Raw genomic sequence first — 72089 nt, 5'->3', positions numbered from 1 at the left:
TTTATCTGTTATTTATTTGATTATTGAAACTTAGCAGTAGCGGTTGTGTTTGCCACCCTAGGCTTATACTCGAGTCAATAAGTTTTTCCAGTTTTCTTAGGTAAAATTAGGTACCTCGGCTTATATTCGGATCGGCTTATACTCGAGTATATACGGTACTTAATTGGTAAATTTGTGCAGTTGTAATATCATATATTAAAGGAACAGTAACACCAAAAAATGAAAGTGTATAAAAGTAACTAAAATATAATGTGCTGCTGCCCTGCACTGGTAAAAGTTGTGTGTTTACTTCAGAAAGTCTACTATAATTTATATAAATAAGCTGCTGTGTAGCCATGGGGGCAGCCATTCAAAGGAGAAAAGGCACAGGCACATAGCAGATAACAGATAAAACACTATTGTATTCTACAGAACTTATCCGTTATCTGCTATGTAACCTGTGCCTTTTCTCCTTTTTTCCAGCTTGAATGGCTGCCCCCATGGCTACACAGCAGCTTATTATATAAACTATAGTAGTGTTACTGTAGCAAACACCCCAGTTTTACCAGTGCAGGGCAACAGTGCATTATATTTTTATCACTTTAAAGCTCTTTCATTTTTTGGAGTTACTGTTCCTTTAATAAAGAAAAACTATATATATACATACAAAATATATTTTACAGATATCTTCCAATAATGGCTTATTGACTATTATTGATTATTGTTATTTCAGTAATTAATGGAAGAAAGCTTTTATTAATGTGATATAAAGTGGGACTAAACATAAACAGTGAATAAGGAAATGTATACCTTATATATATAAGCTGGCTTACTGTGTGTGTGTGTGTGTATATATATATATATATAACTTTTGGCCTTACGTTTTAAAATTAGTTAACTTTTTACAAAGAAAACAAAATAAATATGTTTTATGTTTTTAAAGATTTCTTACATTAAAGGAAAAGGAAAGGTATAATCACTGAGGATGCCAAAATGTTAGGCACCCCCGTGCTTGTAATTAATTACCTGATACCCCAGGTTGGTGTTCCTGTTAGCAGAAAACTGCACCGGCCTGGAGTACCTGTAAGCAAGTGATCCTTTTCCTTCTACTGTCTTTGTGCCACTTGGACATGTGCATATAATTTGGAACTTTCTGGATAATGGGTTTCCGAATAATGGATCCCTTAATTCAGAGCTTATATATATAAGAAGTATTTATTTTAGTCGATTGTGAAGGCCATTCTAAAATTCCTGCATAAAAAGTAGCAGTTGCTTCAAAAAGCTTTTAAAAAATTGTGTTTCCAATTGCTGTTTTTTACATCACATATTACACAGCTTCTTACACCAAAATATTCTTCCAACTTGAATTTTCTTCATTGACCTGAATGGTTTATGCCAGGTGTGAGGTGGTGTAAAATAATGGGCAAGTCTTTTTAATGTATGATTTTAGCTGCAGGATCAGGCTGCACAGTGTATAATACCGAGTAAGGAGAAATAAGCAGCTTTATAAATGCACCATTTGTTGTCCACCACCGTTTTATGCTGGTTTTCCAGCATAAATCATTTTACACAGCTTTATAAATAGGTCCCTTGGTGTATTTCAGAAGTGGTTTGATTTTTAACTTTACCCCTCGTAATTGGCATATAGTAACATTTTATTAAATTGATAGTTAAATAATAAATCTCAGCCTCATAATTGTTAATCCTCGACCTTTGATAAATGTATCCTTTTCCCACTTTTTCAATTCAACTGTAATTTGTATTTTAGAGTTTGTATTTCTTCAAAATATTAATTTTCATTTACTCTGCCTGCAGAACACTGTAATACGGTAGAGTGTTATAGAAGGAAACAAATCCTGCACTGCTAAGGCCAAAATTCGGAGCAGACAAGGTTTTCTTTCAGACTGATTCTGTGCTTAAAGATAATTAACTGAAAAAAGGCTGGTCTCAGGTGACTATGCCAGCAATGATTGTAATGATTGCTTGTTTTATCCAGAAAGCTCTGAATTAAGTAAGGGCCATCTCCCATGGATTCCATTTTAAGCAAATAGTTCTACATTTTTTTAATTATTTCCTTTTTGTTTGTAATAATAAAACGGTACCTTGTACTTAATGGTAAATAAGCTGCATGAAGCCATTTTGGTGGCAGAACAATTCTAATGGGTTTCTTTCGTATTTGAATGATTTTTAACAAATGATGATCCGAATTATGGAAAGATCCCTTATCCCTAAAACCCCAGGTTCCAACCATTCCATAATACATGTATTCTAAAAAAAACCTTCTATTTACTGTTTACTGGGCTGTAACTTTTTTTAACAACACATAGCAATGAATGCATCTTTCAAGTATGCAACTATGTGATTCAATACATACGGAAATGTAAGACATTTTTTTTTGTCAGATTGGGACTTTTTTAATGAGTGACATGTGCATGTTCATGTGAGGGTTGTCAGCAATTTTTTTAAGATTAGTGGTGGATATGCAGGCATGGGACCTGTTATCCAGAATACTCGGGACCTGGATCTTTCTGTAATTTGGATATACTTTAAGGGGCACATTTACCCTCGAACGGGCCGAATGTGTCCGATTGCGTTTTTTTCGTAATGATCGGTATTTTGCGATTTTTCGGAAAAATTGTCGCGACTTTTTCGTAGCCATTCCGAAAGTTGTGCAAAATCTGGCGATTTTTTCGTAGCATTAAAATTTGCGCGAAAAGTCGCGCCTTTTTCGTGGCCATTCCGAAAGTTGCGCAAAATATGGCGATTTTTTCGTAGCGTTAAAAAGTCGCGACTTTTTCGCAGCTTTCGCGCCGAGTACGAAACATTCGGATTCATTCAAGCTTCAGTATGGTGACTTTCCTTGGGCCAGGTTGGAGCTGCAGAGTGCCATTGAGCCCTATGGGAGACTTTCCTTGGGCCTAGTTGGAGCTGCAGGGTGCCATTGAGCCCTATGGGAGACTTTTCTTGGGCCGGGTTGGAGCTGCAGAGTGCCATTGAGCCCTATGGGAGACTTTCCTTGGGCCAGGTTGGAGCTGCAGAGTGCCATTGAGCCCTATGGGAGACTTTTCTTGGGCCGGGTTGGAGCTGCAGAGTGCCATTGAGCCCTATGGGAGACTTTCCTTGGGCCGGGTTGGAGCTGCAGAGTGCCATTGAGCCCTATGGGAGACTTTTCTTGGGCCAGGTTGGAGCTGCAGAGTGCCATTGAGCCCTATGGGAGACTTTCCCTGGGCCGGGTTGGAGCTGCAGAGTGCCATTGAGCCCTATGGGAGACTTTCCTTGGGCCGGGTTGGAGCTGCAGAGTGCCATTGAGCCCTATGGGAGACTTTCCTTGGGCCAGGTTGGAGCTGCAGAGTGCCATTGAGCCCTATGGGAGACTTTCCTTGGGCCGGTTGGAGCTGCAGAGTGCCATTGAGCCCTATGGGAGACTTTTCTTGGGCCGGGTTGGAGCTGCAGAGTGCCATTGAGCCCTATGGGAGACTTTCCTTGGGCCGGGTTGGAGCGGCAGAGTGCCATTGAGCCCTATGGGAGACTTTCCTTGGGCCAGGTTGGAGCTGCAGAGTGCCATTGAGCCCTATGGGAGACTTTCCTTGGGCCAGGTTGGAGCTGCAGAGCGCCATTGAGCCCTATGGGAGACTTTCCTTGGGCCAGGTTGGAGCGGCAGAGTGCCATTGAGCCCTATGGGAGACTTTCCTTGGGCCAGGTTGGAGCTGCAGAGTGCCATTGAGCCCTATGGGAAGCTTTCCTTGGGCCGGGTTGGAGCTGCAGAGTGCCATTGAGCCCTATGGGAGACTTTCCTTGGGCCGGGTTGGAGCTGCAGAGTGCCATTGAGCCCTATGGGAGACTTTCCTTGGGCAGGGTTTGGAGCTGCAGAGTGCCATTGAGCCCTATGGGAAGCTTTCCTTGGGCCGGGTTGGAGCTGCAGAGTGCCATTGAGCCCTATGGGAGACTTTCCTTGGGCCAGGTTGGAGCTGCAGAGTGCCATTGAGCCCTATGGGAGACTTTCCTTGGGCCGGGTTGGAGCTGCAGAGTGCCATTGAGCCCTATGGGAGACTTTCCTTGGGCCGGGTTGGAGCTGCAGAGTGCCATTGAGCCCTATGGGAGACTTTCCTTGGGCCAGGTTGGAGCTGCAGAGTGCCATTGAGCCCTATGGGAGACTTTCCTTGGGCCAGGTTGGAGCTGCAGAGTGCCATTGAGCCTTATGGGAGACTTTCCTTGGGCCGGGTTGGAGCTGCAGAGTGCCATTGAGCCCTATGGGAGACTTTCCTTGGGCCAGGTTGGAGCTGCAGAGTGCCATTGAGCCCTATGGGAGACTTTCCTTGGGCCAGGTTGGAGCTGCAGAGTGCCATTGAGCCCTATGGGAGACTTTCCTTGGGCCAGGTTGGAGCTGCAGGGTGCCATTGAGCCCTATGGGAGGCTTCCAAAATCATGCTAAGTCTGAAAGTTTCGCCCGCCGCTTACGAGCGCTCAATATGAAAAAGTCGCGCAAGTCGTAATGGCTACGAAAAACCCGCGTTTTTTTGCGCAAATCGCATTGGTAACGAAAAAGTCGCGACAATTTCCGAAAAGTCGTAAAGGCGCCGAAAAAAATCGCAAAAAATACGAAAAAGTCGCAAAATGTTCGTTTTCCAATCGGAATTTTTCCAATTTGGATTCGTGGGTTAGTAAATGTGCCCCTAAGTCTACTAAAAAAATCATGTAAACATATTTTAAACCCAATAGGATTATTTTACCTCCAATAAAGGCTAATTATATTTTAGTTTGGATGAAGTACAAGGCACTGTTTTATTATTACAAAGAAAAAAAAAAAAAATTTAAAAAATGTAGATTTTTTTTTATTAAAATGGGGTCTGTGGGTGATCCAGTAATTTGGAGCCTTCTGGATAACAGGTTTCTGGATAACAGATCCCATACCTGTACAACAGGTAGTGGGAGACTGGAATGCATTATAAGGTAAATAAGTTTAAAAGATGCATATGGCTCTATATTGTTTGCCGATTCTGTCCCTTCTTAAAGAGTTGGTGGCTTATTGGCCCATTTCTGGGTCCAAAACAACAGTCAGTCATGTGAGGATTGCATTGGCCCATGGATAGACGGGTCTGAAAGTGGCCCATAGTTGATCTGAATTTTTGTGAAACGTGTATTTAGCAGGAATGTGAGGGCATGGCATTCAGTTGCTAAAAAACACACATCTTAACAACACAAACATACACACTTAGCTGCTCCCTTTGTCTTTGCTTTGTTAATGATACCTCTGCTAAATAATCCTGTTAAGTGTTTTTTAAATTAGTTAGAATCTTAGATAGAAGGCTGATGTCCCACTGATGGAAAGGCCTACGCATTGTTGCACTGTTTCCTCCTGCAGGCAACTTTGCACAACTTTTGAAAACCGGAGTAATGCTTAGTTGCCAGTGAAAGGGCATTTAGTAGAGATTAGTCACCCACGGTAGCAGAGATCTATCGCGGGCAACTAATCTTTGTGTGGAACATCAGCCTAAAGTGTGACAGAACTGCTGCTCTGTGTGATAAATTGCAACAAAGCATGTGCTGTGAATCAGCAAAATAAAGATGGGGAGTTATTTGGGTCAGGCCTGGACTGGCAATCTGGGTTCTGGCAAATGCCAGAGGGCTGCTTTAAGCTGCCATATTTTGAATCCCAGTCCAGGCCTAATTGGGGATAAATAAAGGGCTGTATCCATCATGGGCAAGTTAACATGTAACATTTGTAGCCTACTTCATTGTTAAGCTTTAATTCTTCTTTAAACAAAGAGAGCACTTGCAATAAAGTAACGGAGTTAGAAAAGTGTTATTCCATTTTATGTCCCCATTCGCAGTGCTTATAGTCAGTGGCGTAACTGCTATCCAGCAGATCGCAGGGGGCAGACCAGTCATGGGGTCTGCCACTTTCTGTCTCCTACTGGGTGAGAGCGCATGTGTGCTTGTGCAGGAAGGTTGAGCAAAGACCAGGGCTCTATCTCTGCAGATGTGGGAAGTTGGGGGACCCAATATTTTTTTTTGCGTACAGGGGCCATCAGAGGGGAGTTATGCTACTGCTTATAGACAAGATGTGTCTTAAAACAGATTTAAGATACAAATTACAGTGGGCCTCCTGCACAGCTGTGTTGCCATTCTGATGTTGAAACTTACCTCATCTACAAATATGATCAGTGTTGCTGATATATCCTTCCGGAAAATACACATAATTCATTTTGAGGGCTTCACGAACATGAAAAATAGCAGTGGCAGCTGAGTTGCTATAAATACAGTTCTAGAAAATTGTAGTCTTCATGCACTGGCATGTGAAGAAAGACTGTAATGCCATTGTGCTTTGTAGGGTATTTAATGACCTTAGGGCCACTGTGGCAACTAGAAAAGCTAATTAGCCCTTAATGTTGCCATTAGATAACCCACTGCTATGCTACAGGTTCAGGAGTCAATTAGTGGATTGCTCAGAAACCATGCAAATTTGATCATCCACTCGGAGGTCTTCTTTCACACGAAGGCAGCAGTGACAACTTGAAGAACTGAAGTGTTTACTGTTTCCATTGCATCACATACAAAATATGCGCTTTCAGGTTATAGTCTGTTAGCATTGGCTTATGCATAAAAACTATGAATCACTTGATGCACTATGAGGTGTTTTCTTAAATGAGAAAGACACAATTAGCCAGTATACCTGCACCACAAAAAGGATTGGACAAACATTTAAAACTTACATAAACCTACTACACAGCATCATGGGAAAAACAGTTAATTTCAGTCATTCATAGAAATAGTTGCTAAATATGTCTAGAGAGTTACACAGTAGCCAAGATTGTCACTGTTCAACTTCTTCCGTATGTGGGACTATAACCTAATTAAAAACAAGTTTAAAGACTAAATTAAAATAAAATGATAATGTCAAAAAATCTATGTTCACAGGCAGTCTGAGACCATTAAAATGCCACATCGGATTAGGGGACCTCCACTGGGACATTTCTGATACACAGGAAGGTCAAGGCGATCTATCTAAAATGTTAGAGAAACCTAATGTATTTGCCATTACAGATATTTCAGTAAGAGAATTCTGCAATTCTCTCTATAAAATACTCAAACCTTTTGATAAAAAACACTTCCTTCTAATCTTAAGGCATTCCCTTGTGTCTGGAACAGGTGCCCATTTACACTTCCATATAGTGGTCATTTCCATTTTTGTGGCTTTCGGGCACAAGAATAACAAATCCAGGTCTGTGTACAGAGTTCCATGGCACAGGACTGTGCATCCTCATGGTAGCATTGATTTGATACAATTATTTGATACAAAAATAAATGTTCAATTATACTTGCCCTCTGGTACAGTGATTAGCAGAGCCCCCTTCTTAGCTGAAGCTCTTCTGGAAATGACATGACTATGATGGCCTCTGTATTCTCTGCCTCTTAAACAAAAATTATGCAGTTCAGTAAAGGCCAGGGGTAAAAATCATACCCAGAAGGTAGGGCTGATTTTATTATATAGTATCTGCTAAAATGTTTTGAATTCTAATGTCAATCTCTGTGTAACAGTAAGTAAAAAATGATGAACAGATATAGAGGAAGGCTGGACAAATCCAGGTATAAAAAAATGAATCTATATTTGGGTGCTTTGTGCTTTACCTTACAAATGATATAAGCAGAAAATTAAAGAGGCAGTAACATCAAGAAAACTAAAATAAATATAATGTTACTGATAATGCCCAGCAGCACTAGTACAATGTGTACTAGCCCTCTTCCTTTTATCATTAAACTATGGACATAATGTATTCTGCAGAAAAAGTGAAGTAAAGAAGTAAAAAGAAGAATCATCCAAGGACTCAAGTAAAATAGTGCCATATTGCTTTTGCTTGTATTGTCAATACAGTGGTAGAATGTTTGGCTTCACAGACCTACAAGTTATAAAAAAAAAAAAAAAATTTGTGATATAATACCCATTAGTTCAGTTTTGAATGTTTCTTAATTTATATTGTGTTTCCCTCTGAAAGTCAGACTGAAAACTCTAGCCTGAACCGAGTATGCATCATATTTGAGTGTCTGTTATTATTACTCACACATACCAAGTAGCCACAATATTTAGGATCAGTCTAAAATGTTCTTTGTTTGCTTGGCTATTAGTATGTTTCAACCACTATACCTTTTTCATAGATTTGATTTTGCTTTCTTTCAGCTTTCCTATAAGTATACTTTAAGAATACTCTATTAATGATTTTCTATATACAGTTTGTAGAGTTTAGACACGTGGTGATCACTTGGTATTCATTATTTATTTATTACAGCAGGAATCATGTTTGCACATCACCACGTATAACACAAACCAGAGTCTGTAGTGTGAACACCCCATTAGGAATCTTTTGATACAACGATCTGTCATAAAAAGCATGTCATAAAATGAAAACCCCTTTGTATTTGTAAAGGAAGAAAAATATTGATCAGCGTCCTCTTAGCATTTTCAGCACATACTGTAACTTTGATGTTAGGAAAGAGGGCTGTAGTATATGTCAGTTCAGCATTTAAAGCTAAGAAATGTCTAAATTCTTAATGGATTAAGTGCCCCTCACCTTTTCTATTGTGTGTTACATTTTAGTTTTACTTTGATGTTGAAGAAAATATTCAATAATAAAAGTCAAAAGGTTTATGCCCTTTGGTCAAGCACTATGCTATAATATTTGTTGCAATATACTTGTTCCAAGACTACATTACTACTACTTACTACATGTAACATACAATTTTAAAATGACTGTGCATGTGTTGATATAGTAAAACAGCTCGGTAGTTTTTAACCTTGCTGCCCAATAATCAGTGCATAGACACCTCTAGAGGCAGGTTGGAGAAGCCATACTGTTATCCACTGTATTATTTGTCTGTCCAGGCATATGTTCTGATCTGTCAGTGTCTTTTCTGAAAGGGTTTGGCAAAACTGCAAGGCCTTTCAGGAAATAGGAGATGTAGACAAAGCAGTAGAAGCATCAGAGAGGCCTAGATCAGGAGAGAGTGATGTATTCAGGCAAAGAACCACAGTAGGTAACTACAGTAGTAACTACTGAATAAACAAACACAGGGGGGGCAAACTCTAATTTGTGGACCATGGGCAAACATTTAAAGTGTAACCTTTATTAAATTATGTTAAAAAGTATATGTAAAATGTTGTATAAGCCTTTTTTAAGGGAGTAGGATAATGGGCATTATAATTAAATCCCTGTTCTCTTGCATTAATTCCCCAAAATATTGGCTTCTTATTTGAGCTCTTAATATCTGAACAGCCTTATGCAAATAAGGAAGTTTTTTTGTAATGGAACGCACCAGAAGTGGGATGCACCGGAGGAGGAGATGCCGGCAACTCAATTAGTCTGCAGCAATGAACATTTTTTTCTATCCCATACCAAACTACAGTGCTCAGAGTGCTCAGATTTCTGTAGAAAAAAAGGACACTATTATTTGAATAAAATAAATAAGAAACAAAAATAAAGACAACAGGCCTGGAGGCAGGGGTTGATCATGGCATCATATCCAATCCAAATTTTACCCATTTCGGGATTCGAACTCATACTTTGATGAATCAGCCCCTTAAGCTGTGTAAAAGATGTAGCTTAGAGTTGGTATTGGAATCCAAAGAAAATGCATAAAGGCCAAGGGAGGAAATATTCAGAGAAAATAAGAAGAAGACTGGACAGAGACCTGAGGTACCATAGTAGAGAAACGGTGGGGAAAAACCAGGACACAACAGTATGAGAAGGCCATGGGGATGCTGGAGGAGGCTCACATATTTGAGCCTGATGACAACTATTATGTACTTGAAATGTTATGCCTTGTCCACTGTCTAAGTGTAAAAATGTGGCGCATTCTCTGTCTGCTAAAAAACACTAAATTTTAGACATTTGGAGATGTAGGGACCCATAGGGTTAACATGCCCCTATGGTTTTAAACCCTACAACTTCCTAGTTTATGCTGTTTATTCTGTTATTGGGCAAAGACCCATGTATCAGTTTAGAGTTTGTCTTATGCCTTATTGGTTATTTGGGTTGACCACATGTCTTGCAGTCTCATATAGTGTTTAGCAAGTCTTCCTCTTTGGCTGCCTCTGTGTCTCAGGTGAAGGTCCACTGAGCTTGGGATCAACAGGGCCCCAGTAAAGCCAAGCTACCCTAGAGTCAACATTTTATACTCTAGTGAAGTCAGGGACAGGGACCCGTGAACGAGGACCAGTTAGATAGTTACTCTTGTCGAGCACTTTCTAGGAAAGTGAGATAGAGAGTGGACTCCTGTATAGGGTGGTACTATACCATGATCACCCTGATCGACACCAGTTTGTTCTGCCTAAAAGATATCAACAGTTTGTGCTCAGAAACTTACATGACAAAAATGGACATTTAGGTACTGGGAAAATATACAGTTTGGTTCAAGATAGGTTCTTCTGGCCTAAGATGAGAGAATCTGTTACTGTCTATTGCAGATGTCTGAGATGTTTGCAAAGGAAAACATTGCCAATAAAAGCTGCACCTCTAGAGCACCTGAAAGGTTCCTTAGACCTTGCATGGACTTCCTCTGCATTGATCCTGATTCTAAAGGAGGTGGGATAAACCGGTGTGCATCCTCTCTTTGCTGTCCTCAGGGAGTACTATCATATAACATCTGTATGTGAGTATATTACACTAAACCTGCACATTGATTGTCTTTGACAATAAATCAGTTCTATTGTTCAACTGCAAGAACCTTCTGGCTTCCATCTTTGCTAATCTGCACTGCACACAGCTACAGTGAGTTGTAGCAACACTGCACCCCTGGTTCTCCTGGTTACTTCCATTTAGCGAAGGCCCATCCTGAAGGATTGAGTCACATGTACCCCATGCCCTAAACCGTGGTTTGACTGTTTAATAGCCAAATAGGGGTTACATGTTTGTGCCCCAGTGTGGCCCTGGAAATCAGTGCCAAGAAAGGGTTATAGAGACATACTGGAGATATTATGGTTTCATTATCTGTCTCTTAAGCTAGGTGCTAACTAATATACCTTATATTTTCATCAAAAGCTAATTTCTCCACTATATACACATATAATACATGTATATATTGACCTCTATGAAGCTGCAGTTATACTGTGAATTCACAAAGGCTAGGCAAAGTACAGGCACTGCGTAAATTAAAAATTAGAATGTTAATTAAGTGTGACGGGAGCTTTAAGCTGCTGCTTGTAAGAAACCAAGTGCCAAGATTGATTAAGGTCTTTTGCAGTGTAACACATGTTGAGCCTGTATCAATTGCAGATCTGGCTGTATTACTCCAAACTGCATTTTTGTAAACCTGTCATGCAAATATTTAACAGTTTAATTGCATTATGAGTGGGAGACACGATAGAGTGGACATACCCCCTGGATGTGCCTCAAGGAACTAATCATATGAAAACTGTTTAAATAAAACTAGGCAGCTTAAACATGTGTTTTTTATTTAACACCAACTAAAACAAGGAACTGTAGCTATGGCTCCTCATGTTATTTCTGCCAGCATCATCTAAGACTCTAGTGCTGCCAGAGGGATTCCCGGGAGTTGGAGTTCAATTAGAGCTAGAAAACCAAAAACATGTTTGAATTAAATACTAAACAAGGAAATTACTATTAAAAAAACAAACTAAACTCAATGTAGGGCTGTTACTTATCCTTCTGCAAAAGGTAAAATATGGAGGAAGAGAACATATGACTCCTCATGTAATTATATTTGCGCATGAGTTGGGTCATCTGTCTAAGCCACTTTGATTCACATACATAGGCCGGCATGTTTGGATCACAGAATCAAACACTTTTCCACTTGTAATGAACCTCTTCATGGCTGCCCATCATATACTGTTTTATTTTTCTTATAGTGTGTATATTCGAGACCAGTGCCACCAAACTTTATTATAATGTCATTAACAATACCTAGATTGAGTTTGTTATGCATCTCCTGGGTAGACAGTCTAATCAAATAGGTGGTCAAAGGTAAAACAAAAATGCAGCCATTATGAGTACACTATTGGATGTGGGGGAATTGCATGCCATTATTATAATTTGCAGTGTTACGAATGAAGAAAAATATTACATAGTGAAATTAAAAATGTCATTTTTTTTGTGTGATTTTTTTTTTTTTTACTGATAATGACTTGTATTACATTTTCTCTCATTTAAGTACACTGTAAGTGATTTGGCCAGGGTAACATGGATCTGACAGATAAATCAAACCTATGCTTTCGGTAGGCAGAAACCACGAAACCAATTCCTATCAAAACTCTCTATGTTTTACTGGGTTCCATAAATCATAATTGTATTAAGAGAAATCTATTCATGATATTATTTTGTAAGCTAGCAATCGTTGATAAAGACCTATGTGTATAATAATAATTAAAAAAAAAGTACAAGAGTTGGATGTATATAACTATTCAAGCCAGCATAACCCTACAATTGCTATTACCATTTTTGCTAAAATCTTCTGCTGTGAGATCCTCCATAGATAACATCAGAAAAGCAAGGTCCAGTAGCTATGGCTATTCCTCTTTCTCAATTAGAAATTGCTGTGCTGAGGTGCAGTATGGACTTTGCAGCTACAATTTTAATATCTGCCCCCAGTGAGCTGAAGCTGCAGTTTACCAGTTAAATCTGACATGCAGTTTAGTAGTGCTCTCACATTTCATGATCATTACTAGAAAATATAAAGTATAAATATATTTTCTACTGTTATTTCACACAACTGACAGCAAATCTCATTAGCGATGGTATCATTTTAAGCTATGTGAATAAAATATAGCGGTAATATAAAAAATATAATGCAGTGAGATAATAATAGGCTTTTAGGTATGGTAAGCAATTCAAAGAGAAGCTCTTCTTTGTTCTTATTAGACAACAAAAATACCCATGCCTCTTATAATCTAATGCAATATTGTGCTTAGCTAAATCATTTATATACTGTCTAAAACATTTATACGGTGGGTTTTAATTACTGCCAGTACTACTACAAATAATAATAATATTCTTATATGTAATAGTGTAAAGCAAAGGTAAACCTGATGTGAGCAAGCCGACGATACAGCTGACAGGGAGGAAGATAAATGTGCAGCACTTGGCTTACACAGGGCAGGTAATACCTAAAGGCAGAGACATTTGTAACCATAGCAATCCAAAAAGGAACAACACAAAATACATACAGAATGAACATATAAATAGTAATCATCAAGGCAATTTGTCAAAAATTGGAAAAATACAGTAAATGGGCTATTATAAGTAGAAAAAATATGATGGTGCCCATGTCTATAAGCTATGCACAGATAACAGAGTAACAGCCAGCCTCCCCAGACACTGAGCATAATCTGACAAAGGCCTGATAAAGGCAGAGGTCTTGAACGCAGACACAGACACTGCTGCAGTGAAACATCTTCATAACAAGGTCTTCGTCCCGAGTCATAATGTAGCAAGTAATTGAAATGTGCAAGCAAATCCTTGTGAACAACAAAGCCAGCAGACTTGGTTTAATACGCTCTCTGTCTGCTTTCCCCTGTATGGCCACTCTAATAGTCTGCTGTGGTAGAAACCAACATATAATTGGGGAAAGGGGGTCAGGTGGCTCATATTGTGATATTACAAAGGGCTTCAGCGACAAAGCTGCATTATTCTTTTCTCTCTCTTTCGTTTTTTAACCAATTTACCCAGTACAATAATATATCTTAGAAAGAATTATTTAAAGCAAACACAAAGAAAAATAGATAGATACATATATATTGACAAATACAATTACATTATTTTCATTTGTTATCGGTCTGTATTTCTGTATTTATATAACGGCAGATTACTGATTTTGTGTACATCATTGTTCTTTGTTTCCCGTAGAACACTCATTCGGTTCTCTGGCAAGCCCCATGCTGGGTAGTGAAATAGTCTCACAAGCGTGAAGTAAACTGTAGGATATTGCTGCAGGTCGAAATTAAATATATTGATATCATTTTATATTGACAAATATAGATGGCTCGGCAACAAAATGAATTTAAGAAAATACATAAAAAGTACAGTATATTTTCACCTTTTTAATAGAGGAACAATTTGATATTTAACATAAATTACTTTACTCTTTTATTTTAAATACTAAATAAGCTGCTGTGCCAGATCAATAGCTGCATCCTCCTCCTTTGTGTGGATGTGCATGTCCATGTGCCTTGACATTTTCTTTTCATTCACACAAGTAGTCGTTATCTCTGAGCTCAAGTGCTGAACACTAGAGATTCTTGGCTTTAAGGTAAATGCCACTAAAATGTAAAAAATGCTTGTGGTTAAGGTTACTGACACAGCGTCACTGGCTAGAAAGCCAAATATGGTGGTTTGGATAGGTTATTTACTCCACACTAGCCATAAAAATAAATTCACATTGTTTTACAGCTCATTTCAGTTATGTAAATAGATTTTGGGTGCAATATATATACAATTATTCTCCAGGCATAAGAAGTGTAAATGACTATTCTAAGATTACAAAATGCTACCAGATTTAAAGTGACACATCATAAATCAGCTTCACACATATATTAAGTTTCTATCATATTTGATATTTGGTGTTATGAGGGCAATGTCATCTGTGGCATTTTGATAGTGCTGACACTTTTCAAGCTCTAATTTTGAGAAGCAGACCCATTCAATTTAGTGTAAAATGGTTTGGGCCAATCGACAATCTGTAGTCCAATTGTGTATAGCTAATGTCACAATGAGCTGATCCTGCTGCAGCCGGAGAGCACTCTTGGAGGATCAGCTCAGTGTGACATCCTTGCCACCTGTCCCTGGGCTCAGTGTGACATCCTTGCCACCTATCCCTGGGCACACACAAGCATTTTTGGGCCATGATCCACCTTTGTGTGCAGGGACAAGTGATTACCATTAAAGTAAATGGCAGGGAATTGGTTACACATGGGCACTGACCATGACAAATCTAACTTTTGCATCACAGCAGCATGGATAGCCAAGAGGCATGCTATGATCTTCATTATTATGACAGAAAGTGTTTACCTAATATGGATAGGAAACAGGAAGTAATAATATATATTAGTATGAGAGTCATTACAGAGGGAGGCTCAAAGTCAGCAATTCCCCATGCCTATTGTGGTTCTCATTAAAGGGTTGAACTTTTTTTTTTTCAAACCAAATTAAATATATTACAGGTATGGGATCCCTTATTCGGAAACCCCTTATCCAGAAAGCTCCAAATTACGGAAAGGCCATCTCTCATAGACTCCATTATAAGCAAATAATTCAAATTTTTAAAAATGATTTCCTTTTTCTCGGTAAAAATAAAACAGTAGCTGTACTTGATCCCAACTAAGATATAATTACCCCTTATTGGGGGCAGAACAGCCCTATTGGGTTTATTTAATGGTTAAATGATTCCCTTTTCTCTGTAATAATAAAACAGTACCTGTACTTGATCCCAACTAAGATATAATTACCCCTTATTGGGGGCAGAACAGCCCTATTGGGTTTATTTAATGGTTAAATGATTCCCTTTTCTCTGTAATAATAAAACAGTACCTGTACTTGATCCCAACTAAGATATAATTCATTCTTATTGGGGGCAGAACAGATCCCAACTAAGATATAATACCCCTTATGGGGCAGAACAGTCCTATTGGGTTTATTTAATGGTTAAATGATTCCCTTTTCTCTGTAATAATAAAACAGTACCTTGTACTTGATTCCAACTAAGATATAATTAATCCTTATTGGGGGCAGAACAGGCCTGTTGGGTTTATTCAGTACTTAAATGATTTTTAGCAGACTTAAGTTATAGAGATCCAAATTACAGAAAAGTCCCTTATCTGGAAAACCCCAGGTCCCCAGCATTCTGGATAACAGGTCCCATACCTGTGCTATGTAAGTCCCCTTTAATAAATATCAAAAGGGGAATATAATAAATATATTTATATGATCTTTAAATGATTTGCTGAGGGCTAATTAAGTTTAATGTGGAGAAGATTGAGGCATTTTCTTAAAGTTAAAGGGATGGCTCACCTATAATGTAACTTTTAAAATGTTATAGAATGGCCAATTCTATGCAAGTTTTCAGCTGGTATTCATTGTTTTTTGTCAGTAGTTTTTGAATTATTTGCCGTCTTCTAACTCCTTACAGCATTTAGGGTGAAGACACACAGAGCTACTAGTTGCAGCTACTTGTCACGGCTACTAAAATAGACAATGCTGGTCATTTACTGATAATTGTCTCTATGTATGTAGCAGAGGCAATTCTCAGTATTGTCTATGGCACAGTATTTTCTGGAGATTAGTAGCCATGAAAAAGTAGCTGCTGCTAGTAGCTCCGTGTGTCTTCAAACTAAATGAGGCATTATGGTTGAACGTGATGGACATATGTCTTTTTTCAACCCAACTTACTATGTTACTATGTTACTATGAGGCTCACTGACCCCAGCAGCCAAAAAACGATTGCTCTGTGAAGCTACAAATTTATTGTTATTGTTTCTTTTAAAAACTTATTTTTCTATTTAGGTCCTCTCCTATTCATACTCTAGTCTCTTATTCAAACCGCTCCTTGGTAGCTAAGGTAAATTGGACCCTAGCAACCAGATAGCTGCTGAAGCGCCAAACTGAAGAGCTGGTGAATAAAAATGTAAATAATTAAAAAAACTACTAAGAATAAAAAACAGTTGCAAACTGTCTCAGACTATTACTCTCTACATCATAGTAAAAGTGAACTCAAAGGCAAGCAACCCCTTTAAGAAGATCTGGATTGATCATGTTTGTTGAACTGTATAAGTATGCTGGTTGGAAACACTGTGAAGACTAAAGATTACATATATTAGTATAATATGGGGCCAGTTGAACAGATTCAAATCAGCTGAAATCACCATAAGAATGTCACAGGGACATTTGTGTATAAAATACATAGGAAACTAGCTGCTTTTTCACTGTGTTTGTAAATGTTTAAAGGAATAGAATAACCTTTTTCTAAGTAAAGTTATTTTTGTTTCATTTTATTCCCTAATTGTTTTATCTACATATTTGCATTAATTAATAAGTGTAGGAATTGCCATGCAGACTGCAGGTATGTATGGAATACCTAGATCCACTTTGCAACCACTCATTTACTAGCACTTGGCAAATACAGGTATGGGATCCCTTATCCGGAAACCCCTTATCCAGAAAGTTCTGAATTACCGAAAGGCCATCTTCCATAGACTCCATTATAAGCAAATAATTCTAATTTTTAAAAATGATTTCCTTTTTCTCGGTAAAAATAAAACAGAATCTTGTACTTGATCCCAACTAAGATATAATTAATTCTTCCACTACTACTGCGGTTTCCCGCCTTAAACCTTTCTGCCTTGCTGCCCCTTACATTGGGAATGCCCTCCCTGATTTCCTCCGGAGAGAATCCTCCCCCAGTCTTTTTAAAACTAAACTTAAAGACTCCCTTTTGGAGCACTCACCCAGCACCTGATCTGGGAACTGGCACTTATATTGTAATGTCACCCACTGTGACCTACAGCACTTATATTTGCCTATTTGTGTCTGTAAGTTACCCTCCCATATAGATTGTAAGTTCTACGGGGCAGGGACCTCCTTCCTCTTGTGCCCTCGACTCTTAACTTATTGCTGCTGTATTTATCTGTATTTATTATTATACTTTGTATTTATCTATTATCTTATTAACCCCCTGTTTGTATTAATGTATTCTACTGTACAGCGCTGCGTACATAAGTGGCGCTTTATAAATAAAGATATACATACATACATACATACTGGAGGTAAAACAATCCTATTGGGTTTATTCAGTGTTTCAATTATTTTTAGCAGACTTATGTTATAGAGATCCAAATTACAGAAAGATCCCTTATATGGAATCCCCAGGTAACGAGCATTTTGGATAACAGGTCCCATACATGTATACCTTGGCACAGAAACTATTGCTTTTATAATTACACCTGTGGTAGGGGGATCAAAGCTAATTGCTGATTGAATATAAGAATAAACAGCAAAGATTTCACCTCCTCTGATGAAGCGCCACATGGTGCGAAACGCGTTAGGAGATTAGGATGCACCTGGTCATTGTTTGGTATAGTATGCTTTTTTTATGAGTTATGCTTTTGTTTATTTGAGCCAATAAATGTTATCGTTTTTATTCCACTGAAATCTTTGCTGTTTATTCTTATATTTGATTCAGGACTTATCAGTGGGATATGACTAATAGATTCCTTTTCTGAAACCCATTTACTATTAATTGCTGATTGAATACTCTGGTTAAATGTTTGTTGCAAGTTTGACAAATTCTGGTAACTAATGGTAGGTTTGAAATAATGTGCAAACAGTACCTTGTAAATATATTTTTTTAACTAGCTCCGTTTTGCATATCTGAAATTAAGTAAACTGTGTTTTTGACCAAACAGAATTAACCCTATCAAAAATATATGTATTTGTCTTTTGTTCAAAAATTAAGCAAGGAAGTAATGTAAATTAAATTAGGATGGTTTAATTATTATCATCAAAAAAATGTCTAGTATGATGGCTATCAAAATAGATAGATTTCAGCATTTTACATTTCTAATTTAATGTAGTTTTTCCTAGACACTTTAAAATGATTGCTTAGCAGAAAAAAACACAATAGTCAGGTGACCCCAATGTCGCTACTAGTCACTGGTTTCTGTTCCATAATGCAGAGACCCAGGTGCACTTTAATTGGCTTTGCATAGGCCCAATAGATCCATCGCATCAACTGTTTATTTCTACAAAGGCATAAGATATAGATTTTATTGGTCTACGGATCTTTCTTGATGATAACTAAGATATGAGAATTTGAGGCACAGGGCAAAGTCACCTAGTTTGTGAGGCCTAGTAGAGCTAAGAAGCCGCTTTATAGTTATGTCTGATCAGTCTCCTTAACTCTTAACACACTTATAAGTGTCATTTTAGCTATAGGAATTAAAAAGAATTTGATTACAAATGTTTTCTTGGTGATAAAAAAAGAAAATAATTATATAAGATATTATTTCATTTTGTTGATAAATCATGCACTTTATCAGTGGTAATTTTTAAAATATGTAACAAATATAAGATGCCTTGTGTCTCTTGCCTCTTCTTCTTTTAGCCCCTCTTTACCTTTTGTATCAGTATTTATATGTAATTTGTATGTTTTATGCATACACCCTGCACTGTGAAACATACACAAACATACAAATGCTAATAGTGGAATACAGTAGACAAACTTGTTTTTACTGATGAATGTATACTAAAGTAAGGGTAGATATTCATGATAAACCAATGCTGTGTCATTTAAAACAATATTCTGCACAATATAATGCAGTGGTTCCAAACATGACCAGCAGTTATTTTGCCTTTTTGGATATGATTCTACATGTAACAATCTGTATACAAAACCTACAACAAAAATGAATGTCATTTTAGCCAAAACTATAAAGAATGAAGGCTGGGATGGTAAGGCAGTAAAATAAACACATGTAAAAAGGAATTTGTATGTTAAAATATAAAGTTAGCAAGGTTTTAGTCAATATCTCATAGTAATGAAGCAAAATAAAGTACAGGTAAAAGATCTATTATGCTTGGCACCTGAATAAAAATGTTTAAACAGTAATTAAACCCAATAGGATTGTTTTGCCACCAATATGGTTTCATGCAGCTTAGTTACCATCAAGTACAAAGTTCTGGTTTATTATTACAGAAAAAAATAAATCATTTTTACAAATTACAACTGTTAGCTTATAATGGAGTCTGTCTGTAATTTGGAGCTTTCTGAATAATGGGTTTCTGGATTAGGGATCCATACCTATTTATGGTGTGGAGTAATGGCCATTTTAGCAGCTTTGCATTACTGAAGCAATAGCCTCTGGTATGACTTTTCTTTTTCATGAAAAATGTTAATGACACAGAACTCTACATTTTGTACTAAAAAGATCACATAAGAATAGGTTATAATGTGACTCCACATTGTCACTGTTGTTAGTTGGTTCAGATTTATATCATTCCAAAAGCATAACTTGAATGAATATTTGCATGTCATTTTTCACAGTTACTATGCCTACATCCAGCCTTATCTGGCCTTGCCGAGAAATGTTGATTCTTACTAGTCTGTGAGTGTGCAAATACTGCCTTTTTTTAAACAAGGTTTTACTATAAATAGTGCTAACAAAGACATACGAACACAGCTGCTAGAATTCCATAAAGCCCCAGGCACCCCCGGTAGCCATATTTTCCTACATTTTATACCATTATTTTACTCTCTTCTGCAGGGCTGAATCCCGTGCAGGTTTCCATTTTCTCTTCATTAAGATATAATATCCTTGAAAGCAGTTTTCAATGCATGCCATTTGTGTTTCATAGCCAACTCGCTATTTGTCTAAACTGGTAAAAGGATACAAGGAATTCATGTTTCCTTACTGTATTTAAATAGGAAATACTAATAAAAAAGGGTTAATGAATGACTGGGCTATTAAAATATACATAGGTAAACTCTCCACTGCCCTGGTAATATGTATTGTATATTGTTATTAATTGCTGATGAAGATACCACGTATGGTATCAGAGCTTTACTAATAAATGTTTTACATTCTCCAGTCCAATCTGCATTGTTATCAATTCCTTTTTTCCTATACAGCATTATAATGATATTGTTTTCATATGCTTACATTGATGTAGTTTTAAATAAAACATTCTCTAATTCTACAGAACCCATTGTTCTAGTTTAATTATATAAATGTTAAAACCTTTCACTTCTGGTTAAAGAGGATCTTGTTCCCCTAAAGACACTTTAGAGTAGTAAAAGTGTATTATGCACAGCTGGGTATAGAGTTTCCATTGTGTTTTAATACCTGATATTAACACATATTTCTTCAACTTTACTATATCAAATCCAATTTCCAATTTCTGTTGTAATGTAAAATAATATTTATACAAGTTTCTGCAGTAATAATTTGATGTCATTTATTTGATGTTAGTAACAGTCAGTCATCCTAGTAATATGAAATATCATAGCGGATGTTAACGCTATAGAAGCCTGAAAAAATTGTCTGCCACATTAATCCTGCTAAATAAGCATATATGTTTTTCTATGCTACTTAGATTGTAAGCTCTACAGAGCAGAGACTGCCTTCCTCCTGTGGCCCGTAACATGTGGCACTTAGAGGCCCATTTTTCAATATTCTCAATTTCATGGTTTTAGTGGTTTTAAAAACCATGATTAAACTTACTTTTTTCTAAATCCATAAATGTCAAGTGATTTGTTACCAATCCAAAAAACTCTAATACCATGAAGCAAAAGAAGATATTCCGATTGGAAACAGGACAGCAGCCCACCTGACCATGACAGCTTTTAGATGGAGTATTTTTCTTTTGGATTTGTTGCAGCTTTTACACATAATACATTTTAAAAAAACATGTTTTCCCCCCACAAAATTATAAAATGAACGTTAGTAGATGCCCCTCTGAACCTTTTGCTAGTGTGTATTTAATGCAAGGTTTATCCTTCGGTTTGTACTGTTATTGTATTGTGAAAATGTACAGCACTGCATATACAGTTTTACCAACATACAAACTGATACTATCACAAAAACTGATGTTGGTTTTAGAAACAAGTAAATCAACAAAAAAAATAAAAATATGACATTATATTTATTTATAATTATATAGTACTTTAATGCATTTTATTTTATTTGTAATTATGATGGGTAGAAATTGGTGGGTAGAAAGAGTGCTAGACTTTAGTTTCTACACCAGTGAGGACTTTTCTTATATACTCCATGGATAATGAAAAGGTATATGGAGTTTTTCACAAACACCCACTAAACAGAAGGGGAGCCTACACGTGTATCTATTTATCTAAAATGGTATCTTTACTGACAGAATGTTTTGCTCAGAATGATTTGTGTACTAATGGAGGAACTGTAACAAGAATAGGAAGCACAGGAGACCTTGATAAAGATTCTAGTTCTAATATAAATACAATAAAACAAAAATTATGGGAAGGCCATCTCCCATAGACTCCATTACAAGCAAATAATGCTAATTTTTAAAAATGATTTCCTTTTTCTCTGAAATAATAAAACAGTACTTTGTACTTGATGATAACTAAGATGCATACATTCATATTGGTGGCAAAAAAATCCTGTTGGATTTATTTAATGTTTAAAGGTTTTTAGCAGGTATGGAGACCCTTATCTGGAAATCCCAAGGTCCCAGGCATTCTGAATAATGGGTCCTATACCTGTACATACAAAAATATTTATTTTTGTGGCTAACTGGATATGATATGGCCCAGCATTGTTAGAGCCAAAATGATGAAAAATTGTAATTTTAGTTTGTTATTTGTTTTAATACATAATGCAGTATATGTATATTAGTTCCTGTACAACAAAAATGTATAGGATGGACAAAACATTAGGAAGAACATGATATATCACAAATTACTACAATTCATTTCACAATCAAGCGTACAAGCATAATATTCACAATAGTGGCATTCGTATTACCTTCTACTATAAATATGCATTTATATACCTGTTCGTGCATTCTGTTATATATAAATATACATATAGGTATGGGATCTGTTATCCGGAAACCCGATATCCAGAAAGCTCCAAATTACAGAAAGCCTGTCTCCCATAGACTCCATTTTAATAAAATGATTCAGATTTTTAAAATTGATTTCCTTTTTCTCTGTAAAAAGAAAACAGTACCTTGTACTTGATCCCAACTAAGATATAATTAATCCTTACTGAATGCAAAATAATCTTATTGAGTTTAATGTTTTATTGATTTTTTAATAGACTTAAGGTATAAAGATCCAAATTACGCAAAGACCCCTTATCCGGAATACTCTTGGTCCCGAGCATTCTGGATAATGGGTCCTATACCTGTATAAACGATAAACTCACAACCGGCTAGCACTCACGTAAATGTCCAATATGTTGGCCTGGGTGCAGTCCGAAGTTGGAGATAAGGCCCTTGTTGGGGCCGAAACGTCAGCCTCCCATTAAAGATTTTTGTAATTGTAAAGTCCTGAGTAGTGCGGACCCTTAACTTACTACATATATATATAAATTTTTTTTTTGAGTGCTATTTAAAGCCATGCTTAATAAATCTGACATTTCTATATATTTCTAGAAGAGAAAATGATTGTATATGTGGCATAATTTTCTGCGTACATATATTTACATGTTACGTTTTCTTAAGGAAAGTTTAGTTAGCATTTCCTTACTAATGAGGCCCCAGCAGAGTGCAGATAAACATGGCTATCATATGAAAGAGCAGCAGAAAGGAAGATATAAGATACATTATAGGCATTGTCATTGGCTCTTGTGACAACATTTATCTGTAGGTTCTGTGCAGTAATTTTTGTCATTATATAGATGCTATGCCATTATCACAGCAGCTCTTTAATCCTGTTATTATTGCTGTCTGTAATAATACAGTGCTTTGTTGGTAAATTAGCATCTCTCATGGGAGTATCACCGTTCAGTCCTTTTTGTTATTTATTACTGATGCCATGGGATTATGAATATAATGTTAGTTTATAAAAATGTATATAAAAACCTATTACATTTTTGCAGCTATGGTGATTATTTGTATATAGTTCCTGTCAGCACAGCTTGAATACAGCTGAATTTTATATTTTGATGTGGTACATGAACAGGTGATTAATAGCTATTAGTGCAAATTACCACTTGGCATATGAAGCATGTCCATCTGTGAGTTTGATTTCTATTTTCAGATGCAGTCGCTTTGATTCTGTCAGTCAGCCATATTCCATTAGAAAAAGATGTCACCAAAACAATGGATGACTGTGGAAGTTTCAATATTTTACAATGGGGCAGATTTACAAAAGGATCATAATGATCAGTTTCAGATTTACAAATCATTTTCAACATTATGTAGATATCATAATAAAAGGAAAAGATGTACAGATTTGTAATGTTTCGCTATCAGGGGTTTGAGACTGAGAATGCAGACCCTGTGACTGCTGGGGGCCCAGTGGGGCCCTGACTGATAAACAGCAGTTTAAATACATTTTTTAAATGTACCAAACCACAATAAATCTAAAAGCAAAAATACGCCATCTAAAACCTGTGGAGATCATGTAGAAGTCAATGGCAGATCTCCCTTTTACAACTGGAAGATCTTTTTTTACTTTGTGGTGTTAAATGTTTTCGGCATTTTTGACACTGTCATTTGTACGGCAATACAAAAGAAGCCAAGTTTTTTCTGCGTCTTTTATCTTTTGTGCTTTTTAAATTCGGATCTTTTGGTAAGTATGAAAATAGAAAACAAAGAGTTAATATTGTAAAGATTTGAAGGGAAATAATTGAATACATAAAACATACAATAATATTATGTGTTACAGGAAAAGGTGTCTCTTCATAAGGCTTTTCTTGCTAATGTGGACCAGGCCCACAATATATAAAAAAAATGTTAAAAAGTCTACGTTCAATACATTCTTAATCTGACATCTACAATAACGATTGCCTGTGCTAGCAAACACACACTAAAGCTGGCCATACACGTGGCAATCTCACGATGTTTCGTACGACCGTCGGTCGCACGAAACATCGTCAGATCCGCCACACACCATTCAGGGCTGAATCGGCAGGTAAGGAGGTAGAAACAATAGGATTTCTACCTCCTTCTGCCGATTCAGCTCTGAAGGGAGAATTTTGGTCAGGCGCCTTCTATGGCGCCCGATCAAAATTTTTTTAACTTGGCCGATCGGCGAGCCGACCGATTTCAGCAGCTTCCTGCGATATCGGTCGGCTCGCTGACATGCCATACACGCACCGATTATCGTACGAAACGAGGTTTCGTACGATAATATCGGTGCGTGTATGGCCACCTTAAGGGGCACATTTACTAAGCCATGAACGGGCCGAATGCGTCCGATTGCGTTTTTTTCGTAATGATCGGTATTTTGCGATTTTTTCGGAAAAATGTCGCGACTTTTTCGTTATTAATACGATATGTGCAAGTTTTAACGCTACAAAAAAATCGGGCGATTTTGCGCAACTTTCGGAATGGCTACGAAAAACTCGAGTTTTTTCGCGCAAATCGTATTGGTAACGAAAAAGTCGCGACAATTTCCGAAAAGTCGTAAAGACGCCGAAAAAAATCGCAAAAATACAAAAAAGTCGCAAAATGTTCGTTTTCAAGTCGGAATTTTTCCAATTCGGTTCAGATTCGTGTCTTAGTAAATGTGCCCCTAAAGGTCCCCATACACAGGCCGATAGTAGCTGCCGATATCGGTCCCTTGGACCAATTTGGCAGCTTATCGGCCCATGTACGGGCAGAAACAAGGGGCCTGCCCGACCGATATCTGGCCTGAAATTGGGCAGATATCGATCGGCCAGGTTAAAAGATTCAGTCGGATCGGGGACCGCATCAGCTCGTTGATGAGGTCGCCGCACTGACTGCACCATTGCCGCCTATATAATTTTGCCTACCCGTTCCCCGATATCGCCCACCCGTAGGTGGGGATATCGGGTGAAGATCCGCTCGCTTGGCGATCTCGCCAAGCGAGCGAATCTTAACGTGTATGGGGACCTTAACACCTAACAATTTATGTGCCTATTTACCCTCAGTCTAGTGGAATATGCAAACACAGCTTTATGTTAATCTTCTATACAGCCTAGCTTGGGACTTGGCAAGACTGGTTGAATGGAAGAAATTGGGCCTCTGTCAAACCAATAATGTAGGATTTTGCTGAAAATCTTTTCTGTGGATTGCTGTTGTTATTATAATATACCATTAAAATATAATTCATGAATGATCCAGCTACCTACATGGATCCAGTAACTACAGCTTACAGATACACACTTTAAATATACCTTATTTGAAAATATTTGCTTATGTTTTATTTACCCCTTCACTGGTTAACTATTTTGTAAAGACAGACAAGTGTTGTAGTCTTTTTATTATTAAAAGCTATATTGGTTTTGACAGTACAAATGAATAACCAAGTATCTTACAATAGGAAATTCATTGATCTTGTACTGTACTCAAATTGTTAAATAATTATTTTATAAAATAAGATATTAGTTAAATAAAATCAAATGGTCTACTAATGCTTAGATTATTCTCTATTACAGATTCATAAAAAATATTCAAATGTCTATTCTAAAGCCTACATATCTATAGAACTATTATCTTGATAGTGATAGTGAAATGTGGTGTAGAAAATCTATCTTTTAAAGAAAATCTTTTAAAGAATCTTTTACCCTTGAGCTTGTACAGGTAACAACATTTTGCCATTCACAGCTAACAGCAGAAATGAATTACAAATGATGTATATTCGGTATATTGTAAATACAGTACTATCTATGACATCTTAACCAATCTGAATTCACTGACAGAGTTAGCATTTATTATTTTAATTACATGTATTGTCCTAACAAGTTTGTTGCTGGCAAGGTTTCAAATTCACAGCATATTTATGGATTTGCTTTCAGTCATAAGGATGAATATGGTTATTTGCCCACAGAATAAAAAGGGTAAGGATATATATATAAAGTACTCTTTTAATTAGAGGTTGTTTTTTGTTTGAAAACAAAATAACATTTTTTAAAAAAAAAAAATACATTTAGTAACAGATTGATGCAAATGTAGTTTTAACGTACCATGAAAATACAAGTATGGGATCCGTTATCCCAAAACCCATTATCCAGACTTCATTTTAATCAAATTATTCAAATGTTTGAAAATGATTTACTTCTTCTATAATAATAAAACAATACTATGTAGTGTAGAATATATATTTAATCCTTACTGGAGGCAAAACAATCTTATTGGGTTTATTTCATGTTTAAATGATGTTTTAGTAGACTTAAGGTATGGAGATCCGTATTGCAGAAAGGCCCCTTATCAGGAAAACCCTAGGTCCTGAGCCTTCTGGATAACCTGTATAAAAAAAATAGGGGTTACTATTGATCATGAGGATGTTTTCATTATTGTCACGTCAGCTCCACGAAGGCAACACGTAACTGCACCTTTTTATATTTTTGCTGATCTACTGTAGTGCAACAACACTACAGCATCTTCTAAACTGATTGAATTTGGGGCCCACATAAACACAATCATAGAGTTCAAAAATTGATTGAATTGTACAGTAATAAAAAACTGTTCCCACGAATGAATTAGAATACAGATTTTGTTAATACAGCATAAAAATGTCCATATTGTGTTAATAAACTGAGAAATACAATAATGGCATTTTAGTGAATAATTCATACACAAACTGTGGCCATCCTTTTGTGAACTAAGCCCTTGGTGTCTTAAACTAATACATACTGGAAAAAGGCACATAAGCATAAAAGAGGCCTGTGCCTGTCTGCTTTAAATCTCAAACCAGTTATTGTATGTGGTTAAAATCATTATGAACCACTGTTGGGAACTGAAAAAGTACACTGACTTATTGTTTGTGCTTTCTGGACGCAAGCCTGCCTGCAGCTGCAGTGTCACGCTTACCAGGACATTTCTTTTTAAGTACATATACTGAAATTCTGGCATAAATTACAGTCTCTACAATATCAGCAGGATTGCTAATTATTTGGAGCCATGCCTCCTATGCTTAGTGACCAAATGCTTTGGGACACATTGTGTAATTTTGTATATAGCTGAAAGATATTGCTTGTTTTGAATAAAAAATTACAGTTGCTGAACAACAGGCCAGTTTTGAATTTCAATAGCTAGTGAGCAATGCAAATTCTATAAACAAAACAATAGTTGTCGGTTTAAGCATGCAGTGCAGTGTTGGGTAAATAGTACAGGTATAGAATATGTTATTCAGAATTCTTGGACCTGATGTTTCCAGATTAGGGATTTTTCTGATCAACCATACCTTAATGCTAAGAAAGGTGATTTAAACATTAAAACCCAATAGAATTGTTTTGCCACCAATATTGATGCATGCAGCTTACTTACCATTAAGTACAAGCTATTGTTTTATTATTACAGAGAAAAAGGAAATTATTTTTAAATATTAGAATTATTTGCTAAAAAGGAGTCTGTGGGAGATGGCCGTCTTGTAATTTGGCTCTTTCTGGATAATGGGTTTCCAGATAAGGGATCCTATATTTGTAATATACCTGGAGCATAATGGTTGTTAGTTGGTTATATAGCTGTAAATTCTCTTAGTATTATGAAATACTCAGTATTATATTTAAAATTATATATTACACCTTTGTTTTAAAATGTTTGGTGCAAGGTCTTGGTTTTTCCTGCGACACACTCACTTACTGGTGTGTACTTCATAAAAGTTGCACTGAAAAACATATTACCTGTGCACACAATACAAGCGGGTTAATTGGCTCATGATAATTGTGACCACAGTGCTAATGTGATAGGCCCCATTAGCCTGTAAGTGCTACTGATGAAGGTACTGATATGCATCTTGAACAGTTCCTCCAAAGCCCTGCCTAAATGTACTGGCACTGTCTGACTCTAAAGGAATATAAAAGTAGGGGGGTTTCATAGAGAGTTTTGTGATTTGGTAATAAATATTATTATCCCTTTAAAAAAGTACTGTAACTTTGGCATGAATAACTTTACTTCTAGCAGTTCCCAAGGTGCCCCAGTACAATATACGTGTGATTATGTGAGACATCACATAATCAGAAACTAATGCAGAACATGTATTTGTGCATCTTCAAAAACTGCATACTCCTAAATAGAACTGTTATATGTTTTTAACATGTAAGAATGAAGTTAAAAACAATGCTTGGATTCTATATGGCTTGGTTAGAAACCACCTACCAGGATTTGTATATCTAGCTATATATTAATGAACAAAAGAAGCACTGAAAGGCACAGAATGTATCTTCTTTTGATTAATTCTCTCTACATATTGTACATTTAGTTACATTCGCTGTAAGCAGTAATCACATACATGCAGTATGTGATAATTAATTGCAACTCTTGTATCGCTGGATCTATTAGTGCACTGGTGCATTCAATTCATAAATCAATTTATTGCACTCTTCCCATTAATATATATTTTAAAAGTATCATTAAATACATCTCATTTAATTATACTAGTCTGTCTTGTATAATATATACATATACTATACAGAGAATACAGAATCGTCACTCTACTTCAAGTCAAAAGCCCATTCATTGTAATTGTGTTTGTAAAATGTCTTTATTTTCCCTTCTTTAAAATGTACATACTGTATATAATTTATACAAATATTGCATACAGTAATACCCATCCATAAAGAGGTATGGAGAGCCATGTGTGCATTATGCCAGGGGGCCACATTGATATTATTATTTTCTCACTGGTTCTCACTCATAAAACAATAGCACAAATGCAGATAACAAAAAAAAAGCAGTAAACAATTTCACAGCAATTACATTTACAAATATCTTTAAAAGCATAGAAAATGTATAGTTAATTTATACAGAAAAGATGCTTAGAATTAAATCTTCTTTAATTAGAGAGTAGCAATAAAACCATTAGAGGTTTGGTATGTTGAAGGCTCTGTAACATACACAAACATCCATTAATGTGTTGATCCATTGTTTTAGATGATAATAACATATAATCACTGGGTTATATATTATATATACATTAAAAGGAATGTATGAAAAATGCAGGGTTTTTTTTTAGAATTGTAGGATTTTGGAAAGTGGATGTTACACCATCTTAATTATTGGTTTTGCTGATACTTTAACTCTTTTAGTGCTGGCAACTTTTTGATCTGCCATGCAACATGATAGATCAGAGAGCCATTTGGAAATGTAGACTCTCTGGCGATGGTAATGTGGGCATTTAAAGCTATAAATTCTATGATCCACTGCATTAAAGGTTAATTGTGCTCAGCAAATGACTGGGCATGTTTTTGCAGCACTATGAGTGTATATTACATTTACTTATGTAACAAGGGGGATTTTCTATCTGCTGATATTGGCGAGCAAACACCACATAAAACAGAAGGGGGGAAAGGTAAGTTAGAGGAAAGGGGAGGCGCAGAATGCTATTAGTCAACTGATTTAATGGCGACATTCACATAGAATTCCTTATTAGGTTTTCATCCAAATTGTTCACACCCTCTCAGATTTCTGGGGCAAACCCTGGACCCATCTGTGAGTTTAATCAAATGGAGATTTTTTTTATAACCAAGTTAATGTAATACACGAAAGAGCAGGGCCATGGCACTGTGCTGTGCAGCAGATTTTGTTTTGACATAAAAAGTGAAAAAGTCCTTATCTAGATATTTTAGGGAAAAGGCATATTTCTGCCAAACTGGTTGTAGTATATCTCTTGTGTTACTATGTGCATACACCTGCCTGGCCACGCCCTTGACCCACCTATTCCCCACCCCTTTTGCACCAGTCTGAGCTTGGACAAGGATTCCTGCCTCTCCAAACTGATGGTGATCCTGCCCAAATGTTCCATCATAGCTTAGTTCTGTTAAAAATGCCCCCTGCTTGCCAGAGCTGTGTACCACCCTCAGACAGGTGACAGGAAGTATTACTAGCCCTACTTGCCCACATTGCAGAGCATACATGGGAGATGTGTGTGTGTTCTAAATAACAACAAAACCAGAGGGCAATAAAATGCGATCAATTCAGTGCTGCCGTTATTTTATAGGTGTTAGTTTCCCTTTCACAGACAGTAAAATGCATTACTGCATTAATTACATACACAAAAACTAAACATGAAATCACTGTGTGCGGTCATATTGCGGAGCTGACCATCTGCTACAAGCATAAAATACCAGCACTTAGCCTAATGTACACAGTGAAACTGGGCGACCTGCTAGGAGGGATATACAGCCAGCATTGCAGCTATTATTAGGTTATTATGTGCATATAAGATCCCTTGTCTTAATGTCTGTATTTCAACCCATGAGCGGAAGAGCTGCCTTGTTTCTACCTTAACAGAGTCATTTTTTTGCCTCTGCAATAACACATTATAACCACCTGATCTAAAAGGAAAAATTCCCTGAAAAAGACAGTATGATGTGTTATAATATGCAAAGTTTGTCCTCATTTGTGCACATTAGTAAAACATCAGTGAACATTTTGACTCACTTTCCCTTTAAGTTTTTTTAAATGCATGCTTTCTTGCATTTAAAAAAAAGAAAGACAATCTCTTATCCCTTTAAATGCATGGGCTTATGAGGCAGTTCTTTCGAACCTGTGCTGTTTGCATTCAGCGTCTGACCAGCTGTTGTTGCAGAACTATAACACCGTGCATGTAAAGAGCACTGGAACAGAGCCATAGTTAAAGCAATCTGCAGGCCTTGACTGACAATGGCAGAACCACAGACAAATCTCTGTTATATTTTTTTCTAGGGATGGTATTTCCACCTGCCGTTGTACTACAACTCCCATTGTTCCCCATCGCTGTTGTCATTTACCAGTGCCTTGGGCTAAAGGGATATTTTTGTAGTTTTTAGGATATATGTTTACATTTGAATGTTTGACCAAATTTAGTCAATTTATCTTCTGATAATAAAAAATACATATATGCATTATGGTGGGATGATGCAGGAACTTTTAGTTTTAGTCTTTTTGATCATTTAATTTATTTTAAACTATATGGATCTTCAATATATTGTCACTGATTAATTGTAACATATTTATCCATATCTAAAATATATATAAAATACTGTGAAGCTACAGAGATAGTGATGCCTTCAGATGATAATTTAATTAATAGTCAGTAGTCAGGAATTGGCCATATGAAAACATATAGACATCAGCAATCCGTTAGTACATAAAAAGAATTGTCTGCATTTCATTTCTCGTGCAATTCTGTCACTATGTTTAGTCGTAGTTTTGTATAAATGTGTGGCTTACAATTGAAAAATGGAATAAATATACATGTGTATAAAACATTCTCATATCCTCTGAGCTCTATGTAAAGAAGATACTTTGAAGTCATTTCACTCTACAGAGGTTAAAATATGTTGTGCAGACAAATCTAGATTATTTTACTGAAACCAAAGTGAATAGTTCTGTTTGTAAAAACAAACCCATTAATATTTCCAAAACTCAAATAATTTGGGTTTAATTAAAGAAATATAATGCCTGTAATGCTGGACACTGGTTGCAAAAATTGAGAATATGTAGATATGTTACAGTCTATAACAGGGAATATAACGTCAGGACTCAGAAATGGCTTCCAGTGTCATTTACTGCTGGGTCTCTATGATTCTAATAGTATGTAAAATTTTCTTCCTACAATGCAAAATAGTAAATAATATGAGGTGACCACCTGTCTGATTTGAATTTGATTAATGAAAAAAATATCATTTTAAGCAACTTTTCATTCATTAAACACGTTTCATTTTTTTTTAAAACATATAACTGTTATTGAAAGCTATATCTGTCTGGCTGTTTGTTTTCTCTGCTTTCCTGGCTCTGACAATGTAGTAAAAATCAGCTGATTAACAGGATACACGGCTGACTCCTGGCACACTGATTAAACTATCAAAACCAGAGAACAAAAAAGGGAAAAATGTCGCTTTCAGCTGAAATTACATTTACAAATAACCTTGAAACAACTGAACATTTTTAATGAATGTATATTGAAAAGTTGCATGGAATTACATTTCCATTTATTGGGCAAAATGTTTCTTTTTGGGTTTATATCCCCTTTAACCTGGGTGCCTGAAAAGGGGATCTGGTGTATGCCTTATTATGTCAGAGCAGCTTGTACAAAGCTTTTTCAGGAATTCGTTACAGAAATACTGTGCTAATTGGCTAAACCATCAGCCTAATATTAATGGGCTTATTTATCAAATTTTCCATATTGAATAAACTTGCATATCGTGTGCTCGGTTTTTTATTAATAAGAAAAACTCATTCCAATAAAAAACATAAATACCAAAAATGTTTTGAGTTTACAAACTTGAAAAACTCAAAAAACTTGAAGAAATCGAGTTTGCAAATATGGCTTGCCTTTGCTTAGGACAACGTCCATTGACTGCTATAGAAACTCACAAGTTTTTAGGTGCCAAATATTTACATTTGAGTTTTTTGATTTCCAGCATTTTTTGCACTTAATAAATACCAGACATTTGGGTTTTTGAACATAATTCAAATTCATATTTTTTTAGCTAAAAAAACTCGAATTGTGAAAACTCGAACATTGATAAATCTCCCCCGGGTAAGGTTGTCTTTTTAAGATTATATTAAATGTAGAACAAAGACAAAGCTTTTAATGAAGTTACTTGCAACTTCATGATGGGGAAAAAACAACATATTTTAGGTGGATAGAAGCTGTTGTTATTCCAAACAAAATTCCTTTCTAAAAACTGAGCACAAACAAATTGCTCTTTGTAAGGATGGGTTGTCCTTGGTTGTATCAGTGTCTAATTTATCTATATTTAAAAATAATCTTCTATGCAACATAATTCGGCAGACTGGAAGATTAAATGATCAAGGCAGAGATAATTAATTACTGCAATGAAGAACTTCTCTGTAGCAAGTTAAATTTACTGTACGTGTTCTTTGTTCATTGTCCATAATGTGAGAGGGAGCAGAGCGCTGAGAGATTGTACAGTACTCATGCATCTTATATGTCTGCACGCTGTATATGTGCTAGCATGGCTGCAGCCCCCACCCCTGTGTTTCAAGTGGGCACATGAGAGCTATTCCAGGCCTCAGTTGCGGTTACAATAATTTGTCCCTTGATCAAGAGTCATTTGTCCCCAGAGTAATTCCTGACCCATTTACCACGCAATACATCCTGCACGCTGTTACATTTAAACCATTTATTATATATGCTGATGCGGCAGAAATTCTTTATAAAAAGCAGCTCAAGCACATTCTAAAAAAAGGTATTATTTTCTCTATGAATCTCAGCTACCACTGCTGGCAGGTGTGATCCGCATAAAGTGTTAATGCAAAATAGGCAAAACCACTTTTCTCTTAAAGCTACTGGCTGTATATAAATCATAGGATGCACAACACCTTGTTACTTTATATATATATATATATATATATATATATATATATATATAGTATACAGGGAGGAGCACACCCTATACAAGTCCAAATGCCCTTGGTGCAGGTCAAAAAACAAAAATATAGTAGAAAGAGTGCCGCACACACAGGGACTTGATACAAAAGAAAAAGTGGTTTTATTGAAAAAATTCTAACGTTTCGAGCACAATCTGTGCTCTTCCTCAGGGACAAAAAAACCCTGTCCCTGAGGAAGAGCACAGATTGTGCTCGAAACGTTGGAACCACTTTTTCTTTTGTATCAAGTCCCTGTGTGTGCGGCACTCTTTCTACTATATATATATATATATATATATATATAGGGAGAGAGAGAGAGATATGTTATACATGTGTGTGTATATGCTAAACGGAATGCACAGCTCTTGCTAAATAACCATATGCTGCAGTGTGTACTAAAGTCTGCTTCTAATGTGTCCTGCGTTTGTGCACTGAACACATAAATCTCAGTAATGGACTTTATACTGTAACTGTGAAGTGAATGAACAGCTCACGGTTGCCTGACTACGTGTTTGTGTCTGTATGTACTGAGGGTATCTGCCAGTGGGGTACAGATGGGCACTTACTTATTTGGGCCCTGAAGATAAATATGCAGTACTGTTCAGTCAGCTACTGGGCTTAATAAATTCCTTAAAGCATAGTTTCCAGTTATGCCTAATTTCCAGGCACAGACCCATTTTTGAATAAACTCCACGTAATTGTAATCCCTGGAAATATAATCAACAAACTGTACAGAAGAATATTGGCATCCTGTGACCAACATGCAGTATCCAATTCTGCTCTCATATACAGTTACTGCCATAAGTGGATGCTCATTTCAAAATTTACTTTGCAAATTATCTGACATACTATTCCACAAGAATTAAGTTTGCAGTTATTCTACAATTAAGTTGACCTAATTTGATCTTCAAATTCCAGAAGCCATAAACACCACGGAAGCAGAATGCATCTTTATTTACAAGCACACTTTGCCTACACGCTTCTGTTAAGAATACACAAATGTCAGTAATACAGATAGTAACGTGACTGGTCCAGTCATATGAAGCTTCTGCACAGGAGTCCTAGTTCATTTGGGCCGAAATATAAGAGGCTTGTTTTGTAAAGTGACGTGGGACAGCAGCTTCCTCTGCCTCATTGTTACTCCCACCTAAAATGTAAATGGTGTTGCTAGCAACCAGAAATGTGGCTGTGTGGGAGGCTAGATTTGTTTTAATAATAGTTATCTTTCTGTTTATTCTTGTAGTACTAATTACAAAATTACCCACATTTTAAGTTTTTCAGGTGACCAGGAAAAAATAGTGTAAAACCCAGGAAATTGTAAAGTCAGGAAAATGTGTTAAAACAATCTATTCTTCAAGTACTCAAAGGAAATAAGCACAGGAGTCTGTTTTACTTACTGTGTTAATAACAAGAGTTAAGCAGTAGCATTAATGTTACACTATGGAGGGGGTGTGCAAGGCCTCTCTGGCAGTCACATTAACAACCTAAAGCAACAAGTGATTTGTGTAGGACTGTATGAGGTGCAGACTGATTGGAATTGAATATTTACAGACAGAACCAGGGCAAAGTACGCATCTTGTTAGTATTTTAAACTTCTTTATTTCACTAATAACATGCACAGCGGATGAACAGCCATTTTTTGGAACATTAGAACTACGTTTTTATCTAAAATCCAGGAAAAAATAACCTATTGAAATGCACTATAAATGGGTAGGACCACAAAAAACAATGTAAATGCCGGGAAAATTAAAATTAGGGTACTTGAAATCACATGGCAGTTTTATTTAAATACACACATATTAAATAACCAACCCAAAGGCCCTTTTGCATATTTTTGGGAAATAATGTTGCCTATAGGAACTAAAAACCCCTTCAATCTTGTAGGCACTAATGAATAATATATGGTGTTGGTTTCACTTTGGGCTGAAAATTAATGTTATCTTTAAAAATGGCCCCTTTATTGGAGTTCCTGATAGATCTGCTATGGTCCCTCTCCTTGTTTCAAATGAGGGGTGGGTGTGTCCTAACAGTCCCTGCCAGAAGCACAGTAGGAGGGGATAGCCAATCACAGCCTTGCAGTCACACAAGCAAAGGCAAGCTTCAGTTCCCTATCAGGTCAGCCTAGCTGCTAATAGGTTCCTGTTGTGCAGTGCCCTGTACTCAGTGCCGCTGGCCTGGAAAAGGTGGCAGCAGGAAGTGGAACAGATGGGCGGGACTAGTCAGGTTTTTAGAGACGTTTTCAATAAACCAACATTCTTTTTTTTTTTTTACACAGTATGTGAGAATTGTTGCTATTGTAAAAAAAAAAATCCACAAAACTGTAGAGACAATTATCAGTAAATGATCAGCATTGTCTATTTCTGTAGCCACTACAAGTAGCTGCTACTAGTAGCTCTGTGTGTCTTCACCCTTAACCAATAATATGTGCTAATAATAATATGCTAAACCTATCATTTTCTGTCTGCCATCAACAAAGTAATGTGAGTTTCGGACAGATTTCCCTGGCTTTAAAGTCAGTACTGTAGGATGCACAACTGACAGCTAGCATGGTTGAGTTGTTTGTAGTAGGAAACAAATGTTGCATCCACTACAGTTTGGGTGCATGTTTATTAATACTGTGAGGGCACTGGCACCTGGGGCGATTGCAGATGTTTTTCACCTTGCACAACACATAGTTTGCAGCTCCATAGACTTCTATAGTAATCACTAGGGCCCTGCTGGTGCAGTCAGGGGTCAGATCATTATCTCAGAAAAGCTCACCGCTGCATTTTCGAGTGATAATTGTCTGACCTGTGATGCACCTGCTGTAGGTTTGCCACCTTTGGCCTTGGCAAAAAACAGACAAGTGGGCAGGCCAATGGCATCTGGAAATGGCTTGATGACATCAGGGGAAGGGGCAGAGTCCTGATGTGGGGTGTGTTTGTGTTATATGGGAACAGGGCTGTCACATCACAGGTGGGTATTGGTTTCAATACGCTGAAACCTAACAGACCCAAGAAAAACTGAAATATTTGGTTTAAAACCTTATAGGTGGCAACCCTAACCTGCAGGATCAAGGGGATTACCATTAAAGTCTACAGAGGGACAATTACAAGTGTTTTGCCACCTGCCTGCCAAGCCATAAACACTTAAGGCTGACCTTTGTGCCAGTATCCTTATCCCCTGAGATAGCCCTATGTAGCAGCAGGGTATGTCCTGCAAGCAGACTCAGAAGGTTGCCAAGAGCAAGAAGGCTGCAGAAACGGCAGTTTTGATTGAAACATATATTACTGAAAAGAAATAGGTTGGGGGCATGGACTGTTCTGTTTCATTTTACGGCACTTTAGCTTCTTAAGTCTGAGGAACACAGGTTCAGTCCTTGTGGTCTCATTTTTATTTCAACTCATGTCTAATAAATTACAATATTAGTCTGCCTGGATAGTTGATTATTAAAAGTTACATTAATACCTCACAAATTTTAATTATTATGTAATGAAAAATTTGAGATAGTACTGAATTATAGCTTATTAAGTTTGATGTATTAGACACCAGTTAGTGACAGCTGGGCATTCAGAGCACACACAAATGCCACTTTACTGATTGACATAAGCACACAAGCCAATAACAGCTGTGCATTGGGTACACCCGCGAACATCAGGATACTGACTGACACCAGAACACAGGCAGTTAGAGCTGTTAATTTCATGCACACACTAACACAACACACAGAGCTGTATCAGAACACAGGCAGTTAGAGCTGTTCATTCCATGCACACACTAACACAACACACAGAGCTGTACCAGAACACAGGCAGCTACAGCTGTTCATTTCATGCACACACTAACACAAGACACAGAGCTGTACCAGAACACAGGCACACATTATTAATAAACGTATATTGAAACTGCTTCCTCAGTGGTTCCAGTTCTGCTATAGGTATAGTGCTGACTCAGGCCAGTGACAGCTGGGCATTCAGGGCACATACACCAGAGGATTTTCTTCTGGCGAGCAAGTAAAAGTGATCTTAATGTCCATATTATTAATAGGGCAATTTTTCTTAAAGGGTGGCAACCCAAGTACTGAGAGCTCAGCAGAATACAGCCCATTCAGGACACACATGAGCACTGAGTGCCACTAAAGCAAAACTAGACATTAAAGCAAACAGGCCTGTAACTGAGAGCTGGTGATTTTAGGGCAGATAGAAGGGCATGCAGGATACACACAGACCTATGGGAGCTGGTTACTGAGTGTACATATGGGAGTGAGACACTGGGGCACACACAGGACCAGGCAAGTTGAACACACCCCAGCATACACACACACACCAACATACACACACACACTAGCATACACACACACACCAGCATATACACACACACCCCAGCATACACACACCAGCATACACACACACCCCAGCATACACACACACATCAGCATATACACACACACCCCAGCATACACACACACACCAGCATACACACACACATCAGCATATACACACACACCCCAGCATACACACACACACCAGCATACACACACACACCAGCATATACCAGGGCCAGAACTAGGGGTAGGCAGAAGAGGCAGCTGCCTAGGGCGCAACGATTGGGGGGCACCAGGCAGGAGCCTCTCCTGCCTACCCCTAGTCCTCTTCCTCTGTCATTGCCCCCGGCGCTTGTCATTAGCGGTGGAGGCAATGACCGTTCGGATTGCGCCCCCCCTCGCACCTCTCCCCCCACTCACTTGTGCTTTGGCGCGCATGCGCCGTTCCATGGGGGGAATGGCCGGCCGGTTGCCTAGGGCGCCTGGTCAGCTTGGCCCGCCCCTGGCATATACACACACCAGCATACACACACACCCCAGCATACACACACACATCAGCATATACACACACCCCAGCATACACACACCAGCATACACACACACACCAGCATACACACCAGCATACACACACACACACACCAGCATACACACACACCAGTATACACACACACCAGCATACACACACACACCAGCATACACACACACCAGCACACACAGACACACCAGCATACACACACACCAGCACATACACATCAGCATACACACACACACACCAGTATACACACACACACCAGCATACACACACACACACACACACACACCAGCACACACACATCAGCATACACACACACACCAGCATACACACACACACCAGCATACACACACCAGTATACACATACACATACACACACACCAGTATATACACACACACACACACACACACACACACACACACACACACACACACACACACACACACACACACACACACACACACACACACACACACACACACCAGCATATATACACACACACACTCACAGTAAGAAGCCGTGAGGCGGCTGTCAGCTGGTCTAGTCACGTGGTGTGAGGTGGAAGGTCGCCCTGCTTACAATGGAGCTGTCGGAGGACTTACAGAGGGGCTTGCACCGCTTAGCGGATCCAGCACTATTCACCCCTAAATCCTTCGCTGCCCTTATTCGGGCGGCCTTCCTAAGTGTTAGCGAGGCCCAGGCCGCAGAGACAGCCTTAGGTAAGGAAGTAGCGGGGAGTGGGACCGTGCAGAAGCCTATGCAGCCTTTGTGCAGCTTCCCGGGTACTGAGAGCAATGCTGGAGCCCAGAGCGGGCACTCCGGGCTGCTGGGTACCCGGGCTAACAGGCACTGCTTCCCGAAGGGGCCTATTCAGTGTGTAGGCTCCGTGTCACAAACGCTTTTGTTGTGCTTCCTGCTGCTAGCCACCATTTCCCCACAGCCAGGCAAACGGCGAGCTGGGGCTGCCAAGGGGGGAGAGCTGGGGCTGCCAAGGGGGGAGAGCTGGGGCTGCCAAAGGGGGAGAGCTGGGCATGCTGCACAGGGGGGAGAGCTGGGCATGCTGCACAGGGGGGAGAGCTGGGCATGCTGCACAGGGGGGAGAGCTGGGGCTGCCAAGGGGGGAGAGCTGGGCATGCTGCACAGGGGGGAGAGCTGGGCATGCTGCACAGGGGGGAGAGCTGGGCATGCTGCACAGGGGGGAGAGCTGGGGCTGCCAAGGGGGGAGAGCTGGGCATGCTGCACAGGGTATGCTGCGCTCTGCTCTGGCCTTTGGAGCAATAGATGGAACTTCTGGGCCGATTGTCCTTTACATTACATACCAGTGCTTCATCCATTTTACATTAAGGAGCTGAGTGTGCCCTGCGTCTGTGTGCTATCTGTGCCCTGTGTGCCCTGCGTCTGGGTGCTGAGTGTGCCCTGCATCTGTGTGTTATGTGTGGCCTGGATCTGTGTGCTGTGTGTGCCCTGCGTCTGTATGCTGTGTGTGCCCTGCGTCTGTGTGTTATGTGTGGCCTGGATCTGTGTGCTGTGTGTGCCCTGCGTCTGTATGCTGTGTGTGCCCTGCGTCTGTATGCTGTGTGTGCCCTGCGTCTGTATGCTGTGTGTGCCCTGCGTCTGTATGCTGTGTGTGCCCTGCGTCTGTATGCTGTGTGTGCCCTGCGTCTGCATGCTGTGTGTGCCCTGCGTCTGTGTGTTATGTGTGGCCTGGATCTGTGTGCTGTTTGTGGCCTGCATCTGTGTGCTGTGTGTGCCCTGCGTCTGTATGCTGTGTGTGCCCTGCGTCTGTATGCTGTGTGTGCCCTGCGTCTGTGTGTGCCCTGCGTCTGTGTGTTGTGTGTGCCCTGCATCTGTATGCTGTGTGTGCCCTGCGTGTGTGTCCTATGTCCTGCATCTGTGTGCTATGTCCTGCATCTGTGTGCTGTGTGTGCCCTGTGTCTGGGTGCTATGTCCTGCATCTGTGTGCTGTGTGTGCCTTGCGACAGAGTCTGTCCTACATATTGCAACTGAATGTATCCTGCATCTTACAACAATGTCCTGCATCTTCTATATGTGTCCTGTATGCATCTGTGTACTGTGTGTCCTACATGTGTGTATGTGTACTGAGTGTGTCCTACATGTGTGTCCTACATGTGTGTACTGAGTGTGTCCTACATGTGTGTACTGAGTGTGTCCTACATGTGTGTACTGAGTGTGTCCTACATGTGTGTACTGAGTGTGTCCTACATGTGTTTACTGAGTGCATCTGCAAAGCAAGTGAGTGCGTGTGCAGTGAGTGTGGCTTGCAACAGTAAGTTGAGGGTGAATATAAAATTAAAAGTTAATTCATTCTGCATGTGAAATCTGAGTGTGCCCTGTATCCGATTGTTTCTTTCTGGTAGCTGAAAGTATCCATCATCTTTCAGTGGGTGTTTCCCTTATCAAACCTATGCCTGCCATCCGAAACATTAACTTGTGCTGCATCAGCTGCTGCCGTGTGCCCAACATTAGGCGCAAGTGTGTCCCATCTGTGGCAGCTACATGTGTTAATCATCTGGCACCCATTGTGTCACAGCTACCTATGCTTTGTATTTCAAAGATAAGCCTGTGCTGTATGTGCAAAGGTGGGATGCCCTGCATGTATCAATCAGCCTGTTCTCTGTGTGGGCACCGATTGCGCCCTGTATCCGGGTACTTAGCGCTATGAGTACCCAGCATCTGTTAAATACTGCATCATTGGTTTAAGCTCCTGATAAATGTGCAATGTAAGTGATGCATGTAGGTATATGTCACCTTGGGACAATGAGCAGAGTGCTGGTACCGCACAGCTGCGAATGTTCGGGCCCATCTTGTCTTTACTGACCAGTAGTAAATATTTGCTTTCTGGGCCCCACCAATAACTAAACCCCCAGATAGCTGTCCCCTGGCAACTAGGCCTGCAAGTGTTCAGACTGGGGACCTTTTATAAACTAGGAAGTGTGTTCTTAAATCTAGGGACTGAATATTGTTTTGGGCCTTAGGCCAAGGTGAGAGGTAGGTATGACCCAGATATGTCAGAGCATCTAATAAATCTCCGAACTGTAAATAAGATACATCATTAGTTGCAGCGCTGTAGGTTTTGGGACTAGATTTGTACTAAGGAACTTTAGGGACTGAATCTGAATGTGTACTGGCTATGGGTTTAGTATGTTATACATCTGGTCGCCAAGAAGGTCGGATCTCGGTATTCCAGCTCTGTGAGTACTAGAGTTTTAATACCGAGGGTATTCTAGGTATTGGGATTATGTGTAGCAGATATGCAACAAAGAATGTTCTAAATTCCACATCCAAACTCAGTGGGTCCAGTATTTCTATATATGTACGTATTTATTCATTTACCTATTTATTTCACATAGAGTAGTTGGCTTCTTTCTTGTATATGAAACTTCTTGTAACATGCATTCAGCTCTGTTTTACCTAGAGACCATTATGGACATGTAGGGTACATTATTTAAGCAGTGTATTTAGTCTCTACTAAGGGGCTGTACTTTAGGGACTATAGAGAAAACTGCCACAACAGATTTTATGTAGGATTGTATTATGTATTATTACAGTATGTATCTTTCTCTAATGTATTGGCTATAGGTTGTATTGGTAATTCTGTAAACTGTTTTATATTAAATAAATATCGCCATCTTTCTCTCTTGCTATCCTATATTACATTTCTGAGTGCTTCTTTTTAACTAAGTGCTTGACAGGGGACTGCCATGCAGTATTATTTAGAATATTTCTTTACTAAAGGACAGATGGACTCTAACGTTACCATTTTTTAAAGTCTTTTCTATTTTCCTTTACTCTATCATTTTTTACTCTGTTAAGCAAGGTCGTTGTCTATTGTGGCACAATAGTCTATTTTAATAATTAATATTTTTAATGTACTAGGAATATGTTATAATACTGGTTGGTATAGTACATGTTCTGAGTTGTGGTTTTGTTTATCTGCACTATGTCCTATAATGCCTTTCTCTATTTTAGTAATTAGCAGTTTAGTAGTTTACTGAAGATTCCATGTTGTTCTGGCTCGGTCTACTAACTTCTGAGATACATATCTTACTGTATTGGGGCAGCTAAACGATGGAATCTGGTAGTTCTATATCTTATTAAAATATAATATTCCTAACTTGGGAAGATACATGTTAATTTGGCGATTTAGCTGGTCCATTTCTGTTTTTATTCTGCATATAACCTTTATTGCATGTGGTACGGTTGTGGTGTGACTGTGGCGTGTCTGTATTAATGAACCATTTATCATTGTGCCAAGCTGACAGGCAGTTGTGCTGTGCCAGTGAGTTGTTCTCTATGATCAGGTCTGAAGCCACATTATAACCCGAGTAGACAGCCGTTTGGTGTATTAAATGGGCCACTTTTATAGGTTCAGTAGGCCAGTGGTTCTACCTATACTGAGTTTACTAGTAGCTCAGAATAGCTAAATGCTATTTCACTTGATTAATTCAACAGTAGTATATATATTTTTTCTTGTCTATATTTTTCTACATTTGATTAATGTAACGTTACTGAATTTGGCCATACGTTGTTTTTCTGTTTTTCTGTTTCTCATTTTTTTTTTTTCCTCATGTAGTTCACATATAACCATATTTTTATTTTATGTATATGTGACAAGTATGTATATGCATTTTCCAAAGGTTTTATAGTTTGTTTAGTTTGTGTGTACAAAAGATTAATTTGTACAGTGTTATGCTATGGTTTTTGTTGTAGATATTACTCACTTGGCGACAAGAGATTTTACTTTCAATCATAGAGTTTGCTTATGGTAATAGTCGCTGCTACAGTGTAGCTTTGCTTCTGGTAGAACGCTGGTACTCTAGAGTTTGCCCGTGTTGTACCTGCTACTTTAGTACTTGCTCCTGGTAGAAGGCTGGTACTCTAGAGTTTGCCCGTGTTGTACCTGCTACTTTAGTACTTGCTCCTGGTAGAACGCTGGTACTCTAGAGCTTGCCCGTGTAGTACCTGCTACTTTAGTACTTGCTCCTGGTAGAACGCGTGTAGTACTTGCTACTTTAGTACTTGCTCCTGGTAGAATGCTTGTAGTGCAGAACTTGCTCCTGGTAGAATGCTTGTAGTGCAGAACTTGCTCCTGGTAGAATTCTGGTACTGTAGAAAGAGCTTGCCCCTTGGCCTTACGCTGGTACCATACAGATTTTTTGTATTAAGTCGATACTGTAGAGTTTGCTCCTGCAGGAATAGTAGAATAGAATAGTATAACTATGTAGAATAGTTGGTACTGTGTAGCATGTGGTATTTCAAGGAAGTTATAGCAGAGACATTTTGCGTGTAATTCTAAATCCATAGTAAATATTATAGTAAGCACACAGTTTGTTTAAAAATACAAGATTTACTTATTAATTATTGTATACGTAAATTTAGGGCAAACAGCTGAATTAGTAAGCAGTATGCCGTGTATGTACAGTATGCAACAGTGCTGTTTTTTAATCTTTTGTTTTAACCACGGCAAGTTTTGGACCTAGGACTTATGTGCCGTGTTATATCTGCAGGTGTAGCTTGTTGTGCCCTGTATAGATGCGTTTCACTCGGACCTGTAGTATTTTACTGGGGCAGCAGAAGTCAAGATAAGTGCTAAATAGTGAATAGTAGCAGATACATTTTGTAGAAGTGGCATTAGTAACAGTGTATAGAATAGGGAGAGGATACTCTGTATGGCAGAAGGGCTAGTTACCTCCCTATAGTGCACATACACCGCTTGCATCTTCTCTACTCGCTATTATATAAATATATTTCATAGAGTCATTATATTTATTTTACACAGACACCATTGTGGGAGAATTCACACGGGGCACAGTTCTGGTTTGTATTGTCCGGGACAATTAAGTCTCCAGCTTTGCCCCAAGAGGGGGCTCTTCTGTATCTCGTTTGTATTCCAGTGGGGTCCCACGGTGGGCAGCCACTCATTGCTGCTGTATGTGTGGGGAGGGGATGGCAAGCCCCAAGTGCCCTGTGAGCGGCCTGCTGATGTCGGGGTGCCAGCACTGCCCCATCCCTCCCCATGTGACCTCCTGGCAGTCGCACCGGGAGAGCTGCACATTTTGGCAGCTCCTGAGCTCTATGGGGTGGGGGGAGCTCCTGGCTCTGATTGCGCTGCTGCTGCTGTACATATCATTTCCATCTTACATTTGTGGCACAAGTTAAACTGTTTTGTACAGAGCGTGTTTACTCAGTTCGGTGGGAAGAGCTTCAGTACGAATACTAACGTTACTAAGCGCCTGGCTGCTCTGCTATGTACTGCTTGCCTGCCAGTCCTGCTGCTGGCCTATGCGACTTGCTTCAGGGCTGCGATTGGACTGTCTCCCCTAGTGACTGTATGGGGCAGGGGCTCCCATGCTGCCCCCCTACACTGGCTTTATTTGGGCACATTGCTTGGCTGCTGTTCCCATTCAGATCCATATCTGGGAGGTACTGCTGCAACTTGCTGCAGGTATGGTCGCCTCTCCCAGGAGGCAAGAGATAAATAGAAAAGAACAGTCAGCTTTTTAGTGAATTCTCTTCCTACCGGCTTTGGGGATTTGCTAGGTAATTATGCGGAATTATATCTGTTTTGTTCCCATTAAGTTACCTGTGGTTTGTTAAAGGTTTTTCCCATAGAAACCAAAATTCTTTTTGGTCCTAGTCCAGGATTATACATCTATTGGAAACCATAGATCCAGCGATGGGGCAGTCAGATATAACTGGAACAAGTACAGTGTTCCCAATCTGAAATACAGGCAGACAATGATTGCTTAGCCTGGGGCCACACTGACTGAAAGGCACAAGTTATTTGTGTGAAGGGGGATGTTACAATACCACATCTGTTAGTAAATATTCCTTCTTGGGGCCAGATTTACTCAGAGTCGAGATCTCTGCATTTTAAGGTATAAATGTAATATAGATTTACTAAATATAGACTAATTCACTAAGTAAATCGGGCAGTTTTTTTGGACAGTATTTCTAGTGCTAACGCAGTCATTTTTGCACTAGAATTTAAAATGACAGGTACACGCAAAGCACCGTGGTGGGCAAATAACTTGACCCCTGTTTACTAAAACTATTTTATCTGTATAACATTAGCTTCATTTTATGGTCTTAATATCACTTAAAGTTTAAGCTTCATGAAAGAGAGTGTTGAGCTAAATTTTGGAGGTCGTTTCTCCCCCGAGTGATATTAACATATAAAGTTCAGCGAATTGAGAGGTGTTATCCCAGAAAAAGAGTAATAATTATACATAAACAAGAGTTAATTTGTACTGTTTTGTGAATCTGGGAAGTTGTGTTAAAAGAAACCTAAGGACTAAAAATGAGGTAACATTTTCACTTTAAGGTTCTTTGTTTTACCCCCTTGTGTTGTGCTCTGTAGTTCAAATACATCTGATTTTAATGAAAAACTGGGTCTTATTTGTGATCTTGTAGGGGAAAGTAGTGATAAACCAGAATTATTTAGCATAACATAATTAATGCCCATCATATTCAGGAGCTAAAATAAGTGGTTACACATGATAGATAGATAGATAGATAGATAGATAGATAGATAGATAGATAGTAATTTAGAAGACCCCTGCAGACTGATCACAGATAGAATTATGCAGCCTTTGCTTGTCAGTGTAATGGATATTTATGGATAAAAAGAATGTGGATATTTATGTGTGAGGGTGCAATGGCTGATTTTGTTCCTTCTTATCTGATTTATTTTAAATGCAATACAAGTACTAAGGGCAAATATATATTTCAAAAACGAGAGAAAGATTCAGCTTACTGAATTCCCAAAATACAAAATGAAACCTTTTCTAGGAACCTGGGTCATTGAGCTTTCCTTGCTCAATTGTAATGGGCACAACCCCCACTTGGCTTTATATGCACAAAAGGGACAGAATATTACTACTTTGTTTTATGTTTTTTGCACAACAAATAAAACACTGAAAGCGCCTAAAGACTGATGAATGTGTTGGTGGAATGTTGTCGGTCATTTCTATATAAATGTGCCCGTTTAGCTGCAGGAGAGGGGCAGTGGGATATATATTTCCTAGTAATCAGTGGGAGGTCCTTGCTTCGGAACTTAGATATAAAGCTGCATTATAGTAGCTGGTTTAATGGCAGCCATATTCACTGCTTTTGTGTTCCCCAATGTTTATATCGCGGTCGGATTAATGGAAACTCCCAGCGGATGATTGCATTCCATGCAGGGCTATAAATTAGGCCGTGGCTGCTGTGCCCTGTTGGGCTAAGGCTTGTGCCCTCTCGCTGTGCTGGGGCTTTTCTCTGGGATGAAATATAACCTGATTGTTAAGGTGGAGCGGTTTGATTTCCAGTGGAAGTGTTGGTGAGTGCAGTCACTACTAGTGGCACAGACGTGTATTACATTCCAACTCACAAGCAATCGCTTTATTTATGGAAAGGGCTGTGCAAAGATCGCTCCAGCGTTCTGAGCATCTAAAGTCTCGTTTGTACTGGCCCAAAAAGGCATTAAATACATAGTGAAACGTTTGTTAAGCGTTGCTGTGTAGCTGTGCTAGTATGCGTCTGTAACACAAGCGATCGTTAGTAAGCCTCTGTCACTGATACATTGTTGCCAGAGAATCGTTTGGCGCTACTTTGTTTAACTTCAGTACTTGTAACACTGCGCCGATACTTTTCGGGGTTTTGGCAGACGCAATGTTTTGTCGAGGGCTGCGGTGTGCATATCCATTAATGTCCCGAATGCTTGCGAATTCGTTTTAGAATATTACAAGAGACCTGTTACAAGTGATTTGTGTGTGTGGCCAAGGATTCTCACTGTCTATCTGAAGTCAGCGTGTGCCCCTTGTGTGTCCAGAGTACACAATATATATGTACATATTCCACAGCAGAATATAATTGTTCCCATTCACTGTTATTTCTGTATTGCTTAGATGATGCAGAGCTGCAGCCCATTGAGCCAGCACTCGTTAAGCACTGCCATGCTGCAGCCACAACTTGTATTCTGGAGGCAGTGAAGCACAATGCAGACAGAGCAGGCCTAAGGTACAGTGCTTGTGTGCTTGTGCCCTTCCCTCCCCAGTGGGCTGAGCCTCCCTGCTCTTACAATCCCATGTTCCCTCTCCCAACAGCACCTTCCTAGAAGACTGTAAATTTGACAAAGACAGAACAGAACTCTTTTGGACTGAATACCAGGTTCAAATTACAAGATGAATTTTGTATCCTTTTGTATCCTTTATTTATTTCATATGTATTAAGATAAGGACATGTGTTTGTTTTAATATGTTTCAGAAAAATAAGGAATCTTTGGAAACCCTACTTGGAAGGTGAGTTCCCTTTTAAACCCAGTGTTAGATACATGGAGATATTTCTACTGAGTTTAGCTCTCACTTTATTTTCCTGTATTTAGTATAGGGACCTCCCCTCCACACATCACTGATGTTACTTGGCGTCTTCAATACCAAATAAAGGTACTAAGACAAGGCACTTACCCAATCGTTAGTCTAACCCTATATCCGTGTGTCTGATTTTCTTCTTTATATTTCAGAGCAACCAGCTGTACCGACACTACCGACCTGGCTATTTAGTTAATTTAACTGTAGAGGTAATTGAGGCCCAGTTACACAGAAGCTTGGGGTTGTGTTGGTTTGTTTGTAATTGTTATAATATTAAATGCTGCTGTCCTTTCCTTTCAGAGTTCTGATGCCAACCAAAAGCCAGACATTAGTTTTAATTGTTCCATGGAACAATTGCAGGTATAGTTTTATTTTCTTAAGTAGATCCATAGGTTTTTGAGAATATTTGGAATTGCAGAATTATAAATGTATATTAGGCCTCGTCGGACACTTTTCAGCAAAATTCAAGTAGCAGGTCTATAATTGTATCCCTGGAATTGTTTGTCTGTGAGTTTTTATGTCAGTAGTGTACCACCCGATACCATTTATTAGTTTTGTTGGTAAAATATTAAACATACTCAGTTTCTCATTTTTTCTTTATAATCCTAAATTAGAAATACCTTAATTTAACTTCTTGCGTCGTGTTATTAAAAGTAAGAATTGTCGGAATGTCCACAAGATTCTATGGAATATCGACACCAAGTCCTCAAAGCATGAATAGAAGATGCCAGTCAGGTCTCCAAAAATGTTCCCTAAATCTGATTTGCAGGATGTGTTGCACCCTATGGTGTTGCATGGTTGTAGAGAGAGAAACTGCACCACAATCTTTACACAGGAAATTATAATTTGCAACAAAGTCACTCAAAATTAGTTTTCTGGTTATTGATTGAAACTCTCATTAAAGACACTACTGCCACCACTTTCATTGTCATAAATATGCCTTATAAAATACCTATGCACTTTGAAGAAGTGCTTAAGCTTTCTCATAAGAAATGTGTAGGCTTTCCATTCTACATTGTGTGATTTGACTGTTGCGCATAGTTACATAGTAGTTACATAGGGTTGAAAAAAGACCAGAGTCCATCAAGTTCAACCCTTTCCAAGTAAGCACAACACAAAATTCTATAAAAATATTATTTCTATAGCTACGAACTGCTGCCAAACCATGGCTTTTATTTTTTACTTGTTTCCTTTGCTTTGTTCAAAAAAAGTGTATTCCAGCAATGCATTTAGTTCAAGAAAATATGCACTTAGTATTGGAGTAATAAGCAGGGCTTCTCATATACTAACTACATTGTATATTTTGTTGCCTTCAGCAGCATATGGTTAAACTTGTAGCTTTTTTATACTTAATAAGTTTTTTCCATTTGTAGGATTTGTTAGGAAAGCTTAGAGATGCAGCCAAAAGCCTAGAGAGGACTTCTCAGATGTGACCTTTTTTGTATCCAGTAACAGTCAAGAATCCATCCGCCTCGGTCTCTTCCTTCGGAAATTTTTTTGTTTTGTTTTTTTAATGCATATCCTGTAATCTACCTGCTGTTGTATGCTGTTTTGTATCATCATTGCAATAAAAACCTGGATGCATATTCTCTGAGCTGCTGGTTTATTCTAATAAACAAGCCTTTGCATGTGGGCTGATAAGTAAATATAAATGTGTAAGCACACCATGTTTCCAGTAATCTGCAAGAATTCTGTCACATCCTAAAGGCATCACAAAAATCTGCAACCTGACACTAATCTCTAAAGGAAATCATTTATCCTTCCTGGGAATTCTGTCATTGCCAAAAATGCTTCCTCACGCCTCTTTACAAATATCTGCATAGATAAGATTTATTCAATAATTTTCTTATTTTAAATGTTAATATAAGTAGCTATCATAGGGGATAATCCTGTAGCTTGTTTGGCCAGTTACTAAAATTTGCCAGCCCTTTGCAAGCTGTAGCATTATTTTTCTGGTTGGTAAATTGTATCAAGTTTCCGTTTTTATAAGGCGTCAATCTGTGCAACTGATACAATAAAAAACATAAGATATTAACCGTTTGGGGAACTGGGTTGATTTTCACCTCGATTCCGCATTTATTTCCTAAACACAAATTCATCGAGTACTTATTTTTTTACGAAAATCCTTTCCAGGGCAAACGGGAATAGAATAATATATCATTTTTTGTTTATCACATAGATAATTAAGGAGAGTATTTAGAACTAGTTTGGATGTAGAACACACTGCTTTTGTGTTTGTGTGTCAGCCCTCTCACGACGTTAAGAAAAGTGAATGATTTGTACACACATATAGACGCAGACTAAATAGCAGCTCTACCCGATACGGTTACAGCATATAAGTGCTAGCCTGGTCGCCCAGGGAATGCAGTATGAGCCTGCGTTTACCCCAGTTATCTGCTAGCCTAGGGGTTAATGCCCAGATGAGACAGAAAGCCAACGTTCTATAAATGCCATGTAGCAATGCGATTTTGCAAGTGAAAAGGGCAGTTGATTAAAAAACTGGGCAAGTAAGAAGCTGAGACTCCGCAGGACGAGTAAGTGGGTCAGGGCTGGTTTTTGCCCGGCTACAGCGGAATCCTCTCCCCCTGGCTGCGCCCCCGACGCACATTCCTGCCGATCCTCCTCCCTCTGCCCGGATCGGGCGGCGCCTATTCCAGCGGGTCACACGCATCAGCAGCCGGGGCCCGTCCACACCCCCCTCCCCTTTTGATCTATGTGGTGAAGTCGTGTCACGAAAATCTTGCAGGGATAAAATAATCGCAGAAGCTTGAAAAGCAAGAGCCAGCAGTGCCATTTGCACACACTCCGGAGGGACTGGCATTTCTCTGCAACCAGAGATAAACAATAGAAATACTGCCCCCTCCAATCCTGTGCAGATCCCGCCAGATCCCCCCACACTGCTTCATCCGTGCAAAGCACCTATTTCTTATCCTACTAACCACTTTGTGGCTATTAACTTTCTACTATAATGTGTCTGATAGCCACGTCCTAGCTTCCTAGCCCCACAGTCTGCTGGGAAAACTAGTAACTATCATGATATATATATATAATATTCCACTTACCATAGCCAACCAGCACTGCTCCGGTACTGGGATAAGCGGCTACTATCGTGATATATACTGTATCTAATTCTAACTACCACAGTCTACCAACATACCAACAATGCTCCAGCACTGGGATAATCAGCTACTATCGTGATATATATACTGTTTCAGAAATGCGCAACTTCTTGGATAAGCAGCTACAATCATGATATATGTTGCTGCCGCCAACATTCTGTATGCACTGCTTGGTTACTGGGATAACCAGCTATCGTGATATATATTATATACCACCTCACATTCTGCCTGCACTGCTCGGCTACTGAGATAATTAGCTACTACAATAATATATATTATCCCACAAATCCCTACTATGATATACATGATATAATCCACCTCCATAATGTGCCTGCGCTGCTTGGGAACTGGGAAACTCTAACTTGGTAACTATATGGCTGTTATAAGGCAACTTGCATAGCCTGCTGCACTACTATGGTATGTGGCTAATAAGATATATACATATAACGTAAACTCCCTTCGTGCAGTGTAAAGTTATGGCTTTAAATCAGTACTATTATATAGATAAATACCAATAATAAATGGGCAATAATAGCATAACTATGAAATGGTATACTAAAAGTTTAGGTAATAACTAGCTAGTAAAAATACATTTTATATGGCAGCTCCAACACTTTGCCAGAAATGTGAGGTTACGGGGATAAATATAGAATAATGTATTTCTAATGTATTTATGATATTCATATGTCACTACCCACTGCCTGCAAACGTTACAAGGGTGAGTAGAGAAACGGGGAATCATGTATATGTAGTCCCTTGTCTTACCCGAGCAGACGGGGCAAGGAAATAAATGCATTATATGTATGAATATTACGTGCCAGAATACACAGTGAGGGATATAAATATATATATATATACACACTCAGTGTTATGAATCAGATCCCTGTGCCTGACAGCTCTGTGCCGGTGCATGCAGATCATTGATATATTATTTATGCCCCATGCCCTGAGTGACAGAGGGGGTAGATAAATACGTAGGCACATTGCATTGCTTAGTAAATGTCACAACCTGTCGGCACTGGGGCAAATGGCTCCAAATATCCAGATTGTGTTGGAAATGAGCGGAATACTTGTCAGCAGGTTTTGTGAATGTTTTGTGTTTATGTGGCGCAGAATAAGGGGGCCCCATTGCCTGCATATAACCCAAAGTAGAGCGGCTGAGGCGACGCTAAAACGACACGATAGCGCTAAGTGCCCCGGAGCCACAGTCGGTGTGGGAGCCGCTCACACAGGGTATAGGGGCACGGAGAGGGCCACACAGATGTGCCGGTAATACACAAGCGGTGTGAGTAGTGTGAGTGTGAGGCGGAGGCGCCAGGAGTGTGAGTGTGAGTGCTGCACTCATTCCCAGGCCGCCCTTAAGGAATGAAGCCACGTGACCGCGCTGGGAGGGGGAGCGGGCGGACTCCGAGCCATTTTGGGGACGGTGTCAGTTTCAGTGTGAGGCTCCAGCAGACGGAGCGCCCAGCCAGCCGGGGAGAGAGCGCCCAGCCAGCCGCATACACCTCCGCACTGATACAGGGAGCCGGAGTGAGCCCGGCACCGGCAGCTGGAGAGACTTGCACGGAGAAAGCAGCCCGACCGGGACAAAGCGCCGGGGATGGTATAACCTCCGCCACTGGCCGATCGGGAAGCGAGAGGCGGGAACGGTGCGGGCTCGGTGCGGGGGGCTCGGTGCGGGGGCCAGGCAGGAAGCGGTAACTGGAGCCATCGCTGAGGCGGCACTGCGCCTGGGGGATGTGCGGAGAGCGCTCTCTGTACTGACAGCGTCTGCAGCTCACATCAAGATGGCCGCCCCTGGGCTGCTGCTGCTCATCCGCTGAGCGCCCCCCGGGCACCGTATTGTCCCCGGACCCCCCAGCAACAGCACCCGAACGGTAAGTGCTCAACTCTCCCCCGGCGCCCCCCCCTCGGTGGGGGTGGGGTCTCCGTGAGCAGAGGGAGGAGGGGGGGCTGGCTGCTCCTGCACACAAATAAAGGGGAGGGGGAGTAGGGGGGGTGGGGTGTAAATAGAGGAGGCTGGAAAGGGGGTACACAGGTGGTTGGGGGGTTGCAATGGGGTGAGGGGGGGGCAAGGGGAACACGTGAGCAAATCAACATGGCATCTTCTGTGTGCCCATGCGTGCGGCTCCTCATTCTGTTTGTATCATTATATCGGTGTATCCCTGTGTGCTGTTCCACTATATTCTACTATATTGTCTTATATTGTCTCATATTGTGCCCCAGCAGTGCCACTCGGCCTCATTTCTACCCGCAGTATATACCATGCTGTGTCCTTTCCGTGGCTTTCTTCCCATTAACTCTGTGCTGCCTGCCTTACTGGGCCCCCTGAGTATACTCACACTGTGGCTGGGCCCCTGAGTATACTCACACTGTGGCTGGGCCCCTGAGTATACTCACACTGTGGCTGGGCCCCTGAGTATACTCACACTGTGGCTGGGCCCCTGAGTATACTCACACTGTGGCCCCCCTGAGTATACTCACACTGTGGCCCCCCTGAGTATACTCACACTGTGGCCCCCCTGAGTATACTCACACTGTGGCCCCCCTGAGTATACTCACACTGTGGCCCCCCTGAGTATACTCACACTGTGGCCCCCCTGAGTATACTCACACTGTGGCCCCCTGAGTATACTCACACTGTGGCCCCCCTGAGTATACTCACACTGTGGCCCCCTGAGTATACTCACACTGTGGCCCCCCTGAGTATACTCACACTGTGGCCCCTGAGTATACTCACACTCACACTGTGGCCCCCTGGGTATACTCACACTGTGATACTCACACTGTGGCCCCCCTGGGTATACTCACACTGTGGCCCCCTGGGTATACTCACACTGTGGGCCCCCTGGGTATACTCACACTGTGGCTGGGCCCCTGAGTATACTCACACTGTGGCTGGGCCCCTGAGTATACTCACACTGTGGGCCCCCTGGGTATACTCACACTGTGGGCCCCCTGGGTATACTCACACTGTGGGCCCCCTGGGTATACTCACACTGTGGGCCCCCTGGGTATACTCACACTGTGGGCCCCCTGAGTATACTCGCACTGGGCCCCAACTCTAGGGGCTAGGGGGGCATCGCTTGCTATAGATGTGCCCTGGCATCTCCCGGCCAGCTCTTTAGCCTATTACAATAAGCCTGTGCCATAAATCTGCCCCGCCAGGCAGCTGGGATAGAGAATATAATGTGCCTATGCGGGGCCTGGCTTTGTCATTCCTGCAACAGGAGAAGAACTAAGAACTGATTGAAAGCATGTGTCTGTGTTTGCTCCGTGTGCTCACTTGTCAGTTTGGGCAGTGCTGTGTAGTTGCACATGTTGGGGCACTGCAATGTGACAGCGACTCGGTGCTTCTAGCTCTGCCAGTGCTCCTGTGTGTTGCCTTCATTCAATACTCACCATCCTGTTTGGCACAGCAAGGGCTTAGGCTGAACATGAATGTGCTGAATTTGTAATCTGAAATATTTGGGGGCTGAAATAAAAAGGGCAAATAATATGGAGTTATGCTTGCATATTGAAGCCGAAACGTAATAGGGATTGTTTAAAATATAAAAAAAAATGTTGCTGAAATGTGCTTGAATTTAAAAAGGGGAAAATCAAAGAAGCTGCGAATTCTACACGTTGTTTGTATCGCTCAGTGCGAAAATTCGGAAGGTGAGATCAGCAATAGGATTGTGCGAATGGAAAAGTCTTCATTATCCTTGGGCCGCCAATAACCTCCTGAAATAACAAGTACCTGGCTGCAATGTAGCGACTGTCTTACTGCTCTCATACAGTCCCTGCGTGTATCCTATCAACAGCCCGGCCAGGTCTTTGCCTAACAAGCGCTAATTGTACATGCACATTACTGCCTTGTACTAGTCTCCCCCAGCTAGGAGCCAAAGTGATAGATCTCCTAGCCGCGCTGCTTAACCCCTTCTCGTTTGGCCAGTGTAAGGGCTCATTGTAAGGAATCTTGCCCCGGTTTTCCTCAGCCTGACATGTAGTTCTCAGACCCCCAACTTGTTTGTCAGCTGCCTTGCCAAGTAGTTCGTTGTGTTACAGTAACCAGCTGACTGGGGCTATTCAAGTGCCCCTCATATATAAGCTTTACTTATGTTCTTGGTGTGTTCTAAGCTGTTGGGTTTGTGCCAGAAAGAGTTAAAGTAGATCCAAATGAGAATAATGAAGGTGAATATGATGCATAAAGTTAAAGACTTGAGCGATTCAAGTCGCTTCCATTAAAGGGACTGTGCGGTCTGGAGTTGCCATATTAAAGGGAATTGTGCGCCACATGACAGTAGGTCAGGCATGTTTGGATCTGTAGTGTTGGATAAACTCAGGCTGGAAAACCCTAAGTACCTACATTTATCGCATTTGTTGGGTATGAACTATAGGAATATATATAAGGAATGGTACCCGATTTTCCGCTGTGCGAAGTGTTCCATTGGATGGCCAAAAAGACAATACAATTTACTATATTTCCCCGTTTGTTCTTTTGGAAATTTCCAGAGTGCCCCCCCTGCAAGTGAATGATATACAATATTACTCATATAAAATTGAGGTGATTCCGCCGGACTTGCTCAGGCGCTAGGGCTGCTACCCCAGCCGGGAGTGCGACCTTTGCTCTATTCATGTGCCAGTATAAATGGGCAGAAATGACAATTTCCATTCAATCTGTGCCCAGTGTCGCCCAGTCCCCGTTTTCCTGCCTGCCCTGTGCTGTCTAGCCTCGTCATTTACTCCAATATATTGGGGACGTTGCGCACATACGGACAGTTCATCTCCCGAATATAGAAATCTGATACCGGCATTTAGTTGAACTTTCCCTATTAAGATAGTTGTTCTCATTGGCCGATGCCTAGTTCCCCGAAGGGTACCTGCTCCCGTTCCCCTGCGCCCATTCCCCTGCGCCCATTCCCCTGCGCCCATTCCCCTGCTCCCATTCCCCTGCGCCCATTCCCCTGCGCCCATTCCCCTGCGCCCATTCCCCTGCGCCCATTCCCCTGCGCCCATTCCCCTGCGCCCATTCCCCTGCGCCCATTCCCCTGCGCCCATTCCCCTGCGCCCATTCCCCTGCGCCCATTCCCCTGCGCCCATTCCCCTGCGCCCATTCCCCTGCGCCCATTCCCTGCCCATGAGGTGCAGCTGAGAGCAGTGCTTGCCCAGAGCCCGGAGCTGAGCCCATCACATACATCTCCCGGAGCTGCCGCTTTTGCATCCATACTTTGTATTACCTGATTTTAAAAACGAATTTGTTACATTTATTTATTTTTTGTTCCCACGGAAGCCGAAAATGATTTTTTTTTCCGACCACTGCCCTTACTGATTTAGCAGAGTAGGTGCTGTAGTGCCAGCAGGCGGGCATGGTGTGCCATGTGCTCATATGTGCCATGCCCTGTGGCGTTAGAGGGGCACTGCTGTGGCTAAGTGTCCGGCCAGAGGGCCAGTCCCACAGGGGAGCAGCTTGTGCCGGGCCCGGCAGGGTTAACCCGCTTTAGCCGCTGCGGTTTGTGGGGTCAGGCGGGGGGTAATAGAGACCGGGGGGAGGGGCTGCCAGTGGCATTTGTGCGCCGAGCTTTCCCATTGGTCACTGCACCGCTCCCACTAGCGTGTATTGTTTGTGTCAAGTAACTGCCCGTGCTTCTATTCCTGCCCCTTTTGTACCTGAGTGTGGGAATGTGTGTGTCTCCTACTGCGGCCACCTGTGTGTATGTATATATGTATATAAGTGTGTGTGTGTGTGTGTATATAATGTATAATTGCTTTAGACGCCCTCCCCCTTCAAGCGCCCCCCTGCCTGCAGTTGCTGTGTGTTTGCTTCCCAGGCGGCAGTGCCTTTCCCTGTGTCTGTGCATGATCAAATCTCCCCGGTAGAGCCAGCTGGACCCTCCCCCAGGCCTGGGCCCTGTCGGTGTTCATTGCCTCTCTCTTCCTCTCTCCTAGCCAGTCCTTTGTGTCTCTCCTCCCTTCTTACTTTCCCTGTTCTCTCTCTTCTCTCTCTCTCTCTCTCTCTCTCTCTCTCTCTCTCTCTCTCTCTCCCTGTGCAGCTCCTGTCCTCTCTCTCCCCCTCCCCCTCTTGGAAGCCCCTGAATCTTGCTGCTTGCACTCTCTCTCTATCTGCTTGTTCTAGCCGGTATCCCCTAATCCTTCTCCCGGATACCTCAGCAGCCATCCTTTCCTATTGTCCCCGCCGCCCTTAGTTACCCCTCTGCTCCAGCCTGGGGGCTTGGGTACTGCTCCTGCACACACTCTCACACAGTGCCAACAGCCTCTCCCATGATTCTGAGCTGAGAACTTCACTGTCGCTGCTTCTAGTTGCTGCTATCCTTATCTAATATCCCAGAGGATTATGAAATCTCTTCCAGTTTCAGGATGCCTAGGTGCTCACAACCCCTTCTGGTGCCCGACACCCAAGAAAGCTCCTAACTAGGCCCCTGCTGGTACCGACCTATTATTGTGCAGGAGCCTGGCTATTGTGGGGTTCTGCTCCAGCTGAATCACCCTACTGATTGGCAGTGATCATCTGCCTAGGTACGTTGTGGATGGATTGATCTGCCCTCCTTCCTTCAAATCCCCCCTCAACCTTGCACTACTGCTGCTACAGAGAGAGTTCAGGCTTGAATGTCGATGTCCTTGTAAGGAAAGGATTAAGGTCCCAGGCACCTGCCTTAAGTCGCCCAGGTACTTGTCCTGGCAGCCCCCCGGCAGCCCGTAACGTTGGGTCTCCCTCCCATCTCCAGGCGGTGGCAGGGTGCCAAGTGTAAGTGCAGGTTGCTATGGTAACCGGGGGATTGAAGCTCTGGCACCAGCACAAGGCAATGCGTTTCCTTTCAGCAATAAACGGAGAGATCGTCTCATGGACTGGGAGCTGTCGGTGCCCTCTCTCCGGACCCGTATCCTACCTTCATTGAGGTGCCATTCTATAGTGAAATCGCCCTGCGACTTTGCAGCCTCTGTTGCTCAGCGCCGAGCTCACCTGCAGCCTTCCTCTGCCCGATCCTGGCCGTACCGCGGTGGGTTAGAGGCTTCCCATGGTGGCTGGCGGGATTGAGCCCTTATGGCTCTCGGACTATCTGTAAAACAGAGCTGGGCGCTCATTGCTGGAATGCTCTGGGGGGGGGGGTTATTCGTTGACTTCGGGACTGGGGCAAAACCTGGGGCTCCGGGTAATTCGGTAACAGCCGGGGTGTGAGATCTGGCACATAAATAACTGCAATGCCAGTCCTTTTCAGGGAGCCCCTTGACTCTGCCCCATTCCCATGGTAATAGCCCCCTGGTTTCTTTCTTTCAGAGACCCCACTTCCACCGCAAAAATGCATCGGACCACCAGGATTAAAATTACCGAGTTAAACCCACACCTCATGTGTGTGCTGTGTGGCGGATACTTCATAGATGCTACAACCATAATCGAATGTCTCCATTCCTGTAAGTACCCCCCATACGCTCCTGTAGGGACCCCCCATACGCCCCTGTAGGGACCCCCGATACGCCCCTGTAGGGACCCCCCGTACGCCCCTGTAGGGACCCCCGTACGCTCCTGTAGGGACCCCCCATACGCTCCTGTAGGGACCCCCCATACGCTCCTGTAGGGACCCCCCATACGCTCCTGTAGGGACCCCCCGTACGCTCCTGTAGGGACCCCCCGTACGCCCCTGTAGGGACCCCCCGTACGCCCCTGTAGGGACCCCCCGTACGCCCCTGTAGGTACGCCCCTGTAGGGACCCCCGTACGCTCCTGTAGGGACCCCCGTACGCTCCTGTAGGGACCCCCCATACGCTTTCCAAAATACCCCTGTAAATATATTCAGGTCTTTGTTCTACTCCCTCACAGCTAGGCTTTTCAGGACATTCCGGATAATAGATTGATTTTCGATAAACTGCACCCCCAATCCACTCGGAGATCGTTCCTTACTATAATTGCCATTTCGGTACTAACTTATCCCTGTTTAAATTGTAACAGTTTGTAAAACCTGCATCGTTCGGTATCTGGAGACCAGCAAATACTGTCCGATCTGTGATGTTCAAGTACATAAAACCAGGCCCCTTCTCAACATCAGGTGTGTAAAGGCCGCATGTAGGGTGCAGACAGTAGCTAATATTTAGTCTTATTTCACAGAATTTTTTTATAGTATTTTTATTGTTGAGGAAATCTGTTGCTTGTGTGTTTTGTCGGGTGCGATTTCATTTTATGTATCTGCCCAGTATGGCATTCATACCTTACCACAGTCTGCTACAAACTTATTAAGTATTTTAATGGTTAAATAACACCATCCTGGCCAATGAAGGTACTTGCATTGCTTCTAGCTAATATACATAGGATGATAGTAATTGATTAGGTTCAAATGTCTTACAATCGATGGTGTTTTCAAGTAAATATATATATTAATATATTTTATAATCCTATGTAGATGAGGGGACCTTAAGAAGAGCCACAGGTTTTGGAATTGTTTTAGGATCATGTAATGAGTTATTGACATTCAGTCGATTTAGCTATAATTAATATAATTATAATCAATTACTGGCCGCCGGTTTGGTACAAAACATCTTATTGGTTAAAATGGCTTTGTATACTTCGGATAGGTTCATTACATCAGCCCTAGGGTGCATATGAAGCCCAGATTCAAGCCTTTGCCAATGCTCATGGCTTTTGTTTTCCTTTTTTAGGGCAGACAAAACCCTTCAGGATATTGTGTATAAGTTGGTGCCAGGGCTTTTCAAAGGTAAGTATCGCTTGTCTGTCCCTGGGGCACCAGTCCCTTTGTCAGCAGTGCCCTAACGCGTCCGTGTCTCTCGCAGGTGAAATGAAGAGGAGAAGAGACTTTTATGCTGCTCATCCTTCTGCAGATGGTAACTCCAACTCCTTACTTACTCCCAGCAGCCTTAGGTGCAATGGCAGCAGTTCCCTTCTCTAGAACAGATTCCCCTGTCTCCAGAAAAGCAGAGCTCAGGCTAGTAAGATTTCTGGCACAATCGCCAGTCCTTTAGAGTAGAGTTATACCGACAAGGAGACTGTCAGGAAGGTGATTTGGCTTCTGCATTATTATGGGTAAAGCTGGCATTGGATAAGTGCAAGAACAATTGCCATGGGGCAGTGATGCTGGGTTTGCAGTTCATATTGGAATATATGGTGATGGTGATATATATGGTGATGGAGCCCCATTTAGTGGTATGTTCTGGGCCACCCAGCAGTAAGAACAATATTTAGGAGAGTATTCGGTGTAGCAGAATGTATTGGGACGGGTGAGGTTGGCATGGCAGGCCTTTGGGATAACGGCATTAAACAGATATTCCATGTTTTGCAGCTTCCAATGGCTCCAACGAGGATAGAGGAGAGGTCGCAGACGAGGACAAGAGGATCATTACGGACGATGAGATCATTAGCTTGTCCATCGAGTTCTTTGACCAAAACAGGTAAGATCCCATGTGGCCCCTAACCGCTATTTGTATGTGTCTATGCACTTGGGGGTTCTGCTTGGCGTCGGGAGTCAATATTCTATTTCCTCCTTCCCCAGGGCTGATCGGAAGGGAAGCAAAGACAAAGAGAAATCCAAGGAAGAGGTAAAAACACCATCCATTGCGGATTGGGTTTCTCTCAGTCTGGGATACAATGGTGTCTTTTAGTGATGACTTTAGTGGCATCTGAGTGGGTGGCTTTTATTGGAAAATGGGATCCCCTCATTAGTTGACTGTTAATGGACCAGGAGGGTTCGGCGACCTTTAACGTAACTTTGCTGCCAGGATATTACTGTACAATCAATGTTACTACAAGGGATATATGAACGGAGACTGGATGATCCTATAGGCTTTAGTGCCAGCTATACAGAAACACTTCGGGCACCAGCATTTATTAGAAAGGGATACTATTAAAGCCTGAGACCGGAGCGCCATGTACAGTAGTTGTGGGCTGTGCATTTACTTTGCGTGCTGTGTCCCCATTGCAGGCCAATGACAAGCGCTACCTGCGCTGCCCAGCCGCCCTCACAGTCATGCATCTAAGGAAGTTCCTGAGAAGTAAGATGGACATCCCCAGCAATTTCCAGGTAAGTAACTGGCCAGCCAGTAACAAGATACAGCATTAATATGCTCGGTGTCATATGTACCGGACTGGGCAGGCTCGTACCGGCCGATACGGTTGGTGCCAACACGTTGCCATAGATGGGCTCCGCTTGCGAGTCGCTGCTATGCGCAAAGCCCCTCTCCCCTTCCCTATGAGACACTGAGGCCACATTGTGTTTCCCCATAGATCGATGTGATGTACGAGGAGGAACCGCTGAAGGACTATTACACCTTAATGGATATTGCTTATATCTACACCTGGAGAAGGGTAAGTAGCCATGCTTGCTTCAGTAGAGTTGCCACACCGATTGCCCTTTCTCTAACCTCTCCATTTCCCTTGCAGAACGGGCCCCTTCCGTTGAAGTACAGAGTAAGACCGACCTGTAAAAGAATGAAGATAAACCCACACACCGACAGGATAACCAACACTAGCGGGGACATGGAAAGTGACTCTGGCAGCGACAAAGCGGGCAGCCTGGGTGGCGGCATGCCTTCCACCTCCTCCTGTATGCCAAGCCCCAGCACCCCTGTGCAGTCCCCGCACCCACAGTTCCCCCACATCTCCAGCACCATGAATGGAACCAGCTCCAGCAGCAGCCACCAGAACCCCTTCGCCAACAGAGCAAGGAAAATATCCTTAAACGGAGCCTCTGCCATCTCTTCGGGATGAGGGCGCCCCCTAGGGATGGGAGGACTGGCGCACCGCCTGGTTCCTAGATCTCTCCATACCATTGCAGCTTTCTAGATGCTAATATGTGTGGCGTTTTGTCCAAATCGCTTTCTTTGTAGTGAAACCATATATCGCCCAGGAGTGAATCCAGAGGATTATTATTTAAAGGTTACAGTGAAAGACTCTTGAAAGTGTTATTTAGTTGGCTAACCAATGGTATGGGATGTGGATGTCGCGCTGGATGCAGGGGAGGATACTTTTGGATGGATGAGGCATTGGCTTTATTGACCTTGGAACAGGGCATTGTTGGGCCACTGTGGATATACAAACCGTAGCTACACTATGTGGGTGGCAGTTAGGAATGATCATGTTGGATGTACAAGTTGTGCACTTCCAGTGGATACCCTTGGCATCGCATGGATCTCACCCTGCTGGATATATTGTGTGCCCTCTTTGATAGCTCTGCTTGTTGGCTTACCGTGCCCTGGGCTTGTTGTGTTTGGGAAGGATCCAAGACCAGACAAACGGTGGATTAAGTCATTTGGAGTACAAGGGGGATCTCTTGGGAACAGACCCACCACCAGCTCTTTTCTGTGTGTGGACTAATAGAAAGCGATCATCTTGTCACATCCAGCCGAGAGATACATAGAGACGCATCTATGTAGCCATTTCACTGTGAATAGCGTTAGCCATGTTGATTTCTTTCTTTTTTTTTCATATTTCATTTGTCCTGGCACCCAATTTACTACCAGAGCACCCAGCACCCCAGATGGCATATCTGGAAGCAAATTGGTTCATTTGTCGCTGCACAGAATTGGTCAAGTTATGAAAAAAAAATCATGAAACAAAAAAGAAACGCATTGTTTTCCAGTTTTACAATCTTTGCCTAAAGAAAGCGGGTATTACCGTTTTATTTTAGTGACTTGTATAAATGATTCGCTTTTGTAAGAATCAGTTGGCATTCTGCGTGTTGAACAATGCCATATTGGTATATGACATAACAGGAGACAGTATTGTATGATATATTTATAAATACTATAATGAAAATTATTGTGTTTCATGCACTCACAAATGATTGTTAAGGTTCATTCTTTTTTTAATTATTTTTCCCAAAAATCTATCCGAATTGTCAGTTTGATAGCACAGCCTTGAGGAGTCCCAGGGGCACAAGTCTGTTTGTCAGCATCAAGTCAGTATGGTTCCAAGCAATAAGGGCCCACAGTGTGTTTGTTTTTAACTCTCCTAAGTACAGTGTAAAATCCACAACTTGTTTGGGAAGTACCAGCTGTTTGCAGTGTTAAATTAAAACTAATAATATTGCTATTATCTGGTAAAATGACCCCCCCCCCCTTCAGTTAATAATGAGTTTCTTACATCTCTTCAAGGACCATTTTCATAATTATCTGAAAGGTTTTTGATTATTGCCCCCACACAGCTGTGACAGAACTACATCTCCTAATCTACCTCCATAGCCAATTAGTCAGGGGGTACTAGGGGTTGTAGTTTAGCCACCAGTAGATCTGCTCTGATCAAGCTCCTTGCATCTTCAATATATTGGCCCAGAGAGTTGACAATAGACTGGCTTGGATCCAGCCTGGTGTCTGCTGATCATTGAGTGTAATGTTGGTAAGGAAATTCGTGGCACATCATTTCATTGTCTCCAGTCTACAAATGAAAGAAGCACAATTCTATTGCTTTCTCTTCTCGCTTATAGTCATTAAACCGTTACTTTTACATATTCCTGGTATCCCGTTTCATTCCTCTTCTGGGAAATCCTTCAGTCTGGTGAAAGACAGCAGCAGTCATTTGTTCATTGTTAGTAACCAGTTTTCCCAACAGTATATCTGTTCTTAAAACAATATTGTACCGTTTACATATATGCTTAATATGTATTAAACTGTGCTGAAACGAGGTAGACGGCGATTTATGATTTGGCCCTGAGCCAGTGCTGAGATTCTTGGAAAGGAAGGGGTTAAAGAAGCTGTTATTCTTATACAATCGTAAGAGTAGCCAAAGCCGTAATCAATATTCGCCTTGAAGTGCCAGCATACATCATAGGTGATCAATCACTGTCTATGTAATATGTCCAACGCACAATAGCCCGTGTGCCTTAAAGATTCCCTTGTTTATTGGCCTAAGTGAGATTGATCATTGGGCCCTATTCTAGAGATGGGAGTTGCTACTCATCTCATCATACATACATACATACATACATACATACATACACATATATGTATATATAAACACGCACACAGTTCAAAGTACTTGAAGATTCCTGTTCATGTTTTCATTTCTGTACTTAAATGTGTGATAAAAACTGAGATTTCATGTTTATGCGGTACTGACTGGCTTTGTACATATAATTGGTTAAAAAATATTGAATTGTTATTGAGGGACAGATCAAATGAGATCGAGATTGGAACAAACCGTATTAATGGAAAGATGAGAACTGGCCTTGTTTATACACACCCATCATTACTACAAATTGTGACTTTACTGCTTTATTTGGAAGGAATACAACGATCGATGCTAATTATTTGTCCTTCATGAACAAACTCTGATCTTAGGGGTATGGCAGAAAAGACCCATAACTTGCTAGTTATCCATACATTTAACACCAATAACATAGGTAACAGTGATTCAGTACCATTGGCGTTAAGTGTGGATGTGGCTCACAGAATCCTGCGAAAGCTAAAGGTTCCTATGAGATTAACGGGGTTGCAGAAGATCACAGTTCTATGCACTAAGTAGCACATGTTTGCGCTGCAGCAAAACATATTCTCAGACAGCTCCAGCCTGAAGATTGTCCCATGTACCCACCAAGTCAAGTCAGCCTGAGCGAAGATGCGCACGAAAATACAGTCGGAATTGCACGGAGTGTGCTGAGCATATCGCGCTTCGCTTCCGCACAGACATGTTGGGAATCCCAGCTGGCTCTGGTGTTTGTATTCGGCTTTGTCCGAGAGGATTCCCTTTCCCCAGAGGATGTTTGTGTATGTGCTTAGTAACTAGCTGCCCCAGGCCCTGCTTTGCCGGACATTCCCAGCAGTTTGTGTTGTTTATGGATTTGTTTCTTCCCAAGTCCAGGAAAGGCAGCGCCTCAGTAGCAATGCCAGGCGGCTGTAGCGATTTAACGCTGTCCCGCTACCCAACCTGCCGCTGTTAGCTACACATGCCCGGCGGTTACACCAGGTGCAGTTTCCTGTTTCCGACTCTATTGCAGAGCGAGAAAAGCGGCGGATTTCCTTCCCATTCCCCTCTCCCTCCTGCCCGTGTGGGTTACACACAGCGACCGGCGATAGGCAGCGATTCCTGCTGCATCCCCAGCACTGCGCCCCTTACACTCAGCCCTCTCTGCAGCTTTGCCCTGAATCGCATCGCTCGCAGTTTTGTGCTGCTATTATTGTAGCAGGTATTTCTATCTCTGTGTTTGTGTTGCAAATACCTCGCAGCAATTCTCCCACACTATTCACTATTAAATCACGCTGCACTTACAACGGAAAACTGGCAAATGCGCGATTAGTCGCGTTTAGTGCACCATCACACTTTAGCTAAATACCGATTCACTAGCCAAACGCCTCCCAGTCGCACCTGCCTGAGCCAGTGGGAAACGACAGATTCGAGGTTTAAGTAAATGGGTGTCACTTGGGTGGGGGGGTGAATGAATAGCCGTATTATTAGACTGAGGGCACCCCCGCATCGTGTTGTGATGCGTTCAGTTAAAGCCCCAGATGAGGATAAGCAAAGCATTAGCAAATCGCAGTCTATCGCAGTCTATCCCTCTCTCTGCGCCACAAAGCTGAGATTCCGTGCAGGTTGCAGTCTTTCCAGCAGCCATCTTGCGCCTGCGCACTAGGAGCATTGTGCTTCTTTTTACCACAGTCCCGCCATGTGATAAAAGACCTTTATCCGTTGCCTGCGCTAAGAAGGCCGGGCCCGCTCCCTGGATTTCTGTCCCGCATCCCCCATACCTAGCGCTGGGCTAATGCTAATAGCGCCCATCGGGATGTACAAAGGGTTTAGCAGCCTAAAGTGGGGAGCCAGTCCGTAACACTGAGCCTTTGTGTGCATGAACCCGATGCTTCCCTCTCCCTGCCTGCCCTGTCACTCACACACAAACTCCTTGCTTTATAGCCCAAATCCTGTGAGATCTTTCACACGCATCCAATCCACTTTACCCGTAGTCCCAGAATAATCCCAGCCCCCCGGGAATAGTGGGGTTTGCACTTAGTGGGGAAACAATGGCCACACTATCCGAGATTGCATTCGGTTCTCTGCTTTTGTTTTTGTTGGACCCGGCATTATAAGCAATTAACGGCCAATTAACGGCAATGTACGGAATTCAAGATTTAAGTACTGTGTCCCCAGTATAAATATCACTAGTAACCGGTACCGGTACTTTGTGCAGAACCTCTGCCTTCAATTTCCCTGTTCTGTTTGTTTTGGTCAGCTCCTCCCTTCCATGGTACTGGGGGCTCCATGCTGGTGCCGGACAGGTAAGGAGAGAAACTCTGGGGCGGGCGGCTTTGTTGGAGCTTATCAGTCCAATCAGAACCTCGCAAGGATATCACCATTAAACAGAACCATCTGAAGTAATACATCTATAATCATCTCTTTTAATAAAAATAATATAAGGAAGAATCCATTTACCAATAATGTGGGTACCTGGAAATAAGGGAGAGTTTTAAATGGAAATTTAATAAGTGATAGCGACAGGCCAAACGCCTAACAGGACATAGCCATACAAAGTTATATAAAGTGCATGTAAATATCCACTCAGTGCTAGTGCTGTATGCACCCCAAGCTTCTATTCGGATCAGTGTCCTATCTTATATTAGCATTGTTACATGATTTAGCGCAGTGTGTAGAAATGTGCAAATTCCGTGCAAGGGCTCCACTTTTCTGTGTGTAGAATTTAGAAATAGAAATGTACAAACCGAATTGCGCCTGTGACATTAGGCGCTCAGAAAATAATTGCCCTCCTCAAATGCTGCAGGTTGTATCGGAGTTGGAGCTTCCCTGAGTTTGCATTAGCGACAGGCGCAACCTTTTCGCCTATTCCTGTACTGACATTGGAATCATAATTGAAGTTGTAACTGGTCTCTATAAACCTGGTTGGTATGTTCCATTGGCACATCATTATGAAGAGCATCTCGAATTTATCCATGTCTGGGAAGAGAAATGCTGGGCTTATTTATCAACTAAGAGCAGTCTAGCAGCGCATACAGTACAATTCTATCGAATCTATCAAACACTTTTGTTTGCACAATGGAAATGGATTTTTAAAGGCATAATCCCCCCACCCGTATTTGCTAAAGAACTCTTCTTTGTACCCCGGTGATTGTGATATGGTCAGGTACACCAGCGCCCCAAGAAAACGCAAGGCAAAACAGCGTCATATACAAACGCCTGTGCGCAGTGCATTTACTGCAAACACAAATATCCATCAATCCTGTCCCGTTGAGCCCCAGATTGTGCATGTCTGTAGCTTCCAGATCACTGGCAATTGCCAGAGACGACTGTTAGTTATACTAGTTACACATTAGCACACACATTGGAGACCTTGTATCGCCCAAACGCAACCTCTCTGGATTTTAGGGATGTAAAATACTGAGCATTCCCGAATTCAGCCATTCCTCCAAATTGTGTTTAAAATGATACAAATCGAAGACTCATTTTAACTACAATCCCCGGTGAGCATTCTAAAAAGATTTCAGCAGGATATCGATGGGGAGGGGTGCGATCGATCAGTACGTGCAGCAGTGCGATTACAGACAGCAGTCTCTGGCACTGCAGCACCGTGTCCCCTGCACAGCATCAGGGGTTAAATAGCCGCAGGATCAGCTGGATAACAGCGCCCAGTGCACATGTCAGTGCCCGTGTGCCCAGCCTGTCAGTGGCAGTGCCTGTGTGCCCAGCCTGTCAGTGGCAGTGCCTGTGTGCCCAGCCTGTCAGTGGCAGTGCCTGTGTGCCCAGCCTGTCAGTGGCAGTGCCCGTGTGCCCAGCCTGTCAGTGGCAGTGCCCGTGTGCCCAGCCCCGTCAGTGGCAGTGCCCGTGTGCCCAGCCCGTCAGTGGCAGTGCCCGTGTGCCCAGCCTGTCAGTGGCAGTGCCCGTGTGCCCAGTCCGTCCAGTGGGCCAGTGCCCGTGTGGCCCACCTGTCTAGTGGCCAGTGCCCGTGTGCGCCAGCCTGTCCACTCGGGGTGGCAGTGCCTGTGTGCCCAGACACTGTTCAGTGGGCAGGCCTGATGTGGCCCAGCCCTGTCAGTGGGCAGTGGCCCGTGTGGCCCAGCCTGTCAGTGCCTGTGTGCCCAGCCTGTTCAGTTGGCAGTGCCCCGTGTGCCCAGCCTGTCAGTGCCTGTGTGCCCAAGCCTGTCAGTGGCAGATGCCTGTGTGGCCCAGCCCTGTCAGTGCCTGTGTGCCCAGCCTGTCAAGCTGGCAGTGCCTGTAGTGCCCAGGCCCTGTCAGTGGCAGTGCCCCGTGGTGGCCCAGCCTGTCAGTGGCAGTCGCCCCGTAGTGCCCAGTTCCGTCAGTGGGCCAGTGCCGCCGTGTGCCCAGCCCTGTCAGGTGGCAAGTGCCCGATGTGCCCAGTCCGTCCAGTGCAGTGCCCGCTGTGCCCAGCCTCTCAGTGGCAGTGCCTGTGTGCCGCAGCCTGTCAGTGGCAGTGCCCGTGTGGGCCCAGTCCAGTCCAGTGGCAGTGCCCGTGTGCCCAGCCTGTCAGTGGCAGTGCCCGTGTGCCCAGCCTGTCAGTGGCAGTGCCCGTGTGCCCAGTCCGTCAGTGGCAGTGCCCGTGTGCCCAGCCTGTCAGTGGCAGTGCCCGTGTGCCCAGCCTGTCAGTGGCTGACTTTGCTCCCCCTTACCAGCCCGGGCCGTTACCTAAGGGCTTTGTTCTTACATATTCCCACTCCCACAGTGACACACAGTCAGGTTCAGGAGTAACAAGATTCTTCTCTTGCCCCAGTTGTGCCAGTGCCATCCCCAGTCAGTGCCCACCCCCATGCCAGTCAGTACCATGTCCCTCTCCCTCCCGTGTCACTCCCAGCAGTGCATCTCCCAGCCCCACACCATGAAACTCTAGATTCATACCACCCCTATCATATTTATATCCGCTCTGAACCCTAATGTGATGGACAGACATAAATAACACGCATTGCGCACACAGCGCAAACAGTGAAGCGGCGGGGGCGCTCATTATACAACTGTAGAGGGGCCCGTTATTTCTGGGCACCATGCAAATGCTGCATATGTCACAGGGGGCAAATGTTATACCTATATGGAACCCAAGGAAAACGGATTTCAAGTCTTTCCTATCCCCGACCATGTAGGCCCCAGGGGCCGCGCCGCCATCCCGCTGGATGGATAGGGAATAGATCAGGAAAGCAGGCAGACTCAGGTCAATGGCTGGGACTCCCACCCACACCGTTAGCCTTGCTCACTGCCTGAAGGTTTGAGAGCCCAGCTAATCTATTGCCCCATACAGTGAGACAGCGCTCAGCTCAGGCTCCGGTGTTATCGCCCTGGGAGACTGCACTTACACTGAGGTACAACCGGCCAACACAATCATTTCCCTGAGCGGAGGAACAAAGCAATCACTGCACGTACAGGGGAATGGGGGAGGAATGGGAACATGTGCTTCACTCGGTGGGGAGAAGCGCTAATCAGTGCAACTGTGAGGAGGAGGGGCGGGGCGCTCACTGCATGCACAGAGCACTGCAACCCGCACTGCATGATGGGGAGAACACACTGCACCCTGGGACTGTGAAAGGCTATAAGAACCCCCGCTGTGTCCGCACTGCCGAGTCAGACTGGGGCACAATACACTGTTACAGCCATTGCACAGGGAGACAGCACGGACAGGCTTCTCTGTACTCAGAGAGAAATGCTATTTAGCATCTATGGTATAAGGAGGAATCCTGCCCAGCTCTCGTACAAAACTCTATGGTGAAACTGCACTGCATGTACACTGCACTAAACTCTATGGTAGAGGGAAACATGCTCGGACACAGCAACGAACAGAGGGAACGAATCGCATGTGCAGTGTTTGTGTCTCACACATACTCCCTGTACCTTGTACTAAACTATACACGGAGAAGCACTGCATGTACACTCTGATACCCTCTAATTTGCACAGAGAAGCCACTTCATGCACAGCATATACTGTACATTGTACTTAACTTTATGTTGTAGTGAGAAAATAGTCCATGTACACTGTGTGATACAGAGATATATTCTACATATACACTGTTCTAAACTCTAATGTACAGGAAGACATGTACCCCGTACTATTGTACATAAAGAATATACCGTATGTAGCCTGTACTAAACTTTATTGTACACAGGGGAAAATACTGTATGTACCTTGAACTAAATTACATTGTGCAGGGGAAAAATGTCGAACATACATAAATATATAACAATATAGAACGGGGCAAAATACTAAGTGCACCCTATACTAAACTATATTGCACATAGAGGAAATAAACACTGTATGTACCGTTTACTAAACGCGATTGTACAGAACAAAAATACTGTATCACCCTCTAAAAAACTATATTGTACAGATGGTAACGTACTGTATATACCCCGTGCTAATTTTTGTAGTAGAGAGAGAAAAAAAACATGCAAGAATATTGTATTACACTCTGATACAGAGAGGACATTCAAAACTCTAATGTTTTTATGTCAAAAAATATAGCTGCATGTACACTATGTAAAACTATATGATACAGAAAGAAATACAGCATATACTCTATACAAAGATTTATGGTACAAGAGTTCTGCTGGATGAACCTATACTTACAACTAAATTGTGGGAGAAAGTCCTGCATGTACCCTGAGCTGTGTGGTACAAAGAATATTGCAAACGCTGAGTACACAATTATAGGGATATAATACTCCGTGTACCCTGTTGTGGTAGGGGAAAGGACACTGCAGGGCAGCAAATGTAGGATATATTCATTGTGAGTAAATAGGGTGGGAACAATAGCTCTGTACTTATATCTATGAAGATAAACTAAAATCAAAATGCCATGACTTGTGCTGGGGGTACGCCATTAGCGCACTGGGGGCAGACACGAAAGCTTAACCCATAATACTTTCTCTACCAAAGTCACATCACTTACACACCTTCTCTGCTTTTGCACAAATACATGGGGTACAAACAATATGGCAGCCAACTAAATGGTTCTGTAGTGGGAGTCACTATTATTCATATAACAAGAATAATCCGATAGAGATCAGATCCCTGCGCTCACTGCATTAGGGACAGGGAGCACCATACACTGCCTGCAAGGTGAGGGCAGGACACACGATAGAGGATGCACCGACAGGTACTGTCCTGGAAATATTAGTCGCTACAATTCTCCATAGGGAAAATGTAAAGCGATTTATTTATGTGTATATGTTTTATATGGATATATTTATACCCCATATTGATAAGTATGTCCCTAATTATACAAAAATGAAAGAGATGGTGAGTTGCCCCTTTGGTGAGTTTATTTTTACTCTATAATAAATGCGCCCCTGGGGTGGAAAATTGTACACACGCAGTATTACTACTACCCCAAAAATATATCTCTGCGTTTCTTCTCAAACTGCAAAGTAGAGAGGAGATCTACCCATGGTTTATATCAGACAAGGGGTAAAGTTGTAGCTCTTATTACACTTCGATGGACAAGCAGCTTCTAATAGATCTGTGTTACACATGTTACTGACACAAGTCAAGCCGAAACCAATGTTATGTAAGTAGCTCCGCTCTCCCTATGTAATAACAGGCGTTAGTGCTGCACAGACAACGCCGAGCACTAACACAACAGACTATAGGACACTGAGCTGTTGCTGCGTGTAACAGAGCCCAGGATTATTAAAAGCAGATACACCAATAATTGCGGTTTGCAGCCTCCCCCAATAAAGGTGCTTTGTTACATACACACGTTTGTTTTGTGTTGATTCATTTGGGCCAACACAAAGGGGCTCATTCCACACCCGCAATTATACGATTTAAAGGAAACTGGAGACGCGTTAAACCGGAAAATCAATGAGCACGGTGCATGGGATTGGCGTTGGTCACTAATTGCAGGAGATTATTATGGGTG

The 72089-nt window shown here is 41.5% G+C and overlaps 2 protein-coding genes across 3 annotated transcripts; both read left to right on the top strand.

Moving 5' to 3' along the window:
* Positions 1-39281: 39281 nt before the first annotated feature.
* On the top strand, positions 39282-49758 carry commd3 (COMM domain containing 3). Its single transcript, XM_002933137.4, has 8 exons — positions 39282-39517; positions 47708-47819; positions 47906-47969; positions 48066-48100; positions 48184-48244; positions 48322-48378; positions 48470-48529; positions 49543-49758. Exons 1-8 carry the CDS (start codon positions 39379-39381, stop codon positions 49600-49602), a joined length of 588 nt encoding a protein of 195 aa, XP_002933183.1. The 5' UTR covers positions 39282-39378; the 3' UTR covers positions 49603-49758.
* Positions 49759-52929: 3171 nt separating this feature from the next.
* Positions 52930-63909, top strand: bmi1 (BMI1 proto-oncogene, polycomb ring finger). 2 transcript variants are annotated; one of them, NM_001015995.2, is given in 10 exon segments: positions 52930-53165; positions 58565-58698; positions 59233-59329; positions 59937-59992; positions 60069-60119; positions 60575-60683; positions 60785-60830; positions 61214-61312; positions 61516-61596; positions 61672-63070. In NM_001015995.2, coding segments are annotated over 9 exon segments (978 nt in total). In that variant the 5' UTR covers positions 52930-53165; positions 58565-58586; the 3' UTR covers positions 61999-63070.
* The last annotated feature ends 8180 nt before the right edge of the window (positions 63910-72089 follow it).

Source organism: Xenopus tropicalis, chromosome 6 (assembly GCF_000004195.4).
Source record: "Xenopus tropicalis strain Nigerian chromosome 6, UCB_Xtro_10.0, whole genome shotgun sequence".
Lineage (NCBI taxonomy): Eukaryota > Metazoa > Chordata > Amphibia > Anura > Pipidae > Xenopus > Xenopus tropicalis.
Note: the sequence above shows the minus strand (reverse complement) of the source record. Positions and strands in the feature narration are given on the sequence as shown.

What these genes read in the sequence shown, in the direction of transcription:
- bmi1 (XM_012964670.3), top strand. Translation starts at nt 58,587, where the DNA reads ATGCATCGGACCACCAGGATTAAAATTACCGAGTTAAACCCACACCTC. An exon ending in AGGCCCCTTCTCAACATCAG is followed by an intron (nt 59,330 to 59,936) that starts GTGTGTAAAGGC and finishes TTCCTTTTTTAG; the next exon opens with GGCAGACAAAACCCTTCAGG. An exon ending in ACATCCCCAGCAATTTCCAG is followed by an intron (nt 61,313 to 61,515) that starts GTAAGTAACTGG and finishes GTTTCCCCATAG; the next exon opens with ATCGATGTGATGTACGAGGA.
- commd3 (XM_002933137.4), top strand. Translation starts at nt 39,379, where the DNA reads ATGGAGCTGTCGGAGGACTTACAGAGGGGCTTGCACCGCTTAGCGGAT. An exon ending in TTGGAAACCCTACTTGGAAG is followed by an intron (nt 48,101 to 48,183) that starts GTGAGTTCCCTT and finishes TCCTGTATTTAG; the next exon opens with TATAGGGACCTCCCCTCCAC. An exon ending in TAGTTAATTTAACTGTAGAG is followed by an intron (nt 48,379 to 48,469) that starts GTAATTGAGGCC and finishes CTTTCCTTTCAG; the next exon opens with AGTTCTGATGCCAACCAAAA.